At 40.9% G+C, this 66938-nt stretch overlaps 1 protein-coding gene across 1 annotated transcript; it reads right to left on the reverse strand.

Moving 5' to 3' along the window:
- Window positions 1-14640: 14640 nt before the first annotated feature.
- Window positions 14641-53645, reverse strand: Tmem185a (transmembrane protein 185A). The gene is made up of 7 exons (XM_057759679.1): window positions 53460-53645; window positions 39061-39237; window positions 36571-36778; window positions 21918-22001; window positions 17939-18115; window positions 17275-17398; window positions 14641-16254 (listed from the first exon to the last, which is right to left on the reverse strand). The coding sequence occupies exons 1-7, from the start codon at window positions 53495-53497 to the stop codon at window positions 16010-16012; spliced, it is 1053 nt and encodes a 350-aa protein (XP_057615662.1). The 5' UTR covers window positions 53498-53645; the 3' UTR covers window positions 14641-16009.
- Window positions 53646-66938: the final 13293 nt, after the last annotated feature.

The raw sequence follows: 66938 nt of genomic DNA on the forward strand, positions 1-66938 counted from the left end.
CTGTATTATTTTTAAAAGTACCACATTCGACTGGGTTTTGTTAGTCAAATTGTTTGTATCCTTCTCCAGAGTTATGATTTCTTCTTTTAATTGATAAGTGTCAGTCTGTAAAAACTATATTATTTTTAAAAGTGCCTCATTCTTGGCCCTATTATCAAACCATGTTTTTAAGGAGAAATTATGGAGGACAAAACTAATCCCCAGAATCAAAGATAATGATGTAGGAGGGAAATCATATAAGTCTCGCATAACCTCATGCATGGTGTAAGTAAAAAGGCTATTGAAACCCTGGATGGTTAAGTTGTTCGTCATCTTGCCCTTTTAAATTATAAATTCATAATTTATATTTCAGATTTTAAATTTTACCTGTGGTTGATTTTGAGCTGGAGTACATGCAGTAACCGGTACCTGCCAGTAGGTGTCGTTGGCGCACTTGGAGCTACATGACTGGTCTGAATCTGATTTTAGAGTTAAATGCTAAAAGATATGCTAAGATTAAAAACATTTATTTAGTGTAAATCAAAAACTGTGTGCTCTGTGGTTGTCCCTGACTGGTCAGCAGCTGCACAAGCACAGGAATGACAAGATAACAGAGGCACCAAGGAAAACCTGTGTCCCATCTGAAGTTTTTGTGGTACACGACAGTGGGAGATGAGTGGTAGGGCACAGGGACAGGGGTGTGGGGGGATTGGGCACGGGGACTTGAAGTGGCTCTGAGGCTTTTAGTGAGAAAATATAAAGAATTGTGGGTACTCAGGGTTGCTGTGTGAGAATTCTATATCCAAATGCACAGACCATGGCTGAGGTGGGCTGAAGGAGGTAACATGGGCCGGATGTGTGCCGAGCCTGGCAGAGAATGAGCTGGCAGACGTTGGGCATCAACTGTAGAAGTTAACTCGATTTGTGAAATAACCAGGCTAGCTTAAAGGATAAACAGATTTTTATTTATTATAAGGGGAAATTCAGGCCATAAGAGTGGAAAGTCCAGGCTCTGCTTGGTCATGGCAGAACCACACAGAGCAAGGGCACCTGGTCTGTGCACATGTTCTTTTCTCTGGGTCCCAAAAAGCCACACCTCATCCTTGGATCCACCTCTTAAAGATGATTGGTTAACAAAGCTTTCCCCATCATGTTAGGTTTTCTAGATGTACAGAAATATTTTTCAGTTAGATAGATAAACTTTAAACCTTTCAAAGATTAACAGAATATGGCAATTAAGTGTTTTAAGAACTTGGGACTTTTCATGACAATGAGACACATTTGATCCTGGCAAAACAAATTTACTTCAAGAGGATGATGGGTATTGAAGAGGTTACTTATGGTGTTGGCTAGCCATTTGGGCAAGAAACTGCTCTTGCTTGGACTGCTTCATGGTATGCTTTATGAACTGGAGGACCCACAGAAAAATGACTGCTGAACATGCCTAAAGGTGAGACAGTCCTTCAGGGGTTCTGCTTCATGAAAGTCTGCCAGACATTCTGCAGTATACTGAAAAAAAGTGAGTGGAATTGTCTTTGAAATTTCCTGCTTCATGGAAAAGTCTACCAGATACCATGGGCCTGTAGGCTGAAGATGGAAGTCCCAATGTTACAGAAAAAATTTGTGTGACTGTCCAGGCAGCGAGATGTCTCTGTCAATTCTAGAGTTTTGGAAGTTGCTTACAATGTACTTCCTGTTAACTTAGGTAATACTACATTCTTCTGGGGTCTTTGATGGAGTTAAAGAATAGATAATTATAATTATTTTTATTATAATTATTTTATTATAATTATAATTAGTTATGATAAGAGATAAAATAGATATAAATATTGTGACTGTAATTCTTGCTTGACACCTGTTTTTTTATATGTAATTTTACTATGTTAAAGTTAAAACCTTCCTTTTTATTTAGATAAAAAAAGGACCATGATATGGGATTCCCTTATATGCTGCAAATACCATTGGTTAATGAATAAAGCTGCTTTGGGCCTATTGCAGTGCACAATAGGGAAAGGCAGGAATTCCAAGCAGATAGAGGAGGAGAGAGTAGGCGGAGTCAAAGGGACACCATTTAGTCACCAGAGGAGACAGATGCTGGAACTTTGACCAGTAAGCCACAACTACGTTGCGATACACAGATTAATAGAAATGGGTTAATATAAGATGTAAGAGTTATCAAGAAATATGCATAAGCTAATATAGGCCAAGCAGCGTTATAATTAATATACTTTCTGAGTGATTATTTCAGGTCTGGGAAGATGGGAAATGAACAAGCAGTCTCCAGCAACATTCATGAAGGAAATAAACCAATGGAAAGATGCTAAGAGAGAGCTTAGGGGTTGCCAGATAATTTCATTCTGTCCTTGCTACCAGCCCTGAGGGAATGAATTTCAGACATGGTTCTGAAAATCTCAATCGTTCAGTTCTTCCTGGTTTGTTAGAGTAAGATGAAAGCCTATTCTGTGGTCCCTGGATCAGGTCTGCAGAACAGAGAGTTACCAGGCTCTGAAAAGGGTAAAAGCAGAACCACCCCAAATAGAGGGAATCTAAATAAGCTAGCCTTGTCATCAGACCTACACCAAATGTGTGCAAACTTGTCAGGAGAGTACTTTACTCATCTACCTCAGGGGCTCCAGATCTTAGACCCTTGATTGTGAGAAATGTGGAAAATGCATAAACAAGATCTCCCCTCTTCTAAGGTCCTAATGACAAACCAAAGTAGTAATGCACCATGGTTCACTCTGGTAAATCAATGAGGTTATTAGGCTTACTTATAGATGATTGGTTTCCCATGGCTACACAGATGGAGCCTCCTTTTCCTACTCATTTCCAGTCTGTGTACTTTAACACCTCCTACAGACCCATGGGATGCATGCAGTAAGGGTCACCTTGCATACAAATTGCTGGATACTCAGGTGAGGGTCCAATGATTCTGCCCTGAACCTCATTCCATTGTGCCCATAGGCTCAAACATAGTTGATGATTGCAAGTAGGCATAGCTGATCTGATGAGGATTGTGGTTGTTTTAGTGAGAGGATAGTCTTCTATCCTCTTTCCTCCAACTTACCTCACACATTCTTTTTGTTAACCTCTAAGGTCTAGGGCAGACATTACATTCTCTAATAGTAGTACCCTAAGAGGAATGGGGTTCTTGGCCATAGGGTACAGAAGTTTCCTTTATAAATATATCTGTGAAAGTACAGTTGAAGAGAGGGAGGAGGGATTATATGAGCAAGGGGGGGGTCAAGGTTATGACAGGAAAATCCAGAGACAATTGACCCAAACTTGTGGGAGCTCAGAGACTTTGGATCAACAGCTAGGGAGCTAGCATGGGACTGACCTAGGCCTTCTGCATCTGGGTGACAGATGTACAGCTTGGTCTTTTGTGGGACCCCTAGCAGTGGGACCAGGACCATGTATGAGCTGGCTCTTTGGAACCTATTTCCTATAGTGGGATGACTTATTCAGCCTTGATATGGGGTGGGGAGAGCTTGATATGCCATGCTTTTTTGACTCCCATGGGAGGCCTTACCCAATCTGAATGGAGATTAAGGAGGAGATGGGGGGGTAGAAGGGAGGTGGGGGGACAGGAAGAATGGAGGGAGGGGAAACTGCTTGGTATGTAAAATATAATAAAGAAAAAAGAAATACATTTGAGGCCGAAGTGGCTGGCTGTTCCAAGAGAAGAATTGCAATAGATAATTTACAAGTAGGGACATCCTTCATGTTAGCCTCTGAATTTTCAGGAAAATTGGTAAATGAGAGGATGAGATGGCGATGTTGGCTTACCACTTCTCATGGTTGTATGGAGAGGTGTCAGGGAAAGGTAAAGAGACCCCAAATTGTATCTCTATTAATGAGCCCTTCCTAAAGCTCTAAAAACTGTAAACTATGGGATAAGACAGGTAGCAAAGAGGAAGAGAGAGAAAAAGAGGCAACAAAAGATCACCAAACTGTCAACGTTTGATTGAAAAGAAAAATCAATAATCCATCAAGCAGATGGTGCACTTAACAATGGGTCAATGCAGAGACTCTGGTGATAAGGGACTATTCAGCACTGGGATGCAGGAATAAGGGAAACATTTTAAAATAAGTAACAAAGGATCCTCTAACCACCTTCCGTGTGAGGTTGTGAGACACAGTGGCAGATGGGATCAGGTTGAGTGCTGTAGAGACAGATAAATTAAGTGATATAACCACCTATCCTTTCTTGAGACACAAGTTGTATAACCTGAGGCAGTCTGAGGGGAACCAGTACCTGGTGGAGTGATTCATATGACCATTAGAGATAGGTGGTTATCATTTCTTGAGGTTCCATGGATACCATGGGCTAGAGAACAATAGAGAAGGAGAGTCACTACTGAGGGAACTTGGAATAAGAAGAGCAATAAATGATGCCAAATTTACTAGGCCTGATAGGACTCTGTTCTTAAGTTAAATGACAAATTAATTTAGCAGGGTCCTTGAGAGCAATATCATCTAACTAAAAAAGCCACAATCCTCATTAGACCAGCTATGCCTGCTTGCAAGCATCAACTATGATTGAGCCTATAAGCTCAATAGAATGAGAGGGTGGAGAGGATCATTGGACCTTCACCTTTATTTCCAGCCATTTGTATGTATAAGTCGACCCTTATTGCATGCTCCCTGAGAGGAACAGGGGTCTTGGTAATGGAGTACAGAGGCTTCTTAATCACTGATACCTGTAGTGAGAAATATATCTGAGGCCAAGGTGACTTTCTCAAGAGGGAATTGCAATAGAAAAATTAATATGGAGCTTTTATGGCTTTGCTGAGCTCTCTAGTGGCACAGGATCTCTATAAATTTGAAGAGGCTTTGGCATCTCCCAATAGCTGCCTGCATGATGGTGTTGGCCACCATCCACCATAAGCTAAGCTATGTGGCAGGTTTCTGCAATCTCACACAGGCCTTTGTACAGAGAGGTTAATCAGCCATGCATTGTCTGGTAGATTTAGTTTTTCTTCATAGAGAGAAAAGGGGTTTAAGGGCAACATGCTTAAGCAGCTTGGTGGCAGAGTAGATACGCTGCTTCCCAGAGTTGGGGGAGGAGTTGAGCATGGATCCTAGTGCTGATGGTGAATGTACCTCTGCCATGTTGGAAAGCTAAATGGGACAGAGGCAACAGCCAAAGCCACCATGTTGGTCTTAGCCATGGCTGCTTATCATTTAAAAAGACTCTTTTGGTAAAAAAATGATTACAGATATACAATAAAGATAGATTCAGGCATAAAGACCTATAGACCTCTAAACGGGTTACAATGTGCTTGATAAACATGCATAGGCTTGTTCTTTTTTTTTTTTTTTTTGGTTTTTCGAGACAGGGTTTCTCTGTGGTTTTGGAGCCTGTCCTGGAACTAGCTCTGTAGACCAGGCTGGTCTCGAACTCACAGAGATCCGCCTGCCTCTGCCTCCCGAGTGCTGGGATTAAAGGCGTGCGCCACCATCGCCCGGCTAAACCTAGGTTCTTAAAAATGAAATAGAGTGATAAATGATAATAAGACACATAAAAATGGATTGTGTATACTATTGTGTTTTGACTTTTTTGACTGCTAATGATCTAACTGCAGAGAAACATTTGATTGTGGGGGCTGCTAAGCTAAACCCAAATAAAGGTATTTCACTTCAAAATTTGGATCTAAGGATATGTTGTTTTGGAAAAGAGGTTTTGCTTTTGTTTCCACAGAAGATGAGAAGCTGTGAATTCCTTCCAGGCTAATACAGTTTGATCAAGTAAGTTTCTGAGAAGTTTTCATGGAGTAATGGCCCAGGTGATCCAACATCCAAATCAGCTTCCAGGCTACTGGCCGAGATGGATCAACCATACAAATTACTCCAGTCAAGATTTAACCATAATTCTCAATTTTCTCAGGATCCCCATAAGATCATTAGCACCCCCAATCAGCAGGAAATGTGGTGTAGGAGGTCCTTCTGTCTATGTGTTGCTTTCATTGGTTAATGATGGAACTGCTTTGGGCCTATAGCAGAGCTGTAGGGGAACAGAGCTAGGCAGATAAAACTAAATGGAATGTTGGGAGGAAGGAGGAGTCAGGGATCCGCAGCCAGAAGTAGATGTACTGAAACTCTGCTGGCAGGCCACGACCTCATGGTGATACACAGAATAATAAAAAATGGGTTAAATTAAGATATAAGAGTTAGCCAATAAGAAGTTAGAGCTAATGGGCCAAGCAGTGATTTAATTAATACAATTTCTGTGTGGTTATTTCGGTTCTGGATGGCCAGGACAAACAAGCGGGCCCTCTTCCTACAAAGTATTATAAAAACTACACCCAAATTCCCAATATATTGTTTATAAATGTTTGTTTTCATTTAAAGGGGGTTGGTTATAAATGATTAATGGTCATAGTCAATCTCTTTCTAGAGAAAAAAGGATATGTAATAGAAATGATTAAAAAGGGTAGATTATTGAATCTACTCCAATACAAAAAACTGTTAATATCAAAATATTTTATATTGTATAAATTTTGGTTTATTGATACAAATTTAAGGTCAATTTTGTTATATTTATATTTCTACTCATGTTATATTTATATTTCTAAATATGCAGCTCATTTAAAAATGTAATACATAGTTAAAATACAAATTAATAGTCATCTATAATAATCAAGCTTATAGTCATGTTAGTTAAGTTTTCTAAATATGCAGAGATAGTTCAGATGGATAGGTAACCTTCAAATACTTCAAAGACCTACAGAATATGGTACTTAAAATGTTTTTAAGAACTTAGACTTTTCTTGACAGTGAGACATATCTGCTTCTGGCAGTACCATTTACTTCAAGTGGATGATGGGAATTGATGAAGCTCCTTATGGAGTTTGCTTTCAATGTGGCTAGCCTGGTCATTTGGGCAAGAAATTGCTCTTGCTGGGACTGCTTGACAGTATGCTATATAAATTAGACATGCAGGACCCATAGAAAAATGACTGCTGAACTTGCCAAAACAAGATGGGATGGCCTTTCAGGGTCCTGCTTCATGGAAGAGTCTGCCAGACATTCTGTAAGACACAGAATGACTGAAACTATATTGAAACTGCCAATATAGGCAGGACAGTTTCAAATCTCCTGCTTCACTGAGAAGCCTGCCAGACACTATAGGCCTCTAGGCTGAAGATGGGTGCCTCGACATCACAGAAGAACTTTGGGTGACTGTCCAGGTAGTCAGATATATCTGCCATTTCTAGAGTTTTGGAAGTTGCTTACAATGCACTTCCTGTTTACTTAGGTAATATATCTTTCTGGGGTCTTTGATGGAGTTGAAGGCTAGATAGTTAAAGTTTTTCTTAGTTATAATAAAAGATAATTAGATATGAAACTTTAGACTCACAAAGATAGAACAGATGATAGAAGTTTCTTTAATTTTATCAAGTACAAATAGACTTAATATTATAACTGTAACCCTTATTTGATAACTGCTTTGTTTTATGTAATTTTATAATGTTGAAGTTAAAATCTTCTGTTTTAATTAGAAAAGGGGATGTGATGTGGCATGCCTTTCTGTATGGTGTGAATATGTTGTTTTATTACCATTGGTTAAGAAAGAAGCTAATTTGTCCAATAGCCAGGCAGAATAGAGCCAGGCAGTAAATCTAAGCGGAGATAAAATGAAAAGAAAGGCACAGTCTAGGAATACCAGCAGCCACTGGGGAAGAAAGATGTGAGGTAATAAGCCATGAGCCTTGTGGTAAAATATAGAATAATAGAAGTGGGTTAATTTAACTTATGAGAGCTAGTTAATAATAAGTCTGAGCTAATAGTAGGCCAAAGAGTTTGTAATTAATATTAAGCCTCAGAGTGATTATTCAGGAACTGGCAGGCAGGAAAGAAACATCCAATTACAATTAGAAAATAGGCAAAGCAGAAGAAGAGTTCTGTCGGAGTTACTTGAAGGCAAATGTGGCAAAATTTAATTTATATCAAGCCCAAGTTCCTAATGGGTAGAAGTGATAGACAGCCAAATTCTGTGATAATAAGCTTCTGGAAGGCTTTAAAGTCTGAAGAGCAATCAGTTCAAAGAAAGTTTCCATAATAAAACAACATAGGAGAAGATGATCAGACCTGTCCCAGAGTGGGTCATTAACCTTCCTGGGACTAAGCAGGGTATATCTCCCTTAGACAAAAAGTTATGCTAGGAGTGGAGATGGTATCTCTTAGCAGCTGTGTGTGGTGAATGGAGAGGCAACAAATGCAGATAATGCTATGGTGCTAAAACAGAGCCTCTTGGATCCAGGGAACCAGCCTAAGTAGCAAATGTGATTGGGGCCCCAGTTCCCCTTGGCCTTTGAGGGAGCAGAATGCACCATCCCCACCAAGTTCATCAGGGTGGAGAAATAAAGGGAGGCTCCATGCTGGGTCCATACTTTCCACTGTAGTTGCTTAGCCACACCTACCAGACACCTGCTGGCAATACTCTATGTACACATCAAAAACTCACTGTTACAAAACTAACATAAATGCAGCAAACCTAGGTCAGTCCCATGCAGGCTCTCTGGTTATCAGTTAGTCTCTGTGAGCCCCTAAGAACCCATGATAGTTGAGTCTGTGGGTTTTCTTGTGATGTCCTTGACGCCCCTGGGTGCTACAATCCTTTCTGTCCCTCTTCTGCTAACAGTGGGAACAGGGGCTATCTCTGTGGCTCATTTACTGACTTTTAGGATCCTACTCCTCATACTGGGTCACCTTTCCCAGCCTCAATACAAGGGGAGGTACTTAGTCTTATTGCAACTTGATATGCCATGTTTTATAGATACTCATCAGACCTGCCCTTTTCTGAACAGAAATGGAGGAGTGGACTGGGGGTGTGGGGACAAAGGGAGCATGGGGGAAGAACTGGGAGGAAAGGGGGGGGAACTGGTCAGAATAGAAAATAATAAACAAACAAAAACAAAACAAAACCTCATTATATACCCAGGGTGAACTATGTTGAAATCACAGGACAATTTGTTGTTAGAACCTTTGAAGAGGGAATAAACTTTCGTTTGTATTTCTCTCAGGAAGGAATTCTCACAGCTGCCTCTTTTCTGAGGTTAATGGAACACACACACACACACACACACAGAGAGAGAGAGAGAGAGAGAGAGAGAGAGAGAGAGAGAGAGAGAGAGAGAGAGAGAGAGAGAGAGAACTGGATCTGTGGGGGAACATGACGATGAATAAAGGATAGGTTAAAGCCCTAGCCCAGAAAGAGGTACCCCCAATAATGCAACCCACAAAAGAGATAGACTTGTAGGAAGGCATTATGATGTGGGAGTGTCATTTGTCTATCTGTTGCTTTCATTGGTTAATTAATAAAGAAAACTGTTTGGCCTGATAGGGCAGAATTTAGATAGGTGGAGTAGACAGGACAGAATGCTGGGAGAAAGAAGCCGAGTCAGGCAGTCGCCATAGCTCTCCTCTCCAAGATGGATGCAGGTTAAGATCCTCCCTGGTAAGCCACCACCTCGTGGTGCTACACAGATTATTAGAAATGGGTTAAAGCAAGATGTGAGAGTTAGCCAGTAAGAGGCTGAAATTAATGGGCCAAGCAATGTTGAAAATAATACAGTTTCCATGTAATTATTTCCGGTAAAGCTAGCCGGGTGGCGGGACGCAGCCCCACTGCTCTTACTAGAGTGGCACCCAATGTGGTAACTAACTCCATGTAAAACCTGAGAGGGCTTAAAAAGGAGAGAGAATTTAACGCAGCTTTTTGCTGTTTGTGGGTTGCATGCTGCAGAGGGAATTTCTTGACTAGGCAGCCTTAAAAAAAAGCCACACGCAGTTTTAAAACATGGCTTCCTGGGCCCTGCGCTGGTGCAAACTCCGGCTATTGCGTGTTTGTGGGACTGGATGTTTGTGTTCCCGCTTGGGATCGGGAAGAAAGTAGCTGAGACCATTCCAATGGCTCATCGCTCCCCGCCTGCACCTGGACAGATGGCGGAATCAGGCTTAGGCAGGCGGAAGAGCATGGCGGATGTCTGCCTCCATTCAGAGACATGTTTCCAGGCTGCACAGTGCTCTGAGTGTCAGATTTGGCTGTAACTTGGATGAAAAGAGTTTCTGTGCTGCATACTCAGTCTCAGAATTAAACTGATGAGTGTGGCTCCAATGCAAACTTGCTGTGTGCCTGGAACTGTGAGCAGCTCAGGGGCACCAAATGGATCTGAGGCAGGAGCGGCTGCTCCATGCTGAACTGTGCTGACCTCAGGCAGGGACTATCGTAAATACCATAATAACAACGCAGTTAAGGTTTAAACTGGACAGGACACAGGTGGTACTGTATTACCTCTACATGGTGCAACTTAAGTTTTTAAGAAATGCTTAACATTTTAAGAAATGCTCCTGGATAGTAAAAGAATTACAGATTCACAATAGGACAGATTTAGACATAAAAGACCTCTATGGATCACAATGTTGGATGATTGTACATAGGCTTGGGAGAGAGAAGAAAAAGAATATAGAAACTAAAGTTAACGTTAAAAATGGGTAAAGTCTTTAAAGAGACAGAGCACATATAGTTATAGATTAAAAGAAATAAAGAAAAATAAGCCATGTAAAAATGGAAAATTCACAGAGAGTCTGGATTATGTACATTGTGTTTTCTTTAAAATTTTTGACGGTGAAGGAGCTAAGTACAGAGAGACATTTCATTACATGGGCTGTCAAGCTAAACCAGAATGGATATAAGGGTATTATGATTTCAGAATTTGGGTCTAAGGATATGCTTTGGAGAGGGTCTTCTTTTGTTTTCACAGAGGATGAGACCCTGTGGATTGCTTCTATCCCAATATGGTATGATAGACCACGCCCTCCCAAAAGGTTGCTGTGAACACCATCAAAAAATTACTTTGCTCAACTGCCAACTGAGATGAACCTAGCAGACAGGTTACACCATGAAAGACCTGAATAACAGTGCCCCCCATTCAGCATGAAGCAGTTTGGAGAGAAATAACTATGTGCATATTCCCAGATATTGTTTATAAATGTTCTTTTACATTTAAAGGGGGATATGATATAGATATGAATAATTTGCATTGGTATGGATTTTAAGGTCAATTTTGTTATATGTATATGTATTTCTGATCTTGATTAAGGTATTGTGATTGTGTAGTTCATTTAAAAATGTAATGTATAATTAGGAAATATAGGTTGTTAATGGATAATCATTGAAAATAGTCAAGCTTGTAGTCATGTTAGATTTTCTAGATATGTAGAGATATATTTCAGTTAGATAGGCATTCTTCATATCTTCCAAAGATTGCAGAATATGGCATTTAAAATGTTTTAATAACTTAGGGCTTTTCATGACGAGACATGTCAGCTCTTGACAGTACCAATCTACTTCAAGAGGAAGATGGGCATCGAAGAGGCTCCTTATGGAGTTTGATAGTCATTTGGACAAGAAACTGTTCTTGCCTGGACTGTTGCATAAACTGGACACGAAGAACCCACAGAAAGAGGAGATGCCTAAAGGTGAGATGGTCTTTCGGGGTTCCTGACTTATGAAAGAGTCTACTAGACATTCTGCTGGACACAGCAGATAGTGACTGAACTGTCTTTGAAATTTCCTGCTTCATGGAAAAGTCTGCTGGATACTATGGGCCTGTAGGCCGAAGATGGATGCCCCAAAGGTACAGAGGTACTTTGGGTGACTGTCCAGGCAGCGAAATGTCTCTGTCACTTCTAGAGTTTTGGAAGTTGCTTACTTCTTGTGTACTTAGGTAATATTATATCCTTCTGGAGTCTTTGATGGAATTGAAGAATGGTTAGTTATAGTTATAGTTTTCCTTAGTTATGAAAAAAGATAAAGTAGATATAAATATTGTAACTGTAATTCTTACTTGATAACTGTTTTGTTATATATAATTTTACTATGTTAAAATGAAAGACTTTTTTGTTTAAACAGAAAAAGGGGAAATGATGTGGGAGTGTCATTTTTCTATCTGTTGCTTTCATTGGTTAATTAATAAAGCAAACTGTTTGGCCTGATAGGGCAGAATTTAGATAGGTGGAGTAGACAGAACAGAATGCTGGGAGAAAGAAGCTGAGTCAGGCAGTCGCCATAGCTCTCCTCTCCAAGATGGACGCAGGTTAAGATCCTCCCTGGTAAGCCACCTCGTGGTGCTACACACATTATTAGAAATGGGTTAAAGCAAGATGTGAGAGTTAGCCAGTAAAAGGCTGAAACTAATGGGCCAAGCAATGTTTATGGTGGTGCATGCCTTTAATCCCAGCACTCGGGAGGCAGAGGCAGGTGGCTATGTGAGTTCGAGATCAGCCTGGTCTACAGAGCTAGTTCCAGGACAGGCTCCAAAGCCACAGGGAAACCCTGTCTCGAAAAACCAAAATAAAATAAAATAAAATAAAATAAAAAGAATAGTTTCCACGTAATTATTTCGGGTAAAGCTAGCCGGGTGGCGGGACACAGCCCTGCCGCTCTTACTACAGCATTATTCTACTTCCACTCTAAAGGACTCTTGTATTAAGCCTTGCCTTGGAATCTGCAGAGCTATTGGGGTCTGGCTCAGTGAGTGGAAATGGTAATATCCTGAGTGAAGGCCTAGCTGGAGAGGCCTTTCTCCTCTCCAGTATTTTTATGTTTATCCTAGGGTCCCTTGTATATGGAGGAAAAAGTACCTTTCCAAACCCAAAACTAGTCCCTATCTTCTTAGATCATCTTCCTCATGTCTAGCCATACTTAGTGATGGCCTGCCTTTGGGTGAGGTAGACAAGAGAGTGCAATGTAGACAGTGTACCCTTGATCAGGATATTACCAAAGGCATCATAAAGTGACTGCAGGTTTCCTGAGAGAGGGGCATCATAACATATCCAGTCAGTCACTTCATAAATGTCCTGGCTAGACAAGAGATGTGTTATCATGTGAACATTTGCTCCACAGTTACCATGAAAAAAACAACATAAGTGTCCTTTGCTGTTTAATGTGATACACCAAACTTTAAGCACAATCCATGGAATGCCTCCTTGTCTTAACACTCTTCAAGTCTGGCAGCATCATAGGAATGTAATGGTTAAGAAATACAAGGCTCCTGGTCAGAACCCATAGACCACATGTCCTTCCTTGCACACTGATGCTTGTCAAACATTCTTAATTCAAGCATGGTGAACAATGATGTAGCTACAGTGTTTCTTTTGATCATCACACAAATAGGGGGTAGCATGAAATTTAAAGATCCTCCTGACAAAGCTCATCATGCTATTGACCAGGAGAGAAATGACAGATGGCTATTTAGACATGAGCATTAGCTATCTATTAGTGTCACAGTTCATAGAAAAGGAAATGGTGGCCTGCTTCTTGAATCCCTTTAGCCTACATATGTGCTCCTCCTAAACATAGACTATTACTGGGTCTTTGCAAAGGACTGGAAACCTGGCAGTTAGCCTTCACAGCTAACTTCAATTCCCTTGACCAGGAAACATATCAATAAAGATGTGGGTTGGGTTTTGTACCCACATTTGATCTATGCAATCAATTATTCATTTGGGGTGTGGTGCGGAGAGGTGAGCAGAGATGACAAGTCAAAGCAGCTTTGATAACCCATTGTCCTTTCACATAGAACTACCTCTCCAGACATTTCTAAGAAGAAACTGGTACAGGAGAATTGTCTGTATTCTGTCAATCAAGTTTTAAATAAACGCTGATTGGCCAGGCAGGAAGTATAGGTGAGAAAACCATACATGGAGTAGAAATGATGCAATGAGAACAGGAGAATTCTGGGAAGGAGGAAGTTGATTTCTCCCACTCCTGCCCAGACTCTGAAGAAGATGTGAGCTGCCATGCTGAGAAAGGTACCAAACCATATGGCAAAAATAGATCAGAATAATGGGTTAATATGAGCTACAAGAGCTAATAAGTAGCCTGAGCAAATGGGCCAATCAGCTTTTATAACTTATAGAGATCTCTGTGTGATTTTCTTTGGGGCTTGCCAGTTGTGGGGTACCAGGTGGGACAGAAACCCGAACAAGCAGGCCCCATTCGTGTTACAATAAACAAAATCTCCACAATGTTCACATAGTGACCCCAGAGTCCCAGGCCTTTGGGAGCAGTAGGCTGAAGCAATAGGAGCAGAAATTTCTTAATTTCCTCACAGGGAGAAGAGAACTGATGGTTCATAAAACAGGAGCAAAGCACCTGGCAGATGAATCTCAGCTACTGCTTTGACTGAACAAGGCATTTTCTGAAATCCATGGAGCTCAAGAAAAGAATTCATGCCTGATCTCTGGTTACATGCAGGATATTTCTCACCAATAGCAACTGTTTGATTTTCCTGTCAGTTCCTGTCAACCATGACCTGAAAGACCACCCAGTAAAATTCCTTTTGAATTGCAGAGACAGCTAAGAGAGCTAGACAGAACTGTGCATTGCAATTGCTGGTGTGTTCTAAAACCCTAGGAATAGTCTAGAAGGCCTTCAAAGCTTTCAATGGCAGAAGGTCATCAGGAAGCCACTATGAATGGATGGCAGGTGGTTTTTTCCTTTGTATACCCTCTACTACTGCTTTGAAGAGACCCAGCAAAGGATGCTTACTCTACCTGCCTGTTTTACTTGTCAGTGGCAGCCAGATGATGTTCTCGGCACAGGGCAAGAATAACTCCAGTTTCTCTACAAAGTGAAATACACACAGTACATGTGTAAAATGAACCACTTTATTGAACTACTACAGGAGCAAAAATAGTGGATTTAGCCACATTTTTAACAGACCAAGCGAAAAATGCTACACTCTGTTCCTTGTTTCTCCTGAAACAGAACAGGCTTGCTAGAAGCCTGTGCCAGTGGTAGGATCAGGGTCATAGATTTCAATTATGTGTGACTGAAGCCACTTATCAGGTGACTGTCAAAATCCATTGCACCTCCTGATCAGGAAGATCAATGCTCCCTTTACTTCCATTGGGAAATGAATAATTTGATTTAGACTAAAAATTATTGTTCTTGTATGGTGGGTTTGGGGCTGACTATACCAGCAGAACCTGGAGAAACTGCTGACAGGTGATAGGCATCTATGTACCAGCATGTAGAATTTTTCTTGCAGGTGGGCACACCTCTCTGTAATTGGACAGAGGTCCCTGGCTGTTCTGCTCTACCTTGGCAACCTTCTCCAGTGCCCTGGTCTCAAGTGGGCACTTCTTGGGATTTTAGGCTGATTCTCCCATCCCCATGTTGGAAAAGAACAGACCTCTTCTCACTTATAGCAACTGTGCTAGCAGGAGCAGTATTATGTAAAAGATGGACTCCAGGGTATTGGTGGTCATGGTAAGTGAAGGTGGGGGGATCTGTCTGGGTCAAAACATTTGAGCCATCTGATTCTACCATGGCTTAACCCATCCATCTCCAGCACAAGCTTGTAAAAAAATATTTTAACAGAGAATATGCTGTACAGAACTAGGATTTGATACTGTATATTACAATGCTAAAATAGCTATATAAATACTATACAGGCATGGAATCATGCCATTGGGAAGGGCTCACTGATGAAGCCCTGCAAACCTGCTGTCATCCTGCCTAAAGCGAAATTTCTGTACAGCAGGGACAGGGAAGCAAGGTTGGACTGTATCTGAACACAACAGGTGTGCACAGACCTAGTTACAGTCCCCACTGGCTACCTATAGCAGCACAGTTGAGCCACAAATGGAAGTGGTCCCATAAGAACCACATCTTCCAATACTTTAAAAGAAATTTAGCACTAGAAAATCTGCCAAGACCACAGATGTGCTTCTGCAGGTCTTGGCAGCAGTTATCCCTTGGTGGGTACCACAGGAATGAGAACACACTTCAGGTACCCATACAGAAAGAAGTGGGTTTTTTTCTGATGTGTCACTGGCATCCGTATTGGTAGACACCCTTAGTTCCTGCCATCTATGTTCTGTTATGAGTGGTTGGTTGGCACTGGACGCAAACAAGGCTTCAGATGGAGGTCCGCAGTTCTAGGCCTGGGTTGGGGGCAAGGGAAGTGGGAGTGTGCGTTCCAGTGCACCCACACTCCAGCCCCGGTGGTACGCTTTAGTCTGGCATTTCAATATTTAATTTGGGTGGAGGGAGGACATATTTGCCAGGGCTCTGGGTGATGACCACCCTGGCCTTCTTGCGAAACATAGGTGCGATTTTAGGAGGTTCTGGAATGGGAGTTTCTTCTGTTTCCTCATTATCTTCATGGTGGAGATCATATGAAATGTTTCCATACTCTCTCAAAAATGGGAATATTTCAAGCAGAAACTGGCAGAAATCTTTGCGAATACCAAACCACCCTGAAAAATAAGAATTTTTTTCTTTCAAACACTAGGGTTTCATGTCACATTTCTTTCCTGAACAATGAGTTTTAATGGCACTATATACCACTGCATTCAGTTTCCTCACAAGTGAAGGTTGCCCAGGATCTAATTGCCCAGTATGCAGAGGGATTTAGATCTCCACATCCAAAGTTCTCAGAGTAGGGCCCCAGGCCAGTAGTGGCAGCATCCCCAGGTCCCTGTTGGGAGGTGATTTTCCAGCCTCCAATCAGAGCTCATGGTTGAAAATGGTGACGTAGGCTAAATAGTGCAGCTTTACCTGACTGGATTTGGTTTTAGTCCCCAGCACTCGCAGAGGACTGTGAATTGCTACCCTTTCTGTGAGTTTAACCCCAAATAAATAAACCTTTCTTATACTCCATTGTGGAATATCGTGGAACTTTTTTGTACACCAAAGACTACCTCCAGGTGTGTGCCATAGTATATTAATTAAGACAGAGTAGCCTAGCTCCATGAAACAGAAAATATTCTATTCTTTTGAGAGATGGGTAGAAAAAGGGACCTGGGATGACTCTTGACATTTTGCTGAAAAATATGGATTTTTCATGGACCCAGAAAAAAATCTAGAGTCCATTTTTAAGGAGCATAGAATGAGAACTCAGAGACACCTGCCATGTCTGGTTCTACCTCCACTTGTCCCTGTAGTGTGCACTGCAAATGAGGTATAATACAGACTAGCATCCCAAAGCAAATGTGATAGTATGTCTTTTCTGAGGAGTACCACTGCCCTTCCTCATCTTTACAGTACCCAGAACAACTTCTAAACTGGGGTCCTGAGATTCATCATGTCATAAAGCACAGTGCATGCACAGACCAAAGACACACGCACACACACAAACCCATGCATATACATGCATGCATGCATGCGCACACAGAGAGAGAGAGAGAGAGAGAGAGAGAGGGAGGGAGAGAGAGAGAGAGAGAGAGAGAGAGAGAGAGAGAGAGAGAGAGAGAGAATTTCTTAGTCTATGGACATACAGTGATTTCCTCCTTTCTGTCCAAATGTTGTTGCCATCAGTGTGATCAATGACAGCCACAGGGGAACAAATATTGGAATACAGGAGAAAGCATTGTGGCCATCCAGTTTATGAACCAGCAGGATCTACAGAAAGACAAATTCAAAGTGGTATTTATGTGTCACCAGTAAATAGACCAAGTCTGCAGCTGTCCCCGTTATAATCCTTCTCCATGTCACCTACGCTATGTCTGGGAAGAAAGAAGGCCACCATAGGCAATAGCACAAAAACATTTATCCAGGGAAAAAAGACCATAGGCTATTTTGCATCCTTTCTCAGGGTCAAATTCCACCCAGCTGAAAGATTCCCACTGCCAGAAGTTTTATGAGAAACTCCTCCCAGGGTGTATTCAAAGGAGTCAATAGTATCTAGTCTAGAATTCCCCACCAAACTCAATACAAAACCAGGATATCCAACACTCACTTGCAGAAAGTAGATGGGCAGATGCCTTACAGCTAGAGTTGTACTGTTCTCTGTGAGTTCTGCAAGCATATCTCAATGTCCTAAATTCACTCTGATCTTCCTGTCTCGCACACAGACCACAGTATACCTACCTAGTTATGGCAGATGGGCCCCAGATAAGGGTGGGGTGTGGGAGCACAAGAAGTTTCCTGTAGAAAGGTTACCTCAAAAGTAAGAAGAGGCACCACAATGGTCATCCAGCTCAATGCCATGGTTATATGTGTCCTGCGTTGTTCTGCAATCACATCCATAGAGCGCAGGAATAGCACAGACCAAACAATGTAATAGAGGACCACCAGGCACAAGAAGGACATGAGGATCCACAGAGGGACACACACGACCTGCAGAGGAGTAGAAACAGTGTCTTCAGAGCTCCTCTGTAGCCTCTGGTAGCTACCATTATCACTTGGCTGGGTCTGTTCAGGTAGTCAAGGGGAAGCATGACTACAGACAGTCCTCCTGCCTAGGACTTCTATGGAGATGGTATGGGAAATATCACATTTGCCATAGGATTTCTGTCCAGGAATGCTGTCATTAGGCCCTCTTCCCTTCAGATAACAACCTTCCAGTTGGACCTCCACTTCAGCATATTTTAAAGTTTTCTTACCACATTCCCTCCCTCTCAAGTCACTCATTTCGTCATTCACTCACTCCCACACTTCTTCACTCCCAGTCATTCCCACACTCCCTTCTCTCAATCACTCCCATAATCCTTCACTCGTGGACACTCCCACTTCCTTACTCTCAGTCACTTATTACCACATCCCGGTCTCTTGCTCTCTAACTCATTACTAACATGCTCACTATTACACACATGCTCCCAATCCCATATTTAACCATCATGCACACTGGTCATTCCCTCAGGCCTGCAATCATTTACTCTCCCATGCTCCCTCATATTTCCTAGCTGGCCCTACACACTCTCTGTCAGTCCACTCATTTTCTCTCATTCTTGGCTATTCATATAATTCTCTCCCCCACTGTCACTCATGTCCATTCTATACCACTAGAATCATTTCTGCCTCCAGCATAAGAACCACTCTGTCTCTTCCTCACTACTTCCTCTCACACACTCATTCACACTCCCTTGCTTTCAGTCACTCTCACTCACTTCTTCATACTTCCCCTTTTACATCCCCACCTCCTCCCATCGCTCATTCATATAGTCTTTTACTCAAATAACCCCTCATGCTTACTCAGTCTCTCCCTCTGTCTAGTTACTCAACATAAGAATTCTTCCTCAGCTGGGTGGTGGCACACGCCTTTAATTCCAGCACTCGGGAGGCAGAGGCAGGCGGATCTCTGTGGTTTACATGGTAAGTTCCAGGAAAGCTAACTCTCACACATTTGCATTCTGTCAAATTTACTCACACGTTTTCACCCCCACTCTCACACTCAGTCTCATTTTCATTCACTCACGCAATCTCGTGTACTCATGTCTTCACTTTTCACAGCCACTCACTTCCTCAATCACCAGCGTGTATTGGTGTGGGGGGATGTATGGGGTATACACATGAGTAAGTCTTTATTTTTTAATTGAGTCAAAGTTTTGACATGTACTTTCAAAACCTTTTCCTCAGCCAGTGATCTATTTTTTCCTTTAAGAAGTCTAAATTTATAATTTTGTCTTATAGAGCTTATTATTGATGCCATTTATAAAGAATGCTTCACTTAATTGCAGGCTTCAAATTTTTTCCCACCTTTCTTTTAACAGTGCTATAATTGCCATTTCAGCTTAGACCTGTGATTTGAGTTGTTTCATGACTTTTAGGCCTCTTGAGTAGCTTGGAGTTCTTGATGACAGGTTTTGCTACAATGTCTGTCTATGTATTGCTTCCAATAGCTCCTCTAAAGTACATCCATGATGGTGTTAATTTATTGGTACTTCTTTCACGAATAGAAGGATAGTGGTTTTAATATCTTCTTTTGCTTTCTTACCAATTATAAGATACATGCAGTAAGACTGCTTCATTCATTTGGATTAGTACAGGGTTAAAAATCAGGTTCCTGTTACCTAATTGTGGAAAGCATTCAAGATTCCTTTTTTTCTTAACATATACAAGTGGATGGCTGGCCAGCTGGCTGGCCACACACACGCATGCGTGCGCGCACACACACACACACACACACACACCCCAAATATATATTAAGCACCAAAGAAAACACAATCCATTCAAAGTTTAAAACACTGGTATAACACCTTGAGATACAGTCTCATGTAGTATAGGCTGGCCCAGAACTTGCATGTAGCCAAGGCTAACCTTGAATTTTTTATCCTGTCTATACCTCACAAGTGTTAATATTACAAACATGTGCCACCTGGCCTGGCTTATTCAGTAATCGGAATGAATCCAAGGCCTTGTGCATAGTAGGCAAACATTACAAACAGCTACAACCACAACCCAATCTTCTTTTCTAAATCATTACTACTTGAAACAATACTGTATTCTCTAGTGCATATCTTCTGATGTTTATCAATGTATCTTATCTTCTCCACCCACACACTCACTTTTAACCAAGTGTAAACTGAAGCCATGGTTTAGAAGAATGACTTACAACTTCACTGCTCAAGAGCATAAAATGTATGTATATGAATAATCTCTAAAGGTTCCCACCCAACCTACATTTTTCTTTTTAAAAAGATTTACTTTTACTTTTATTTTATGTGTGCGGGGTGTTTTACCTGCATGTATGTCTGTGCACCATGTTTGTGCAGTGCCCATGGAGGCCAGAAGGCAACAGATCCTCTGGAATAGGAGCTATTTCCAAGCCATCAATCCAACTCCATATTATTAAAAAGTCCGTGTCTGTGTGTGTGTGTGTATGTGTGTGTGCGTGTATGAATGAATGAATGACATGACATGGCAGGAAAGTAAAAGAAAAATGGGGAATATGTTGGGAAAGAAGGAGTCTAAAGGTAGGGACAAGAGAGAGTAAAACATGGTAAAGGAAAGACAAATATATGTTTTCTCTTATATGTGGAATTTAGATTTAAACATGTATATATGACACGAAAGTAAAAGGTTGTAGGTTTGGAGAGGAGAAAGATCTAGCAGGACGGAGAAATAAGAGAGGGTAATGGGGGCAAACTTAGGCAAACAACAATGAATAATATATACACATGAAAATGTAAAAATTAACTCCATTATTGTATACACTAACTAAACATATCAATAGGAAATGAATCTGTTAAAAAGTTTCAATGTTGGGGCTGGAGAAATGGTTCAGTGATTAGAGTGCTTGCTGGTCTTGCACACATGGTACCCACATGGTGCCTCACAATCATCTGTAGCTCCAACCCCAGGGAATCATATGCCCTCTCTTCTGGCTTCCTCAGCCACTAAAGGTATATGGTATACTGACATACACACAATACTCATATACATAAAAGTAATAAAATCTTTAAAAAAATCTTTAAAAATTTCTTAAAAGTTTCTGTCTTATAACTCAGTAATTCTTTCCTAGAATACTTTCTAAGAAAACAGTAAAATATTAAACAAGGATTTTTATACCCAAAAATACAGAGATTTGAGATAAAAAGTTCTTGTAATGTTTATAGAATAGCAGGATAATTATGATTGATAATAATTAAATAGTTCCAAACTGCTAAAAGAGAAAAATATTTTGAACACTCCTTGCACAAATAAATGATAAATGTCTGAAGTAATAGATATGGTAATTAAGCTGATTTAATTATTACATATTATAAATATGCAATAAAGGTCTGACTCTTCCCCATAAATGTTACTAGGGTGTCAGTTAAAAAATTCAGAAAACTTAAGAATATATATACATATGGGAACATTTTGAAATCAAAAGTACTAGCAGCAACTAGATGTTTCATAAATGCAACTAATGAATCAATGAAGCCTTAAATGTCATGTTTACAATGACAATTTCTGGATCTGAGCAAATGCTTACACTACATTAAAACAAAAGAGCAGGATACAAAATCTTACATACAGAGTAACCTCAATAGCTTATGTACAAGGTAATAAAACCCTCTATGTTAGCCCCCGGCATTTGTGTTATATGTGATCATTAGTCTGCTGCTCACACGCTTGCTTGCTTTTTACTCGTCTCCTGCAATAAATATGAATTGCTTTTATAATAAAGTGTTTAAGGATTTAAAAAGCTACATACAAGCCAGGGCCAATGGATGATCTTGTCCAGTCTTAAGGCAATGAATATAAACTGGAGAATGTTGACTGAGCACAGGATTTCTAGCTAAAAAACAAAAAAAGAACCAGTTAAACAAGTTGCATTTAACATAGTGGTTATATGTTTAATATGCTAGCAGGCAATGCAAATTATAATATGGTAAAACCTTAATACTACTGTGCTGCTTCTGATTATTTGCCAACAGAAAAGCACAGAAGTATCATGCTTAGGGGAACTGTGCACAGGTCTTTTTGTCTAATCCTTATGGTCAGCTGGTGCCTTGGCCATTTCGCTGTTCAAGATCTGAGCGCTGTTGGCCAGATCATGATCTTTCTAGAAAAAAAGAAAGAAAAATAGGCAATCTGCAGTAGATTTCCTCCAAGCTTCCTTTCCATACCTACCGACAATCATCTATATTTATAACCACCCTCAGATTTCTCTTTACTTCTACCCAGGACTCTGCCCCAAATCCCATGCCTCTTTCCCAACTCTTTGAGGACCTTCTCACCTCAAGCTGACACTCACAGATTCAGTGTTGCACCTAATTCTGACTATGCTACTGACCTTTCCCAGTAAGAAACTATAGTTGTCTGTAGTGGCCTGAGTGTGACTAGACCCATAATCTGAGTGGCACTACTGGGAGGTGTGGCTTTGTTGGAGTGGGTATGGTCTTGCTGGAGGAAGTGTGTCAATGTTCAGGATACCACCCAGTATTACATTTGACATCTTGTTGCTTGCGAGATGTAGGACTCTCAGCTACTTCTCCAGAACCATGTCTGCCTGCATGCTGCCATGCTCTCTGCCATGATAATGGATTGAACCCCAAAACTGTAAGGTAGTCACCCCAATTAAATGTTTTCCTTATAAGAGCTGCTGTGGTTATGGTGTCTCTTCACAGCAGAAACCCTAAGTAAGATACTGTCAATTCCCAATTAAATTCCAAATGTCCAAATATAAGTAAGTTCATCTCTCCTGTGATTCAGTACCCCTAGCCTAATCCCCTTTTCTGCTGCAGTCTAGTTTTTTGAGATAGAAATGGGTACACAAGGCCCTATTGTCTCGTCCTCCATTCCAAGCTACTGACAACTTCCATCCTACAAAAAAACTGTCTTCACAAAGGCCCTCAGTACCAATAGGTGGAATATTTGTACCTGTATCTTAGTGGTCTATTTGGAGAATGTTTCATGGTTGGCCAATCCATCTTCCTTTTTACTACTATCTGAGCTTCAAGAATCCTCCTGTACAGTCTTGATATCCTGTGAGTACTCAGAAATCTCTCCTTGGGCTCCCTTTCCAGTCCTTAAATGGTTACACTTCTAGCACCCCAAACTGTATCTCTACTAGTGAATCACACAAACACTCATTCACCCCACCTGGGGTGGGGAAAGTTTAAGCAACACTGCAGCTTATTACATTGCCTATTGATTGCTTCTGAAATCTGCCTGCAAGCTAGCCTTACTGCTGCACGACAGGTCCAATGTGCAGGTGTCACATGGCTCTTAAAAGCACCTATCATTAAATTGATCCCCAACTTAGCTCACCATCTCCTGAACCCTGTCCCTCCCCTTTATACCACTGTAAGACAACACGGCAGCCTATTGCAGTCTCCACATTCTCATATCCAGTCATCACATTCTGCCCATTCTCCCAGGCAACCTTACTTCCTCTTTACTGATATTATGACTTCCTAAGTCTAGTTCAGGTTTTCACTCACCCTCCAAAAACCAATTCCACAGCTCTAGTCCCTTGAAGATGGATGAATGACTCTTTGCACAGAAAGGTCCCCAGACTGCTTTTATCTGGTGACAGACTTCGTCCTCGTCTATAAACATACTTTTACTCTAGAGAACGCTCTACCAGCTCTTCACCCACATCTTCCAAATCCAGCTTTTAATCCTAACAGCTGCTGAAAATACTGTTTGTAATTTTGTTGCACCAATACAGGTAACACAGTGGAAGAAAAGGGGAAAAACAAACCATTTCAAGCTAGGAGTATGCATGATACAGGTGCCAGTCAGTTTTCTTGGTGCAGAGTTCACTAGGATGATGAGAGCACTTCAGTGCATATTTATAAGAAATTATTTACTTTGTGTGTGTGTGTGTATATGCACGAGGATTCACTCACATAGGTACACAGGGAGGCCAGAGGTTAACGTTGAGTATCTTCCTCAATTACTTAACTTCTCCATCCAATTCATTTGCTTACTTATTTGGAGACAGGTTCTCACTGTGTTGCTCTGGAACTCACTATGTAGAACAGACTTGTCTCAGAGATCTATCTGCCCTCTGCCTTAAAGGTGTGTGCCACCATGTCAGTGTCCTACTTTATTTTTTTGAGACAGGGTCTCTTATAAAGCCTGTAACTTAACCTATGCGTAGACTGCCTGGTCAGCAAAGCCCTCAGGAGCTGCCTCTTTCTGCCTCCTTGCACTGAGATTCCATCTGTGGTGGTTTGAAAAGTAAGTCCCCACAGGCTCATATATTTGAATGCTTAGTCAGCAGGGAGTAGCATTGTTTCAAAGGATTACAAGCTTTGGGAGGTATGGCCTTGTTAGAGGAAGTGTGTTACTGGATGGGGGTGGGATCTGAGGGTTTTGTTATTTTGTTTTTGTTTTGTGTGTGTGTGTGTGTCTCTGTGTGTGTGTTTTGCTTTTGGCAAGGTCCAGTCCATCTGGCTGTCTGTCTCCCCAACACTTTTGTGAATCTGCACAGAGAGCTCTAGACTCCTTCTTGAGCACCAAGCCTGCCTACATGTTACCATACACTCACCATGATGCTAATGGACTAACCTCAGAACTGTGAGTCCCTAATGAAATACCTTCCTTTCCAAGAGTTGCCTTGGTCATGGTGTCTCTTCACAGCAACAGAACAGTTGACTGAGGCAGAATACAACCGCAGGACTGCATGCCTTCACAGCAAGCACTTTCATTGGTGAGCCATCTCTGTGTAAAGGCTCCCACTCCCTAGCACTGACATTTCTCTCTTACTTCTATTCTAGGAACATTTTGACTACTATGGGGTCCACTTGATTGACCAGTTCCTCTCATCTCTATTTTTTAATATGCCTGGACTATGCTCCTTTCTACTTTCTCAAGAAGGAGCCCCTGGCAGGTTCTATTGTCTATCTCTATGAGAACTTCTCTTCTCACTTCCAATGGCTTTCTTTGACAGATATTCCACATCCTTGGTATATCTAACATCTTGGGGTCTCCACTGAATTTTGGCTTCCCTCTCATAGTTTTGTACATTGTCCTACCAAAGGCTGCTTTCCGGGATTCTGACACTGTCACACACATTGCCAGGCACCACAGGCTTTCTTTTGAAATACAAGTAGAATTCTTTGTGACCTTGTAACTCCTACATTATGCCTACAAAACTAGCAACTTGTGGACAACACCAAAGTCTACCACTGCTCACACCATGGTTACACCAGTCAATAAATACCTGGATAGGATCCCAAGCGCTCTCTTAAAAAAAAAAAAATCTTTCAAATGAGTTCATAATTTTACACCACTGAAATCATAATTGCTGCAAAGCCCTCAGAGATACTTTCCTATTGTCATGGTGTAAAATAGTTGAATTTTTAAAAAAAAAAATGTATCCAATATTCTCAGATGCCAAGCTTATGGCCTTTTAGACCCAGAATAGTTTGGATGAGAAATGCTCATCCTAGTCTCACACATTTGAACATTTGCTCACCAGTTCCTGTCGTAGTAAGTTTGCCAGGTGTAGCCATGCCAGAGGGAGGTTGTCACTGGGGATAAGATTTGAGATTAAAAGTCTCCTCCTCCTCCTTGTAATTTTCTCTTTAGTCTTCATGACTGAGGTTGACAATGTGACACCTCAGCTTCCTGCTCTTGCTATCCTGCCTCCTGCCTCTGTCATCATGGAATCTTATCCATCTGAACAGTAAACCTCAAACAAACTCTTCTATGAGTCAGGGTGCTATCTTAGTAACAGAAAATAACTATTACAAAACCTAAACTGTAGCTTTCTTTAAATCCTTCTGTTCTGCTTTCTGCTCCCAATTCTCACTATAAATCTGACTAAAAGCTGCCAGCAATATATATTCTACAGACTGAATGCTGGACTACATTGAGAGTTCTTCTGGAAGGTTAATTAGTTTATCACATTTCAATTCTTTCTTCTTTAAATTGTTTCTGTGAGATATTTTGGTCACTGAAGTGCAAAAGGTACCATCACACAGTGGTCAGTGGTCTGAAAAGATAAGTTATTGAAAGAAACCTACTCTAATTGGTTCGAGGCATTTGTGCCAGGTCCTAGTGAATGTGGAATAGAGCTCAGTAAGCACAGAGTAAGTGAGGAATAAGGCAGTGAATAAAGCATTGGAGACAGAGTAATATGGAAGAGCTGCTCTGTGACTAGAAAGAAAAAAAAGATGACAACTTTTTTTCTCATTCAGATGGTGGGGGGGGATGATGCACAAACAAAGTTTCTGGGATAAGTGTGGCCAAGACAGGCCTGAAAAGAGAGAAGATGGGGAACATGGAGGTTTTTAAGGAGGGCAAAGACTCAAATACCCCTGGAAAATTAGAGGTCATGTGTACAGACAGATGGTACTGGACTGTACCACCTATATCCTTGCTTCCATATTGACTCTCCAACTCTAAGAACCACTGTGATATATTTGTTTCCTAATTATACCTCTCATAAAATTTTAGTGTTGTACATATTTTGGTGATAATATACTATGTGCATACCTGTACCTTACCTATAAAGAGAATACAACTTTCCCCATTCTTAACCACAAATCAGTATATATTCTTTGAGGTCGAGAATGCTCTGGCCCTGTTAATCCATGTCTGGCTGAAGCTGCAAGCCATAAACTTATGATGGTTTTGTCCATCAATCAGGTGATTTTTTTTTCAGCAGTCTTTGGTAAGAAGTCAGAGGGGAGTAGTACAAAAAAAGAAGTGGTTGAATTTACTGAAGGTTTTTAAAAACTACAAAAAAAAGTAAATGAGGACTGAGAAAGGTACTCTCCCTCTACAGTATATCACATTCACTCCATGCCTTTTCAACACTTCTATAATAGAAAGATCCCTGTCCATCAAGACTAAATCCTTCTTGATACTCTAGGTACTGTTCCTGTGACCTAGCTCTATCACTATTCCTTTCTCTTGGGATTTTGTTTTAAACCTATCCCTAGGTTCAGTCTCCAGTTTTATATGTTCCTTCCAGACCAGCTGCAGTCTCCTCTTTATCCACACAGGTTAAAACAAGACATGTTCAGTCACACTCTGTACTTTATTTGTGGGGGATATGCTCTACAATTCCCTGTGGATATCCGAAACTGCAGACTATACTAAACCATTTATATATTGTTTTATTCCCAATATGCACATACCTATGATAAAAGTTTAATCTATAAATTAGTAACAGTTAAGAGGTTAACAACAATAATCACTAAACAGAACAACTCTAACAAAATACTATGATCAAAGTAGCATGCATATGCTCTTTTGCAGTTGCATTTCATTTGTATTTTAATAAATAAAGTATACCTGAGTATTAGAAAAGTAAAACAGCTTCTTCCTTCTGCCCCCTTTCCTCTTTGGGCACATAACACCATCCAGCTCAGTCTGTCTGGCGCTGGGGGCAAATCCTCAGGGCAAGTAGGCAGATGAGACTTCCTTTGTCTCTCCAGCCTGCCTGCATCAAGCAAGGTAAGGCCTTTGTTTACAAACTACCCAACCTGCAGGGAGATCTGATTTAGGCACCAGGAGAGACAGCAGCAGGGTGAGTTTGTGACCTGACTGGCGGCAGCGGAAGCAGCCCTGGACAGGGAACTCTGAAGTTCCTCATCCCCCACCCTATACTCCCTGGGCTCCCTGCAGGGGCTCTACACACTGCATACTGCCTCTCTCTTCTTGTCCCACCCAGCTTGCATCCAGAACCCTTCTTCCTTCTGCCCCCTTTCCTCTTTGGGCACATAACACCATCCAGCTCAGTCTGTCTGGCGCTGGGGGCAAATCCTTAGGGCAAGTAGGCAGGCGAGACTTCCTTTGTCTCTCCAGCCTGCCTGCATCAAGCAAGGTAAGGCCTTTGTTTACAAACTACCCAACCTGCAGGGAGATCTGATCTAGGTACCAGGAGAGACAGCAGCTGGGTGAGTTTGTGACCTGACTGGCGGCAGCGGAAGCAGCCCTGGACAGGGAACTCTGAAGTTCCTCATCCCCCACCCTATACTCCCTGGGCTCCCTGCAGGGGCTCTACGCCCTGCATACTGCCTCTCTCTTCTTGTCCCACCCAGCTTGCATCCAGAACCCTTCTTCCTTCTGCCCCCTTTCCTCTTTGGGCACATAACACCATCCAGCTCAGTCTGTCTGGCGCTGGGGGCAAATCCTCAGGGCAAGTAGGCAGACGAGACTTCCTTTGTCTCTCCAGCCTGCCTGCATCAAGCAAGGTAAGGCCTTTGTTTACAAACTACCCAACCTGCATGGAGATCTGATCTAGGCACCAGGAGAGACAGCAGCAGGGTGAGTTTGTGACCTGACTGGCGGCGGCGGAAGCAGCCCTGGACAGGGAACTCTGAAGTTACTCATCCCCCACCCTATACTCCCTTGCCTCCCTGCAGGGGCTCTACACCCTGCATACTGCCTCTCTCTTCTTGTCCCACCCAGCTTGCATCCAGAACCCTTCTTCCTTCTGCCCCCTTTCCTCTTTGGGCACATAACACCATCCAGCTCAGTCTGTCTGGCGCTGGGGGCAAATCCTCAGGGCAAGTAGGCAGGCGAGACTTCCTTTGGTTCACTGGCCTGCCTGCACCAAACAAGGTAAGGCCTTTGTTTACGAACTACCCAACCTGCATGGAGATCTGATCTTGGCACCAAGAGAGCCATCAGTGGTAGAGCTAATCTGGGTACCAGGATTGCCATCTTTGGGCACGGAGATCTGATATTGGTAACAGGAGAGACATCACTGGAGCACCAGGAGAGCTATCACTGCAGGGTGCCATCACTGGGAAAGTACATCAGTAGGCAAGGAGACCTGATCCTGTAAAAGAAGATCCATAGGGGAGCATTCGGAGAAAGAGATGGGCAGGCGCCAATGCAAGAATTCACCCAACAATCTGAAAAACTATATGAAACCACCAGAACCCAGCGACCTCACAACAGGAGGACATGAACACCTTAATCATGAAGAAGTAGATAAAATTGACTTTATGAAAGTGATTGACGCCCTTAAACAGCATGTAAAAAATGCCCTTATAGAAATGGATGAGAAGTATAACAGAAAGTTTGAAGAATTGAGTAAATCAGTGAATGATACCCTAGGAAACCAAGGAAAAACAATCAAACAAATAATGGAAACAGTTCAAGACTTAAAAACTGAAATGGAGGCAAAGAAGAAAACACAAACAGAAGGCCAGCTGGACAGGGAAAATCTAGGTAAACGAATAGAGACTACAGAAACAAGCATAACCAACAGAATACAAGAGATAGAAGAAAGAATCTCAGATTCTGAAGATACCATAGAGAAAATAAACACGCTAATCAAAGAAAACAGCAAGGCCAACAAATTCTCATCACAAAACATTCAGGAAATATGGGACACAATAAAAAGACCAAACCTAAGAATAATAGGAATAGAAGAAGGAGAAGAAGCGCAGCTCAACGGTCCAGAAAATATATTTAATAAAATTATAGAAGAAAACTTTCCCAACCTAAAGAAAGATATACCTATGAAGGTTCAAGAAGCATACAGAACACCGAATAGGCTGGATCAAAAAAAAAACATCCTCTCGCCATATAATAATCAAAACACAAAGCATACAGAATAAAGAAAGAATACTAAGAGCAGCAAAGGAAAAAGGCCAAGTTACTTATAAAGGTAAACCTATCAGACTTACACCTGACTTCTCTATGGAAACCATGAAAGCCAGAAGGTCCTGGATAGATGTACTGCAGAAACTAAGAGACCATGGATGCAAGCCCAGACTACTATACCCAGCCAAGCTTTCGTTCACTATAAATGGAGAAAACAAAATTTTCCAGGATAAAAACAAATTTAAACAATACGTAGCCACAAATCCAGCCTTACAGAAAGTAATAGAAGGAAAATCACTAATCAAGGAGTCCAACAATGACCACAGTAACTCAGACATCTAGAAACCCTTTACCAGCACATCTCAAAGAAGGGAAACACACAAAATCTACTACTAAAAAAAAAATGACCGGAGTTAACAACCACTGGTCATTAATATCACTTAATGTCAATGGACTCAACTCACCTATAAAAAGGCACAGACTAAGAGATTGGATACGAAAACAGGATCCAACATTCTGCTGTTTACAAGAAACACACCTCAACCACAAAGACAGGCACCTACTCAGAGTAAAGGGCTGGGATAAGGCTTATCAAGTAAATCGACCTAGGAAACAAGCAGGTGTGGCCATACTAATTTCTAACAAAGTTGACTTCAAACTTAAATCAATCAGAAGAGATGGAGAGGGACATTTTCTACTCATAACAGGAACAATTCATCAGGATGAAATCTCAATCCTGAATATCTATGCCCCTAATATAAAAGCACCCACGTACGTAAAAGAAACATTGTTAAAACTCAAGGCAGCCATCAAACCGCACACATTAATAGTAGGAGACTTTAATACTCCTCTCTCACCAATGGACAGGTCAATCAGACAGAAACCTAACAGAGAAATAAGAATTAATAGAGGTAATGAATCAAATGGACTTAACAGACATCTATAGAATATTCCACCCAAATAGGAAAGAATATACCTTCTTCTCTGCAGCTCATGGAACCTTCTCAAAAATCGACCACATACTCGGTAACAAAGCAAACATTCACAGTTACAAAAAAATATTAATAACCACCTGTATCTTATCAGATCACCATGGATTAAAGCTAGAATTCAGCAACAATGCTACCCCCAGAAAGCCTACAAACTCATGGAAACTGAATAGTCAACTACTGAACCATACCTGGATTAAGGAAGAAATAAGGAAAGAAATTAAAGTCTTTCTTGAAGACAATGAAAATAAAGAAACAACATACTCAAACCTATGGGACACTATGAAAGCAGTCCTGAGAGGAAAGTTCATAGCACTAACTGCCCACTTAAAGAAAACAGAGAAAGCACACATTGGAGACTTAACAGCCCACCTGAAAGCTCTAGAAAAAAAAGAAGCAGACTCACCTAGAAGGGGTAGAAGACTGGAAATAATCAAACTGAGGGCTGAAATCAACAAAATAGAGACACAGAAAACAATTGAAAGAATCAATAAATCAAAAAGCTGGTTCCTGGAGAAAATCAACAAGATTGATAAACCCCTATCCAAACTAATCAAACGGCAGAGAGAGAATTTGCAAATTAATAAGATCAGAAATGAAAAGGGAGACATAACCACAGACACAGAGGAAATTCAGAGAATCATTAGATCTTACTACAAAAGCCTCTATGACACAAAACTGGAAAATGTAAAAGAAATGGACACTTTTTTAGATAAATACCATATACCAAAGTTAAACCAGGACCAGGTGAACAACCTAAATAGACCTGTTAGTCGTGAAGAATTAGAAGCAGTTATCAAAAACCTCCCTTCCAAAAAAAGTCCAGGACCAGATGGTTTCAATGCGGAATTCTACCAGAACTTCCAAGAAGACCTAATACCTATACTCCTTAAGGTATTTCACAATATAGAAACAGAAGAGTCATTGCCAAATTCCTTTTATGAAGCTACAGTAACTCTGATACCCAAACCACACAAAGACCCAACCAAGAAAGAAAATTACAGGCCAATCTCACTCATGAACATCGATGCAAAAATCCTCAACAAAATTCTGGCAAACTGAATCCAAGAACACATTAGAAAAATTATCCATTATGATCAAGTAGGCTTCATACCAGAGATGCAGGGCTGGTTTAACATACGCAAGTCTATCAATGTAATCCATCATATAAATAAACTGAAAGAAAAAAACCATATGATCGTTTCATTAGACGCTGAAAAAGCATTTGACAAAATTCAACATCCCTTTATGATAAAAGTCTTGGAGAGATTAGGGATACAAGGGTCATACCTAAATTTAATTAAAGCTATATACAGCAAGCCGACAGCTAATATCAAATTAAATGGAGAGAAACTTAAAGCCATCCCACTAAAATCAGGAACACGCCAAGGCTGTCCACTCTCTCCATACCTCTTCAATATAGTTCTCGAAGTTTTAGCAATAGCAATAAGACAACATAAGGGGACAAAGGGGATTCAAATTGGAAAGGAAGAAGTTAAACTTGCATTATTTGCAGATGATATGATAGTGTACATGAGCGACCCCAAAAACTCCACCAAAAAACTCCTACAGCTGATAAACGCCTTTAGTAATGTGGCAGGATACAAGATCAACTCCAAAAAATCAGTCGCCCTCTTATACACAAAGGATATGGAAGCAGAGAGGGAAATAAGAGAATCATCACCTTTCACGACAGCCACAAAAAGCATAAACTATCTTGGGGTAACTCTAACCAAGGAAGTGAAAGATCTATTTGACAAGAACTTTAAGGCATTGAAGAAAGAAATTGAAGAGGATACCAGAAAATGGAAGGATCTCCCTTGCTCCTGGATTGGGAGGATCAACATAGTAAAAATGGCAATTCTACCAAGGGCAATCTATAGATTCAATGCAATCAGCATTAAAATCCCATCAAAATTCTTCACAGATCTTGAAAGGACAATAATCAACTTTATATGGAGAAACAAAAAACCCAGGATAGCCAAAACAATCTTATATAATAAAGGAACTTCTGGAGGCATTACCATCCCTGACTTCAAACTCTATTACAGAGCTACAGTAATGAAAACAGCGTGGTACTGGCATAAAAACAGAGCAGTCGACCAATGGAATCGTATAGAAGACCCGGATTTTAACCCACAAACCTATGAATAACTAATTTTCGATAAAGGAGCTAAAAGTATACAATGGAAGAAAGAAAGCATCTTCAACAAATGGTGCTGGCACAATTGGATGTCAACCTGTAGAAGAATGAAAATAGACCCATATCTATCACCATGCACAAAACTCAAGTCCAAATGGATCAAAGACCTCAATATCAATCTGAACACACTGAACCTGATAGAAGAGAAAATGGGAAGTACCCTACAACATATGGGCACAGGAGATCGCTTCCTATGTATAACCCCAGCAGCACAGACATTAAGGGCATCATTGAATAAATGGGATCTCCTGAAACTGAGAAGCTTCTGTAAAGCAAAGGACACTGTCATTAAGACAAAAAGGCAGCCAACTGACTGGGAGAAGATCTTCACCAACCCCGCTACAGACAAAGGTCTGATCTCCAAAATATATAAAGAACTCAAGAAACTAGACTTTAAAAGGATAATTAACCCAATTAAAAAATGGGGCACTGAACTGAACAGAGAATTCTCATCAGAAGAAGTTAAAATGGCCAAAAGATACTTAAGGTCATGCTCAACCTCCTTAGCGATCAGAGAAATGCAAATCAAAACAACTTTGAGATATCATTTTACACCTGTCAGAATGGCTAAAATCAAAAACACCAAGGATAGCCTTTGCTGGAGAGGTTGTGGAGAAAGGGGTACCCTCATCCATTGCTGGTGGGACTGCAAACTTGTGCAACCACTTTGGAAATCAGTGTGGCGGTTTCTCAGAAAAATTGGGATCAACCTACCCCTGGACCCAGCAATAGCACTCTTGGGAATATACCCAAGAGATGCCCTAGCATATGACAAAAGCATTTGTCCAACTATGTTCATAGCAGCATTATTTGTAATAGCCAGAACCTGGAAGCAACCTAGATGCCCTTCAATAGAAGAATGGATGAAGAAAGTGTGGAATATATATACATTAGAGTACTACTCTGCGGTAAAAAACAATGACTTCTCGAATTTTGCATGCCAATGGATGGAAATAGAAAATACGATCCTGAGTGAGGTAACCCAGACCCAAAAAGAAGATCATGGGATGTACTCACTCATAATTGGTTTCTAGCCATGGATAGGGGCCACTGAGTCTATAATTTGTGATCCTAAAGAAGCTAAACAAGAGGGTAAACCCAAGGAAAAACATATAGATATCCTCCCAGCTATGGGAAATAGACAAGATTGATGGGCAAAAAATGGGAATCTTGGGGGGTGGGGTGGGATGGGGATGAGGGGAGATGGGGAGAGAAAAGTGTGAAGGAGAGGATGAGGGGAACTGGGGGAATTGGGGTGATTGGGGGTAAAGGAAGGTTGGATGGGGGAGCAGGGAAACTCATACCTTAGTTAAGGGAGCCACCTAAGGGTTGGCAAGAGACTTGAACCTGGAATGGCTACCAGAAGCCCAGGGCAATGTCCCCAGTTAGTTCATTGGGGCACCTGAGGATAGGGAACCTGAAATGAACCTATCCTATAATCATACTGATGAATATCTTGCATATCGCCATAGAACCTTCATCTAGCGATGGATGGAGATAGAGACAGAGACCCACACTGGAGCACCGGACTGAGCTCCCAAGGTTATAATGAGGAGCAGAAGGAGAGAGAACATGAACAAGGAAGTCAGGACCATGAGGGGTGCACCCAACCACTGAGACAGGGGGGCCGATCTATTGGGAGCTCACCAAGGCCAGCTGGACTGCTACTGAAAAAAACATGGGATAAAACCGGACTCTCTTAATGTGGTGGACAATGAGAGCTGACGAGAGGCCAAGGAGAATGGCACAGGAACTTTCATCTGGCGATGGATCGAGAGAGAGACAGAGACCCAATTTGGATCAACCGTCTGAGCTCTTAAGGTCCAAATGAGGAGCAGAAGGAGGGAGAACATGAGCAAGGAAATCAGGACCACGAGGGGTGCACCACCCACTGTGACAGTGGAACTGATCTATTGGGAGCTCTCCAAGGCCAGCTGGACTGGGACTGAATAAGCATGGGTTGAAACTGGACTCTCTGAACAAGGCGGACAGTGAAGGCTGATGAGAAGCCAAGGACAATGGCACTAGGTTTCGATCCTAATACATGAACTGGCTTTGTGGGAGCGTAGCCTGTTTGGATGCTCACCTTCCTGGACCTAGATAGAAGTGGGAGGACCTTGGTCTTCATGTAGAGCAGGGAATTTGGACTGCTCTTCAGTATCGAGAGGGAGGGGGAGTGGACTAGGGGGAGGAGAAGAGGAGTGGGGATAGGGGGAGGGGAGCGGGGGGAGGGGCCAATATGTGGGAGGAGGGGGAGGGAAATGGGAAACGGGGAGCAGTTGGAAATTTTAAGTAAAAAAGAAGAAAAAAAAAAAAGAAGAAAAAAAAAAAAAAAAGAAAAGTAAAACAGCCACACTGGTCAGCCTTACAGATCAGGCAGTGGTGACACACACCACTAGTAGCAACACTAGTTTGCCATAGAAACCATGCTGCACGCCCTTAATCCCAGCCCTAGAGAGGATTATAAAATGGGAGGAGGCAGCTCTCAGTCACAGTCTCATTCTGAGATTCCTGGAGGCAGGATTGCCATTTCAGACTGAAGTAGAGGTAAGAGCCAGTGGCTGGCTGCTTTGCTTTTCTGAACTTCAGGTTGAACCCCAATATCTTTCTCTGAGGTTTTATTAATTGTACACCAATTTTTCTCCCAAACATCTTATTTTATACTACATTTTTAGACCAAAGTTGACGTCAAGTAACTAAAATCACAGAAAATGAAATATCAGATGAGAAGTGTATGTGGGAGGGTTTCTAATACTTCCCATTGTCCTCTAAATCTATCAGTACATTGCTTTGTGTCCTCAGTTCCTTTGTGGTTAAATGCTCTGGCATTTAAATTATCTTTCTCAGGAAAACAACTGCACCTCTCTCACAAGGTTGTTGTAAATATTTACTATGCTGCAGCTATTTATGAGGTGACCATGCAAATGCTTGGCCCAGATTAAGAATACTATAAATATCATCTACAACTGTTTTCACTATTATTAGTCTTAGTATTTTATTTAATTCTATAGCTCCTCTTCTTGGGTCTAAAGGGCTTGTGTATATAGATACTTGAAAAAAATTTGCTGAAAGACTAAATAACACGTGGGCATATCGGGACAAGCCAACTAGAGGGCAGCTAAGAAGTGACATCATAGGGGATGAGGTAGTGAGACAGTTAAATTTTATGTGTCAATTCAGATGAACTAGTGTACCAGTTATTTAATTAAATACTAGGATAAGTGTTACTGTGACAGCATCAAGTTTTTAAAGTATTCTCAATACTGTAGGGTAAGTGACCCTTATCCAAATACTTGGAGGCTTTAAATGCAATGTCTGAGGTTTCCTGGAAAGGAAAAAATTCAGCCTCCAATCTGGAGTGTCAACTCCTGCTGAGTCCCCAGCCTTCCTGTCTGTTCATACCAGTTCCACAACCATGTGGAACCATTCCTTGAAATCGCTCTCTTGTGTCTGTATCTCTGTAAATCCTCTTGGTTATTTCACAAGACTGATAGACACAGGTAGCTTATAAGATAGAAAGCTAGGAGAAAGCTGAAGACATTTGTTCCTTTGTAAACCACAATCAGAGTCAAGGATTAGTCTGTTCTTCACCTAGGGTAAGAGACTGACATTAGAGTAAGATTTTTAAAGATGATTAAATACACAAATCTTACCTCTAGTGACCTGTCATGCCTAAAGCCCCAGACACACGCTGCAACAGATACCGGGGAAACAAAGAACAATGGCATGAAGACCAGAAGCCAGAAATGACTTCCTCTTTCAATCCTGTCACAGACCAGAACTTCAAACATCAGCAGGAGCAAATGGATGCCAACAGCAATCAACATGGCTTTAAACTCCACACATGTTTCTCCTTCTGCTCTAAAAGGGGATGGAAGGAGAAGAGAAGAAAGAAAAAATACAATTCAGAATCCTCAGTACAAGGAAAAAAATCCACAGCAAATACCAACTCAATTCACATTCTGATTTTCAACTTTTAAATATTAAAAAGCACAGAGGAAACGACATAGAGAGCTAACTTAAACCTCTCTTTAATAGACAATCTTTCAAATCTCCATAACCACTTATGTTCATAACTTTAAATTCAACTATAAAGAGACACTTCCAAGATTATTCTATTAGCTACTTCTGTTGTAAAAAAGAAGTTCTGATATCTCTCAAGTCTCACGATCCTTTCCATTGAGTTAAAAACAATACACACCATATTTCATGTAATACTATAAATATTACTTTAGTTTTATCTGCAGGTATAGTTTCCATTCAAGAAGATATGCCAATTTTCTTAGGTGCTACTTTAGAACACAAATAAAAAGTAATAAAATTCTTTTATTAATCTTTATTCCAGTATAATATACTGTAAAATAAAAAGTTAAAGTTGTGCTCAAAGTTCAAATATAAATATTAACTTTTAATAAATTAAAATTGAAAATGTTTATAATGCATTTGAGAGGCCTAACATTTCCATTCAAAGTACAGATAACCATTAATGACACATTTGTCCTATTGGTGATAAGTATTCTAGAAATTAGGACAAAGAGAAAAGAAAGAAGGTCGCAGGTAATTCCTGTACGACTCACTGACATACTACTAATTAATGGTCATAGGGGATGACCGTACCTATGCATAACATACATCTAGCCAGCCACAAACACAACTTCTTTCCTTTCCTTACTTGAAAATATCAAAACAGAGAAAGGAGGCATATAACTTTTAAGTATCAATTAGTTAATTTATTTTTGAGAAACATATAATAGAGATCTGAAATTTTTGTCATAAAAAAGAGATAAATATACAATCAAAAATGGGCGCTGGAAAGATGGTGCAATGGTTAAGAGTGCTTATTATTCTCCCAGAAGACTTAAGTTCGGTCCCCAGCACTCACAATGGGTGGCTCACAACCACCTATAACTCAGCCCTAGGGATCTATCACCCTTTTCTGACCTTCATTGGTATCCTCACACATGTGACACACATTGACACAGGCACATGATTAAAAATACAAAATAGCTGCGCAGTAGAGGCACATACCTTTAATCCCAGCACTTGGAAGGCAGAGGCAGGTGGATTTCTGTGAGTTTGAGGCCAGCCTGGTCTACAAAATGAGTTCCAAGACAGCCAGGGCTACACAGTGAAACAATTGTCTCAAAAAACAAAAATAAAATCTTGAAAAATTATATTATATTCTCAAAACAAAAAAGAAACATTCACACAAAAACATCCTTCGTTTGCTAAGATTCTTAGTGTGTAGCTTTAGAAGTCCTACACACCTATGGGATATGCATTTCACACAGTCTAAACTACAGCTTTTTTTGTTTCTCTTTTTTTTCAAGACAGGGTTTCTCTGTGTAGCCCTGGCCACCCTGGAACTCACTCTGTAGACCAGGCTAGCCTCCAACTCAGAGATCTGCCTTCCTTGGCCTCCCGAGGGATTAAAGACATGTACCACCACCACCTGCTTTTGTCCCTAGCTTTTTAAAAGAGTTGATAATCAAGAACTTTTAAAGCTGAAGTGGCTTTCTTCTATCCTTTTTCCCTTAAGCAGCTCTTTGCCTCTCTGTCTACCTCCCTAATTGTTCTATCAGAAACTTTTGCATTTTTCTTCATGCTCTCACTTGCTACTTCTTCCCCTTGCCTCTCTTTTCTCTGAAAAAGGAAAGGGAGAGGCTCCCATAGAATCCAGATACACCAGGCTTCCTCCACTTCCATGACCCCCCAAAGCTCTGCCTCCTTTCTTAACATCTGACTCCCAATTTATCTCATTCCCTAATTCCTATCTGAGGGACTCATGGCCTTCGGACCAAGCTCACTCTCTGACATCATTACGAGTTTACTCCAGGACTAGAAAAGTAGGAGAAAATAAACCCTAGATCTAAAAATAAACCGGAGAAGACACACAGAGTATTTCTGTGTTTCTTAATCAGCTATGGTATAACATTTCTGTATTTGGGATCTTTGGGCTATCTAGGCACTAAACCGTCCAAACTAACACATTTTTTTTTTATAATAACAAGCATGTTTGCTGGACTGCACTACTCACAAAACTTTGAATAGGAAGAAATTGTCCTTATGAAATCTTTGGTGAGAACCGCCAAGATTTTGTTCTCTCAAGATATAGACCAGTGAGTTTTATAAAGCAGTATTACCGATATTGAGGATTTCGTGCCCAAACTCCGGTTCCTACTGATGCTCCAACAATGACCATTAACTTCCACAACCATATTGGAGCAAAGACAGCCCAGTAGCTCCACTGAATGATGCCATCCAAACGAAGGGCCAGTAGCACAGAGAACAGCAGCAGACAGGCATAAATGAGGAATTTACTACAAGAAAAGAAAAATGATGAAAAAGAACTCATTTTAATAAACAGCTGATAATGAAGAGAATTACAGACATATTTCAGTTCATAAAGTAAGTCATTAATTCAGGGATGCAGAGACGGTTCAACAGTTAAGACCATTGGCTGCTTTTCCAGAGGACACAAATTCAGTTCCCAATACTTAAAAGACAGCTAACTGCTATCTATATCTCCAGTTCCGGGGTACAACCTCTTCTTCTGGCCTCTGAAGCCCTGCACACACAGGGAGCACAGACATACATGCAGGCAAAACACTCATACACATAAATAAAAATAAATAACACATTTAAAAATCACTAATTCAACAATTATTTATTTAAAAGTTCTATGTAGAAGACATTGTGTTGGGGACAAGAAAACAAAAGCAGGTAATTAAGTGTCGCAGTCCCCCTCGGCCAGCAAGAAGGACGCGCAACACTGGAGCTCTTCTTGCTAAGCAGTTTTTTTTTTAAAATATTTATTTATTTATTATGTATATAATATTCTGTCTGTGTTTATGTCTGCAGGCCAGAAGAGGGCACCAAACCTCATTACAGATGGTTTTGAGCCACCATGTGGTTGCTGGGAATTGAACTCAGGACCTTTGGAAGAGCAGGCAATGCTCTTAACCACTGAGCCATCTCTCCAGCCCTTGCTAAGCAGTTTTATTCAGGACCTTTTGACAATGCGTTCTCTCTCCCTTCTTCCCCTCTCTCTCTTCTCTCTCTCTCTCTCTCTCTCTCTCTCTCTCTCTCTCTCTCTCTTTCTCTCTCTCTCTCTCACTCTCTCCCTCTTTCTTTTCCTCTCTCCTCCTCGGGCAAAACCTCCCAGCCCTTAAGTAGGCATGGGCAACCAACCCCAGATTGCCAGGTGGGCACTGCCCATAGGTCCACGCATATGCAAGCAGCTGACAATCATGTGATCACAGCATAAGTCAGGTCTTAGCCATAATTAGGAGCTGATTATCAGATGTGGCTTCACGCAGCTCGCTACAATTAAGTCTCCTGCTTCCAAGGAATTTCTGATAGAATCTGTACACAGAAAGGCATGATTAAGATGCAGTGTAATATTTGTGTAAATGGTGAGAAGGAAGCTAGGAAAAGAAAGTATGGGATCTGGCTGAGGTAGTAGGAAGAAGAGACATGGTGATCACAGAACTTCAGAGGTAACTGGAGGTTTGTTAGACAGACAAACAAATTAGATGAGGAAGCATGCCAAACAGAAGGAGCTAGTTTGACCACAGCATGGAGAGTGGGGAAAGTCAAGCTCTGTCATTGACTATTTGATTCTATTCTCATAAAGGTATCCCTTTGGACATTAATGTCCTGATAAAAATAAAAATAGCCATGTATGGTGGTTCAGACCTGTGATCCCAGCATTTAGGTAGCTGAGGCAGGAGGAACATTGTGACTTCCAGATCATCTTGGCCTAAATAGTGAGTTCCAAGCCAGCCTGCAAAATATCAAGGAATCCTATCTTTTTTTTTTAAAAAAAGATTTATTTATTTATTATGTATACAGTATTGTCAGTATTCTGTCTGCATGTGTGCCTGCAGGCCAGAAGAGGGCACCAGATCTCCTTACGGATGGTTGTGAGCCACCATGTGGTTGCTGGGAATTGAACTCAGGACCTTTGGAAGAACAGGCAGTGCTCTTAACCACTGAGCCATCTCTCCAGCCACCATGAAATCCTATCTTAAATACAAAACAAAGGGGGCTACAGAGATGGCTCAGCAGTTAAGAGTACTACTTGCTTTTGTAGAGGACCCGAGTTTGGTTCTCAGCATGGACAGGAGATGGGTCACAAATGCCTATTACTCCAACTCCAGTGGACCAGACACCCTGAGGACCTCTACAGGCACAACCACACTAGTGGCATTCCTTCATACACACATACACATATGCATAAATAAAAAATATTTAAAACAAAAAACACACAAAAGGAAAAATAAGCAGTTATCTGTCATATTCATACGCCGTACATATTTAAAATAATATATATTACTTTAAATGCCTGAGTAAATTACAGATACATCTATATATACACATACTCATGTCACAAATAGAAAAGACTTTGGTAGATGTCTTCGAAATAATATGATATTACATTGTCAAGCACATCTACTTCTAGCCTTGATATAAAAACAGGACTAAGATTTACCTTTCCTGTCCCCAGTACCTCGTGAGGCCCCACCATTTGCTGACTACAGGTAGTTAGTGGCCCCTGGGGAAGGGAAAGATACTTCCTTCAGTGGCATAGTCACTGATAAGAAGTCTATGTTTCTGAAAATAATCCCTCCCCCAGGAGTCTGTAAGTGACCCTAATGAAACCCAGTGGCACACTAAAAGAAATAAAGACATGAAAATGTGGAAGATCTGTGGGGGTGGGAAATGAACAGGAAGGGCCAATGGCGAGTGAATATGAGTTTTAAAAAAATGCATATATACGTGTGAAAATGCCATAAAGAAACCCATTATTTAGTATAATCAACATAGCTAATCAAATTTAAAAATTATCTCCCCAGCATAAAAAAAGGAACTGAACAAAATATACAACAGTTTGGCAAAAGGCAGTGAAGAACAGAAGGAACTAGGAAAAATAACAAAGAGGACAAAAGCAGCATTGCCAGGGTTTACTGACAGGAGGTAGTTTGTAGGCTGTAGCAAAAAGACAGGTGAGGCCAGCCTGGTCTACAGAGTTGAGTTCCAGGATAGCTAGGACTGCTATACAGAGAAACTCTGTTTCAAAAAACCTAGATAGATGGATGGATGGATGGATGGATGGATAGATAGATAGATAGATAGATAGATAGATAGATAGATAGATAGAAATAACATTAAATGTAAATAGTCTAAATACCAGCATGAAGACAAAGATGTTTATGTTGGATAAGTAAGAAACTATATACTATATATGTGTAAGAAACCCATATAAAGGCTGCCTGCCCTGGGTGCCAAGGAGAAAATAAAACTCTGTCCAGTGCCATTACTACAGAGTAGGAGAAGGAGACCCACATGCCTGCCCAGGCCAGGGCAGCTTGCCCTGGACACTGAGGAGAAAACACAGCAAATGCTGAGCAAATATATGGTGTGGAGAAAGAGAGAGAGAGAGAGAGAGAGAGAGAGAGAGAGAGAGAGAGAGAGAGAGAGAGAGAGGAATATGGGAGAGAATATGGTTCATGTCCTGTAGAGAGAGGCTGATCTGAAGACATGAAGGCACTGAGGAGTGGGCTGAGGTCCACTGGGGTCATGGTGATGTTTTGGCCTGGGCTGCTGCCAAAGCCCATGTCTGGATCTGTGGCCCTGCAGCAGTAGTGGTCTGTGGTTCCTGATGGCACCAAAGGTCAAGAGGATAGTTGGTCATGCCACTCAATGGCTGCAACACTAGGGAGAATTGGCCCTGCCTGTTACCTGCTGCAGCAATCCAGAGAACAGGTCCTACATCTTGCCTTAGCAGTACAATAGAGTCGACCCTGATGACAAGGGTGGGGGGAGTGAAGGGAGCAGCGGGTGGGGAGTGAGCAGCAGAGAATATGAGTGTGGGAGATCTGACCCCAACCCCCATCTGCCATGTGGTGCTGAGGGAAAGATGCCCTCCTGATGTGGGATGTCCTTCTGTATATGTGTTACTTTTATTGGTTAGTGAATAAAGTCTAGGGCTTAGCAGAGCAAAGCCAGGTGGGAAATCTGAACATAGATAGATAGATAGATAGATAGATAGATAGATAGATAGATAGATAGATAGAGTAGACAGAGTTAGGGAGGTGCCATGTAGCTGCCAAAGGAGACAGACACTGGATCCTTACCAGTAAGCCACAGCCTCATGCAGATAGATGATTAATAGAAATGAGTTAATTCAAGATGTAAGAGATAGCTAGAAATATGCCCGAATCATTGACCAAACAGTATTGTAATTAATATAGTTTCTGTGTGATTATTCGAGTGGCTGGGAAACAAACAAGCAGTCTCTGCTTACACCCTCCCCCTCCTAGCCCCTAGCTGCATCACTCAAGGAAGTGGGCCCTGTACCTCACCTGGACAGCATAGCAGAGCTGACCCTGTTGACTTGGCTCAGGTGAACTGCCAGGAGAACAGGAGTGTGGGAGACCTGGCCCCACCCCTCATCTGCCATGTGGTGGGGTGACCAGTGAGGGAGAAATGGTCTCCCACCCTACCCCCTTCACCATCTGTGGCAGGCAGGAGAGCTGGCTCTGAGGTCATGAGAGTGGGAGAGCTGTCCCTGCGCCTCACTGGCTGTAGTACTCAGGAGAGTGGCTCCTGCACCTGGGCAACACAGTAGAGCTGGCCCTGGTTGTGTAGGTGTGGGTGAGCTGGCCCAGAGGACTTGAAAACAGGAGAACCAGCCCCAGCCCTTGCTTCTTGCTGCATAGGATGAACTAGGTGGAGCAGTGATAGAGAGCTCACCTGGTGCTAAGGATCGGGGAGAGCTGAAGGGCTAACAGTGCAACCACCAGACCCAGAACTAACACTATGTATAAGCCCACTCCACCATTCACTCCATGTATGATCTGCAGGAGCATTTGAAGGGGCCATTCCTGCAGAGCCAAAGCTGCAGGATCTTATGACACAGGACAACAGGATACCTAAGAGGAGTCCAAGTGAGGGCCCAGTATGAATAGTATAGCAGAAACCAGAGGCCTTGAATCAGACCAATGACTTTGCATTGAACATTTGCAAGTAAAGATGTATGGGCTAAAGGGTATATATTCTGGGAGTCACTGTGTAACACTACAGCTTCCTGATGATAGTTTTCTCTTTTTTTTTTCTCTTAAATTTTATCTTATGGGGGGGGGGCTGTTCAAGGGCAGAGGGAGGATACCAAAGGACGGGGAGATGAACAGAATCAGGATGCATGATGTGAAAGCCACAAACCATAAGCAAAGTTAAAAAAGAAACCCATGTAAGTATAAAATTAGATAAATTAAAAGCAAAAAGATGGAGATGGGTATACCAAACAGGTATATTATCCAAAAGAATGCTGGAGTGACTTCATTAGTATCTTTTACAGTATCAACTGTCTCACAGTTCTCTATGACAAATGGTCATAATTGGATTTTAGAATCTCAGCAGACCAAAATCATGTTTGTTTCCCCCTTTTTATTAAATATAGATTCTTTTCTCATACAATATAATCTGATTAGAGTTTCCCCCCTCTACTCCTCCCCCACATCCTCTCCCATCTGGATCCATCCCTTTCTATCTCTTATTAGAAAAGAACAGGCTTCTAGGAATGATATCAAAACATAACAAAATAAAATATAATAAAACAAAAAACCATCATACTGAGGCTGGACAAGCCAAGCCAAAAGAAAAATAAAGGAGCTGCAAGAAAAGGCACAAGAATTAGAGGCTTACTTCTTCCCACAGTCAAGAGACCCATAAAATTACTAAACTGAAAGCTATAGTGTATATACAGAGGACCGCATGCAGACCCGTTCTTGCCCTGTGATTGCTGCTTCCTTCTCTGTGAATTCATGAAATCTGCTCAGCTGCAAAGTCAAGTTGTTTATCATCAGGAAATTCTGAGTAAAATCTGTTTACAAGCTCATTCCAGGTGTTGGAAGACCCAAGCACAACTAAGGTCTCTGTTTCTGTGTTGTCAGTTGGGGATTGTCCTTAAATACTACAGGTATATCTTCAGTCCTTAATCATAGGTTCCTGTATCTTGAAGCCAACAAAAGCATATTGAAAATTTCTCATTATTCATTTTTTAAACTTCTATTTCTACCATATTTCTCCCAATACCAGAAATTTTTTTTCAGAATTCATATGATTAGATTGGGTTCACTTAAATCAGGCTAATCATTCCCTTTCCTGTTGTTACAGTGCCAAGGACTGACTCCAGGGCCTCATACATGATAGTTAAATACTTGAGCACTAAGTCCGACCCCTGACTAATAATATCCCTATTCTAATTCCAGAGTGTTCCAAGATTTTTGTTCTTTAGTTATACATAGGTTTCCTAGTGTTAGGAAACTTCCAAACAGAATTAAGGCTCTTAATCAGGTAACCTTAAAATAGGGAGACTGACCTGAATTTTTCAGGTAGGCTTAAGGTGACCATGTGACTTCCTAAAAGCATAACAGGAATGGGTTGGGGAAATGGTTCAATGAGTTAAAGCATGAATACAAACAAGCCTTACAACCTGATATAGTGGGGCAAATCTGTAATCCCAGCAATCTTACAGAGAGATGGGAGGTGGAGACAGGGGACTCAGCCAAAGTTCCTAGGCCAAATAGTCTAAATATCCTGTATAGTATTGGAAAGAAGAGAGACCCTGCCTCAGCAAGGTGGAAGGTGAGAACTAACTGCTGATATGTAAGCCACATACCTGAAAACGCGTGTGAGCACACACACGCACACACACACACACACACACACACACACACCAATTAATTAATTTTAAACCAGGAAGAAAAAAATCAAAGAGATATGGCAAAGGGGGAAAATATTAGGCACATTCCAGATGTAAGAGTTCATTCTGCCATTTCTTACTGCTGGATTTGAAGGAAAAGAAGGAAAAATGAGCCACAGAATGGAAGTAGCCTCTGAAACCTGAGAATGAGTTTTGACTGACAGACAGCAAATAGGGAAACTTAAGTCCTATAATTTCAAGAAAATACATTCTATGTTTTTATTATCAGAATCATTTTTGCAATGTTTTTCTGTACAGGGACCTAAATTTTCACAACAGCCAAAATTACTTTGGAAATGGACTAATAGCCCAGAGCCTTCAGATGATTTGATTTTAACAATGTCAGACTCAAAACAAAAGATCCAAATAGTACATGCTATTCCTAGCGTTTTGGTAGATAGAACTGTGAAATAAGCCTGTGGCATTTTTTCATATTAATAACAGAAATTAATACTGTAAGTTTAAATATATCCATGAAGTTTCTTTTGTCATACCATATATTCCAGGAGCCTAGAATTAGGACATGGATATCTTTGGGATACCATTGTGCCAAACATAAACTGTGGAAGACACCAGAAGATCCAAAGATCTCTGATGTTTATGAATTGGTAGATTTCCTATTGTCAAAATGGTCATGCTATCAAAAGTAATTTCCAGATTCAATGCTCAATTCCCCCCAAAAATTCCAATGACATTTCTCACAGAAATAGAGACAAAAGAATCCTAACATTTATACAAAAAAGAAAAGGCCCTAAATACACAAAGTAAATCTGGGTAATATTAACAATGCTGGAAGTATCACAGTACCTCACTTCAAATGGCATTACAGAACCACATGTAACTAATGTATTTATCTTTGTCAAAAATCATCTGATTACATGAACAGGATATAAGACAGCCTGTTAAATGCTGCTAGGAAAACTGGATAGCCACATGGAGAAAACTGAAACTACAGCTTTATCTCTCATTCTGTACAAAAATAAACTTCAAATAGCTGAGTCCTCAACAAAAGATCGGAAACTTTGAGACTACTAAAGGGAAACATATGGAACAGTTCAAGACATAGTCAGAAGCGGTGACCCAATAGTCTAGGTAGTTAGAACAAGGAGAGAAAAATAAGATTGCAGTAAATTTAAAAGCTTTTTCACAGTAAAACAAAAAAAAAGTTATATAACTAAGTGAACAGAGAGTCTACAAAATGTGAGAAAATATTTGCCAGCTATTCACCTGATATTAACATCCAGAACATTTTAAAACCTCAAAATGTAAAGAGTACATAAGTCAATTAATATATTAACCAATAAACTGAACCAATAATTTCAAATGAAAAAATACAAGCAGTCAATGAATACATGATAAAGGGGAAAAGCAAATCAAAACTACATTGAGATTTTATCTCATCCCAGACAGAATGGTTATCATCAAGAAAACCATAACAAATTCAAACAAGTGTCCTACTTCTGAAGCTGGCATTTTTAAACGCAAGCATGTGGTACCCTAATAATTTCTCAAGTTACTTCTAAATGCCATCAAATTTTAATTTAAAGGGCTACAGAAATGGCCCAGCAGTTAAGAGCACTTTCTGTTCTTATAGAGGATTCACCTTTGGTTCCCAGCACCCACATGACAACAGCTTTAGAGTTCTATAGTTCTAGAACTCCAATTCCAGGGGATCCAATACCCTCTTCACTCCAATTCCAAGGGATCCAATACCCTCTTCTGTCCTCTGTGGGTATTGCATGCATATGGTACATAGATTAAACAAGATACTCATACAGATAAAATAAAAATAATACTTTTTAAAAGATACCTTTCTGAAATGTATAAGGAGTTTAATGCTCAGGCTCATGAACAGACACCAAAGAGCTTACTCTAAGTATAAAATTTTAAAAACTGTTTTCTGAAAATTAAAAGAATGCAACTGGACCCTTTAGACCCACTGGGTTTCTCCAGTGAAATCTCCTGAGTTAACTAGAGTATGAATACAGGTATAAACGGATGCAAGTAAGTTACCCCCCAACACACACACACACCATACTCTAGGTGACACATTTATGTTTATGATGTGAGAGACTGGCTCTAACTGACAAACTATTATGGACACTCAAATTCTTTATAGCCTATTTATCTCATCTGATTTGTTATGCATTGATTCTTTAAGATAAAGGCAAGTGAAAACATTGTGCAAATAATATATTTTATATATTGTTTCTGTAGTATTACTGAAGAGACAAGTTGTAAAAAATCTCATTTGGTAATAATTTTCCTGACTACTGAATCATGGTTTAACCATTAGATATGACTGATCATATATTATCAGTCACACACCATCTACACCTAAATTCAGTACGAGACCTTTATCTGAAAATTTTAGTCACTTTATATACTTATGACCCATCACTGGGAAAAACAATCAGAAAGTCATAGCATAATATTGGTAAATTTAATTTCTAGTGTCCTAAGAAACCAATACTCCTCCAATACTCTGCTTCCTTCCTACGATAGAATTTTTCAATGGTTTATGCCAGTTTATGCTCAACATATACACATGCAGTACATTTACTCAGTGCCTCAAAATCCTGGCCCTCAAAGAAATCACAGTCAATAAAAACTATGTTTGTAAGTTATCAAGTAATGGCAATATTTTAAGAATCAGAAATTATACATGTAAATGGAATTTACATCCTTTGACGATTCCCATTGAAGGTAAAGCATTAATTTCACTATCATTGCTCAAATCATTTTTAGAACATGCCTCTCAGAAGTGCCTTAAGAGCCTGACATACATTATTTTGACTATATAAATAGTGCCAAATCTTTGCTGAGAGTGGATGTGAGTTCTGGAAACTGCCAAAATTAAACCAGTGCCAAATTTAGTGAATAAGATATATGATCAAACTAGGTGTCACTATTTTGGTTCAAAAATGATTATTATAATGCACTGAGATAGATTTTCTTAAGTGATTTATAAAACTGACTCCAAAGGCCATTCTAGAATATTAACAAGGGTTCTAAGCAGTGGAATGGGTATACTTTATTTTCCCAACTTCTTTGAATGATAATATTTGAATATAGAAACAGCAATATAAGGTCTGCTTTGTATAATCATTTTACAACTCCTAAATAAAAGGTCCCTGTCTTAGTGTTCAATTGCTGTACTAAAACATCATGAACAAAAGTAACTTGGAGAGGAAAGGGTTTTTACTTTACACTTCCAGGTAACAGTCCATCACTTAGGGAAGTCAGGGCAGGAATTCAAGCAGAGAGAGAACCTGAAGGCAAGAGCTGATACAGAGGCCATGGAGGGGAGCTTCTTACTGGCTTACTCCTCATGGTTTGCTCAGCCTGCTTTCTTTCAGAACCCAGGACCACCAGCTTAGAAGTGGTGAACCCTCTTCTATCAATTGTTAATCAAGAAAATGCCCCCACAGGCTTGTCCACAGACCAAACTTGTGGGGGTGGTACACATTTTCTCAATTTAGGTTCCCTCTTCCAAATGACTCTAGCTGATGCCAAGTTGAAAAAACACTAGCCAAAATGGCCCCTCAGTATACTGAACATACTGTCATAGAAGGAAGGACATGCAGGGTAGAGCAAAAAGCTTCAGAAGGAACCTGACCTAGATTAGAATCTCGATTTGCTTCACAACTGCCTGTCTGACTTTAGAGAAGTCCAGACTCTCTAAAATGAAACTGGCTGGGGCCAGAGAGATTAATCAATAGGCAGAGGCACTTGCCACTGGCCTGACTTGAATTTAATCCCCAAGACCAACATGCTGGAAGAAGAGAACTGACTTCTGCAAGCTATTCTCTGACCTCCATATGCACACTGTGCCATATGTGCACCCAGACATACACAAAACAAAAAAGTATTAAAATTAGAAAATCAAATAAAATGAGGCTGATTTCTGATATGTAGGGCTATTGTAAAGAGTAAGGATAATGAAAAATAAAGTGCCAACATTGTGTTGACACATGGTGGATGCTCATAAGTCATAGCTATTATTAACAACTATTAATCAGTAAAAGTCAAGACAATATTCTATCAGTGGCTTTATATGCCCCCTAATGGATATGCAGTCATCCCAACAGTAATTTGTTATCAGTACTGACAGTATGCTCATACTGACAGATCAGTGGCCAGCTTTTAAAAGTTTAAGGATTATTTGGAGTAACTAACACTATGTACTTTTTACAGTGCTAGAGAGAATCAAACCTGCATGTTAGACAAAAGCTCAACCACTGAACTCAACCCTAACCTCAACAGCATGTATTTTTTAACACTGCACACATTATGTGCAGTGATCATACTACACTATCCTTCCTTTTTAACAATTCTTTTGAAAACATATTACTTTATATGAATAGATGTGTTGCCTGTATGCATGTCTGTACACCATGTGCGTACCTGGTGGCTGCAGAGCCTTTAGTGAACTGTCACCAGCAATCACATTATTTTTTTTCCTGATTTCAAATAAAAGATAACTTATAAAGACTAAAAAGCAGCTTTAGAATAAGGAGCATACAAGAAGATTGCAAAGATAATTTAGTTCATTAGTATTACATGACCATATAAGGAAGCCCCACCCCCACCCCAAAGGCATTTTTCAGTCTTTGTTTCAGTCTAGAATACCCAAGGAATACACCACACTCCCATCACGAGCCCACTACAGATGAGTCAGTAGGCCAAGCAGAGTTCTCACAGCCTTTCAATGCTGTTTGGCTGGCAGAGCTGAAGGGCCTTCTCTAACAAATAACAACTCTACCAAAAGAGTAGACAACCCTGAGGCCTTGTGGTATAGTCAGGTTGCCGATTTAAAGTCACATACACCCAAATCTGTACCTCCCAGGGACAGACATTCTGGAATCAGATTCCCATCTCTGTAAACTTCTAATAGTCTGTTTAATCTGTAAAGCTGTTAGAGGCTTCAGGCAGTCAAAAATAATTCTTGGTAGCCATAGTATGTTTCAAGAATTTTAACTTGTGTAACTAAAAGGCAATTAGGGAAAGAAAGTTCATGATCAACCACTTCTGTGGCAGAGGAAAATAGGTAGAGGGTCAGCTGTTAGCCCTGGGTGCTAAACACTTTTGAATCATTCTGTGTTACTACTATTTCTAGAAAAATGACAATATCACAGTGAAATTTCATTGACCAAGACTTGCAAGGTAGGAACCACTAAGCCATAACAGTGGCTATATCTGTGCTACAGAAATAATCTCCAGAGCACATTCTTCTTTACTCTCAAAGTCCTTCCCATCTTGCCAATGGGATAGTTGCACTCTGAAGGGACATAGAAGGAAAATAGTCCATACAATGAGAAGGAAAGCAGTCATTGAACAAAGCAGTTCTAGACAGTTCCTACAAGCTCTGTTGAGTTACCATTCATTTTGCAAATACTTACAGAGCCAGCTGTTATATCATAGAAACAACAGTAATATAAGTCACAGGTTTGGTCCTACATGGTTTGAATTTCAGTAGGGGAGAGAAATATTAAATAAACAAAAGGACACATGCAAGGGCACAGATAAGTGCTCTAAACAGGGGACTATGTTATTCCACAGAGATTGGGGTTGGGGAAACTAGGACAACTTCTTTCAGCAACTACCAAGTGAGTAGAGATTTCAATGGTAAGTAGAAGTTACCAAAGTCCCTATTAAATAAGTAGATATGATAAAGCTCGGAACATACACGAATTGGTTCAGAATTAGAGACAAAGACAGCAGCACAAAGATCTGAGGTCATTAGCACAGGGTGTTTTCCTGTCTACACCACTCACTTTGCTCTCCGGGTGTCTGAAAGGCTTTTGTCAGCATGGAGAAGATTAAAACACAACGTTAAAAACTAGATCAACCATAATACATAAAACACCACTATCTAAGAAAAATCTAACCTGTTAATATCAACTCATCATTGTATTCTTGGAACATCTTTAAGGTAATACTATTCCTTCCCACTAATAACACTGAATCAGGACAATGGTGGCCTACAGGAGACCTTTTAAATTATTTCAGGGAGAGATGCATTGTTCTCCATTTAGAATTCAAGCACTAATAGGTGTATTAATGATTATTATAAATCTCTTCAAAGTATTTCATTATAATTTTTAGACTTGTATTGGGAGGAAAAAATGGTTAAGGAAAAAAATGGTTATCAGTGGACCACTACTGCTTTCACAGCTCTCAGGTAACTTGAAACAGGCCCTTGCAGCTTCTGGCCTAGCTGATCCCTAATAAACAAGTCACAGAACTTTCTATTTGTAACACTGTAATCAGCCATTAATTCAAGCGCAATAGCCTTGTGAAAAATTATACTCATTCTATAGATAAAACTGACAGATAAGTGAGTTGCCCAAGGACATGAAACCATTCAGCTTTTATTTCTCTTTCTAGAAAATATACAAGATGTGTCCAGCTTCAGTGCCATCCCCAAGTTGTCCTAGGAGCAGCAGAGGAAAAATTTCAGTATAGTTATTCTAAATGAACTCCTCTCTGCAGAATAACTTCGAGGCCAACAGTGACGGCCACAGATCAAGGCCAGAATATGAACACAAAGACAAATGAGAGCACCCAGTCACTAGCAGTGGCTTTAGAATTTAAAGAAGACTGCACTCCAAATAGTACCCTCTCCCTCTCTCTCTAGTCTCTTTCATGTCCAACAAACAGCCAAGAAGGTGATCTCGCTGGGCTAGAAAAGTTCAGGAATGCACAATACATCCAATCCTCTATCCCTGCACTGGAGGCTGGGACTGACAAGACTAGCTTCCTTGAATGCCTGTCTTCTATCCTCCTTTTACATAGTAATGGACTAAAGAGATCAGTGAAGTGAACTCACCTCACAGCTTATTAAAGAGGAACAAAGAATCACTTGGTTACCTATGGCCTCGTCTCCAATCTAGGTCTTGACTCAGTTTACTTCCAAAGACGTTTTCTAAGTACTTACTATATGACAGATGGGGTGGGTGGGTGGGAGGTGCTGTGGAAGGGGACAATCAGGAAGTGGTTTCTGTTTCGGGAGCTCACACCTCGCAGAGGGAACAGTTTTACAACAGTTTGGCAAGTGAACGGACAGAGATTTTGACTTTAGCCAGTGTTTTCTCCACACTGCCCACTACGGATTTCAAGTCTTGGAAATAAGCAGAGCAATACCGACTTCTTGCGAATAAACTTACAGCAAAGGCTAAGAAAATGCGTATGGAAACGATCAGGTTCATCCCCCAAAGGTATTATGTAAGATTTACCATACCCTGGCAACGACTCTAAAAATTCAGTATCTCAGATATCTGTTCGATAAATAAGCAAAGTAACGGCGGACAGGCATAAATCCAAGGAAAACTCCAAGAGCTGGAACTAGAGGAAACATCTGGGAAGGTGGCCGGGGGTGGGGGGTGGGGTGTTGTCAGGGTCAAGAGAAATGGCCCTAGCACAGAGAATGGGGACAGGCAGGCAGAGCATTGAGGTGAGGAAAAAGAGAAATCAAGACAGAGAAGTTGGAATACGATAGAAAGAGGACGAGTGGGAGAGCAATGGGCTTCCCTCCAGGAGGACACCGCTCCAAACTGGACAACTTGGGCCACGGCCGGTTGGTTCCAGTTGGTGTGGGAGGAAGAAGCGGATGGACGGACTAAAAGGCCGACAACAGCTTTCCCGAGAGCAGCTGGCAGCCGTGAGGAGCCTCGGGCCGGTACCGGGGTCCTCAGGCTCCAGCACCGCGGCCACCTCGCCTCTCCCAGCCGCTGCCTGAATCCAAGCCCCCGCCTGGCACCGCCAACGTACCTCGGGTTGAAGTCCTGAAAGAGGCCCCTCAGGTTCATGGCGGAGAACTTCACAGAGGCGTCCTCCTCTTCCCCCCGCCCCCCACGCCGCGAAGCCTGCGCCTCACAGAGGGTTCATGCTGCCAAAGCCAGCCGCGTCGCCAACGCCGCCGGGAGCAGAAACCCGAGCAACCAACCGCCTCTGACACTTCTTCCGGCTTCCGTAGCCAGAACGCGCATGCGCTCTGAGGCTCCCCGCTCGCCAGGCCGGGAGGTTATTGGATGACCGGCTGTGGTTATTTTTGTTCCCCAATACCAGCTTGCTGGGCAGAGCGACTACAAAAAGAGGAGGGAAGGGATGGAAAACCTCAGGGGTGGAGAGCGCTAACTGGGGGGAAGCCCTGAAGAGGGTGAAAGCCAAACTGGAGTCCCAGGGTGAGATCATCATAGACACCTGTCACCCACCTGTCTCCCAGACCCATACCAAGGTCTGAAGGATTCCCCAAAATTGACTGTACCTTTGAGCTACACCTACCAGAGTTGCCACTAAATCCAGTTTGCATATAAACTTCCTTTCCATGCTACAAGCATACTGCGATATCCTGACAATTTCAAACTCACATTATCTTTCACCAAAGTCATCTATCTACCCTGTCAACCATGTCCCCATCCTGGGTTTCCACTGTCGTTAGCAGCAGTTCTATCCATCGGGATGCCCAAATTGAAGATGTGGAACTTATCCTTATCCTAATTTAGTTTAGAGTCTCCTTGGCTCCTGTCTGAACTTTGTGGTGGCTCAAGCTGGGCTTTTCCCATTCCCGGTCATACTATTTAGAACTGCCAGGTTCATTTTATTGGACAAGTTAACATCTTGGTGGCTCAGATTTTGTCCTCTGCAAAACGGACACAAAAATCCCTACATTTCCACTTTGGTTAGGAAAGGTCAGAGAGATCATGCATAATGCATAGCCTACCATATGTTAGATGTTCAAAGAATGCTGTTGCTAGCTGTTGTTCTTTTAAGTGCCAGCCTTTTAAAAGAATTCTATTTACTTTTCAACTTCAAAAATGGTACAACGTCATAGCAGAGGACTTAGTCTACCATATTTACTTCCAGCCAATTTAAGAGTTGTTGTTTTCATCAGCACAGCAACACCTTAAGCATTAACTTGGGATCATTATGAGTAATACTCAACTTTGTTACAATAGCTGAGTTTCATGAATGGCAATTTTATGTTGGTTAGCCCCAGGGTAAGCTTAAGATGAACACAGTTGGGAGAATCATGCTTTGCCATGATGTTTCATCTTTCTTCTGGAAACTTGAAAACATTCCACAAGTGGTAATTATTCTCCCTAATACCCACTGAGACATGGATATTATTATATGAGTCGCTTATGAGTGACTAACCTGAATGAAGCAACCAGCTACTGAAGCACCATGACCCTCTCTTAGAATTTTATCACCTTGCTGGAATATTCCTTTATACTCTATGAAGATATGTCACTACGATTGGTTTAATAAAAAGATAAATGGCCAGTAGCTAGGAAGGATTTCCAGACACAGTGGACACTGGAAAGAAGAAGGATTGAGAAGTCAGCCAGATGCAGAACGAGTCAAACACACAAAATGGCAAAGAGGTAAAAGTCACATGGTAGAACATAGATTAATAAAAATATGGGTATTTTAAGTTATAAGAGCTAGTGAGAAACAAGTCTGAGCTATCAGCTGGAGCTGTCATAATTAATAAGCCTCCATGTGGTTATTCAGGAGCTGGCTGGCAGGACAGAAAAAGTCTGACTACACCACCTTCTCTGACCATTCTCCTGATGTCCAATCTCTAGCCCCGAAGTCTCTCCCAGTGAATAGCAAAGTGCAGAAAAGCTAAAGCAAAGAGAAGCTTGCATAATATGCCCAGTACAAATTTGCTAGTGAAGGCAGAGAAACAAAGTTGCAACTTAACATTTCAGCAAACCAGAGTGCTAACAAAAGTTAACTGCCAATATACTGAGTAGCCAGTATCATCTTACTTTCGGAAAGTTTCACCTCAAGCAGACATCAAGAAAACAGCTTGTCAGCTATAATTCTTGAATAACTCAAATCATGGTTTTCTCAAAAGATTTGTGGTAAGTTGCTTAGAGTACCAATGCTACTCTTGGTAGATTACTGGGTACTCCTGGAACTGAGACATTTTTCTACAGGGTCATGAATTCAGTTTTAGCAGTTCCCTGTAGGGTAGGCCATGGGGATTTCTTATCCTGAATACCATGATAAAATTATATCAACATTGTCTTTATGTTCTTTTACTTTGACAAGCCAAGTTGCCATGAAAAAAAAAATAAAAATACTGAAAGAATTCGACTATGGCAATGCTTGGATATTCATCCTCAAGAGGGGGAATTACCTTGACTGCACATTGGCCTCCATGACAAACTTCTGAAGACTGGAGACATAAAGATGAAAGTCATAATGCATTATGACACTTAAATTAAGAGACCTGGATTGAATGAAGGAGACTTTTGTTTGTGGTTTAGATAACCACACTACCGGGGCTTATTTAGGAGAGTAGAAAAGGTATAGATTTAGAAGACTTGGATTAAACACTAGTTTTACCACTAAATTCAGTGGGAGAAGTGACAGCTGGCACCTGTTCTTGAACCTATTAAAGACAGTTGATCTATCCTTGGGAGAGATTGACAAATTCTTCAGACAAGAAACACAGAGATACAAATGCCCAAGACTGACATACCCTATGTTTCCTAAAGTCCCACTCTAGGTACTACCAACTAGAGAATTACTACAGACCCAAAGTCTTTCACCACTTATAAAAAACAACCTGGGCCAGGTGTGGTGTCACACACCTTTAATATCAGCACTCATGAGGCAGAGACAGGTAGATCTCAAAGAGATCAAAGTCCATCTGGTCTATGTATCAAATTCCAGAACTGTCTGAGATGCATAGAGAGACTTTGTTTTAAAGAAATGCAACCTGCAAACTTCCTAAGAGTACCTATTGTTCCTGAGTTTAGTATGATTTTTATAAACGTGTGAATTTTCTTGTCTTGAGATCTCTTTGTGAGGTGGTTACATCTGATATCTGGACAAGAGGAGTTTGATAGACTACAGACCTCTATTTTGGGAATTTGACAATATGGAGGAGGAGTTAGAAGGGATGAAATTACTTATGGTTCTGATGGTATCCGCAACTGTTCCTTTGTCTTCTTCCAGAGACTTTAAGTAGCAATCAACTTAGGGAAGCCTCTTTTAGGATTTGTGGTCAGAAGATCTTAGAGAAGACAAGAGAGTTCCAAAGAGCCAGTGACCATTCTTGCACCCGGGACATCAAAACAAGGTAGATTACCAACTCTCATGGGATTGGTGATCATGGGACTTGTGATCACTAACTCTCAGTAGGATTTCCTATATACTGAAGGATCAGAGGCTGTTTTCTATTGGGAAGCAGAGTGGTAAAACTATACCTGGACTTCACAGTCAACATGGTCTCCCTGCTTCCTCTCTAAACTTTCCCAGCTGCCAAGACTTTTAGAAAGCCTCCTCAAGTAGACAGGGAGGATAGAATCTAAGGAACCTCTATTCTGGGGCTCTATTCTATAATGCCAAGGTCAAATGAACATAGCCAAACATAAAGGGAAGACTACTGCATCCAGCCTTGCTTGTGTCTTGGAATGATGAAAAGAACAGACACATGAATACACAAAAGCTTGGGTCAATTGTGCTGTGCACTCTGACAGAGTGGCACTTAAGACTGCCACCATCAGAGTCTCAGCCTGTTTATTAGGCACCACATATCCGCATATGGGGGAAGAGTTATATAATGGCCGTAGGAGGGTCTCTGTAGGTGAGCAGTTGTAGGCTGTAAACAGCCAGAAAGAACAAGCTGCACTTGCTAGATTTTGTACACACTGATCAGTAGCTTGCTTGAAAACCCTCAGGAAAGCTTTACCATCCCCCTGAGCCTCCTCAGGTGAAGCACAATTAATAAAAACTCAGGGTCATAAATTGGGGTTCAACCTGAAGATCAGAAAAGCAGAACAGCTAGCCACTGGCTCTTACCTCAACCTTAGTCTAAAATGGAGATCTAGCCTCCTGGAATCTCAGAAGAAGACTATGTGTCTGAGAGCTGGCTCTCCCTGTCTTATCTTCCTCTCTAGGGTTGGGATTAAACCATGCACTCCTGGGATTAAAGGTGTATGTTATTGAGGCTACTGGGATTAAAGGTGTGTGTTACCATAACCTGGTCTATAAGGCTGACCAGTGGGACTATATAACTCTCAAATCTTCAGGCAGTCTTTATTTATTAAAATACAATTGAAATGCCACTACACCCAGGGAAGGTTTAGCCACGCCCATGAGGCTTAGGCATTGGAATCCTTGACATGACTGTGCCCATACCATTTACTCAGGGCTTCTTTTGCTCTCTACAGAAAACAGGATGACTAGGTCTACCAGAGGTCATTGACTAGATTCATATAAAACTTGCTTTTCTTCTCATCCCCTCCTTATCTCATTTCTCAGTCTTCCCTTCACTTTTCTTTCCCCATTTGAGCTTCTGTCATGTTCTTCTGGGAACTTCTGCCTAAAATTAGATAGATGTCCTCTTTTACCCTTTTTGTTCTCTAAGCATCTTTTAAGCAGGGTTAGTCTATAACTCTTCTTCAGTCTCCTTCATCCAAAATTTGGTATCTGAACCCTCTGCATTGTGCCAGATACTGTAGGAGACAGCGGGAACAAATAGAAATGAATAGTCAAAAACAGCATTGGGGTTAAGCTTCCAGAACTTGAGAACAGACTGAATCTGAAATTGAGTTGAAGTTGAAAGGACAAATAAGATTTCAGGCTGTGAAAAGTGTAAAGGAAATTACAAGCAGAGGAAACAAACTTCATAAGTGTTTGCACCTATCCTTGGCTTCTCTATGCTCACTAGGTCAGAAAATAATTCTGAGAAGCAACAGCTAAACAGCAATTACATGACCAGGGGCACTTGAATGAAGAACAATCTCTAGCCACAAGCCTGAATGATTCCCAAATAACTTGAGGAAATTATCCTGGGGAAGGTGTCTGCAACATTCTCTTATCCAGAAAGTCATCCAATATGAAATTTGAGCACTTATCACAAATTGTTTCTCCTTTATGATTATCCATAATTAAGCTATTCTAAATTCACTTTACAAACACAAGCACAGAAGAATTTCTAATTTGGTAAATCATTTAGTTACAGTATTCATTATATTCATACTGGAGTCCCATGATGTCCTGGACTTGGTTCCTTTTTTCTTCCTGTCCCCTAAATCAGCTAGTTCTGCCTCATAATAACCCACATGAAGTCTTTCTTGTACTGTGCCAGGTCTCTTTCTTGAAGACTCAGCTCAGGAAGTCTGACTCCTCCTGCAACCTTGTAGGGACATAGCCCCACCCATTGGGGGCGTGTTCGCCTCGGGCTAATGTTTACGGATAAATCTGCCGGGCGTGAGCCCAGCAGCCCTTTTTCTTTTGCTCCGCTTTTCCGGTACACCGCGGGAACCTGTGGTCCTGTAAGTTTATTTCCTTATTAAAGCTGTATATATCTATATAATCTGTCTACATTCATTTGCGCCACCACACAACCTCCTTGCAACTTTGAAGCTGTTTTATACAATAGATGCTCAAGAATTCTGTGGAATGAATTGAGTATCACACCTTTTCTTTCCTTCCAAAGTTTCTAGAGCTGTAGACATTACCTCTAGGCACACACACTCCCATTTTCCTACCGGGTTCTTTCAAGACATGGACACAAAGAAGCTTTTTATTCTTATTATAGAATAACTTATTTTAAATGTGTGTCTGTGTTGTATGCTTGGGCATATGTGTATTTTGTATGTTCACATGTGTGTGAGTGTGTATACATGTATATGACCATGCATATGGAGGCCAAAGGTCAATATCAGATGCTTTCCTCGATCACTGTCTATTTATTGATATAAAGTGTCTCAATGAACTTTGTAGTAAGAGGAGTGGCGGGCTATGTTCCTGGCACCCGGCCGCCTGCACGGCTAGCTTTATACCCGAAATAATTACACAGAAACTGTATTCTTTTAAACACTGCCTGGCCCATTAGTTTTAGCCTCTTATTGGCTAGCTCTTACATATTGATCTAACCCATTTCTAATATTTTGTGTAGCACCACAAGCTGGCTTACCAGGAAAGATCTTAACCTGCGTCTGTCTGGAGTGGGAGAATCATGGCGACTCACTGACTCGGCTTCTTTCTCCCAGCATTCTGTTCTGTCTACTCCGCCTACCTAATTTTCTGTCCTATTAAAGGGCTAAGGCAGTTTCTTTATTTAACCAATGAAATTAACTCCTCCATCATTTCCCCTTTTTCTGTTTAAACAAAAAAGAAAAGCTTTCACTTTAACATAGTAAGATTACATATAAAAAACAGTAATCAAGCAAGAATTAGTTACAATATTTATATCTATTTTATCTTGTATCATAACTAAGAAAAACTATAACTAACCATTCTTCAACTCCATCAAAGACTCCAGAAGGATATAATATTACCTAAGTAAACAAGAAATAAGTAACTTCTAAAATTCTAGAAATGACAGAGACATCTCGCTGCCTGGACAGTCACCCAAAGTTCTTTTGTACCGTTTGGGCATCCATCTTCAGCCTTCAGGCCCATAGTATCCAGCAGACATTTTCATCAAGCAGGAAATTCCAAAGACAGTTCAGTCACTGTCTGCTGTGTCCTGCAGAATGTCTCGCAGACTCTTTCATGGGTCGGGAACCCCGAAAGACCATCTCACCTTTAGGCAAGTTCAGGAGTCCTCTCTCTGCGGGTTCTTTGTGTCCAGTTTATGCAATAGTCCAGGCAAGAACAGGTTCTTGCCAAAATGGCTATCCAACTCCACAAGGAGCCTCTTCGATGCCCATCTTCCTCTTGAAGTAGCTTGGTGCTGCCATGAGCAGACGTGTCTCACTGTCATAAAAAGCCCTAAGTTATTAAAACATTTAAATGCCATATTCTGCAGTCTTTGAAAGATATGAAGAATGCTATCTAACTGAAATATATCTCTATATATCTAGAAAATCTAACTAACATGACTACAAGCTTTACTATTATTGATGATTATCCATTAACAACCTATATTTTCTAATTATACATTACATTTTAAATGAACTACACAATCACAATACCTTAATCAAGAGCAGAAATACGTATACATATAACAAAATTGATCTTAAAATCCATACCAATGCAAATTATTAATATCTATATCATATCCCCCTTTAAATGTAAAAGAACATTTATAAACCATATTTGGGAACATGGGCGCAGTTTTTTCTCTCCAAACTGCTTCCTGCTGAATGGGGGCGTCGTTAATTAGGTCTTTCATGGTATAACCTGTGTGCCAGGGTCATCTCAGTTGGCAGTTGAGTGAAGTAATTTTTTGAGGGTGTTCACAGCAACTTTTCAGGAGGGCATGGTCTATCATACTATATTGGGATAGAAACAATCCACAGGGTCTCGTCCTCTGTGAAAACAAAAGAAGACCCTCTCCAAAGCATCATATCCTTAGACCCAAATTCTGAAGTCATAATACCCTTATATCCATTCTGGTTCTGCTTGGCAGCCCATATAATGAAATGTCTCTCTGTACTTAGCTCCTTTACAGTCAAAAATTTTAAAGAAAACACAATAATACAAAGAATCCAGACTCTCTGAGAATTTTCCATTTTTACGTGGCTTATTTTTATTCTATCACTTTATTCTGTCTCTTTAAAGACTTTACTCCCCCCCCCCCTTTTTTTAGGGCATTAACTTTCTCTCTATATATTTTTTTCTCTCTCTCAAGCCTACATACACTCTCCAACATTGTGATCCATTTAGTGGTCTGAATCTGTCCTATTGTGAATCTGTAATTTTTTTACTATTCAGGTGCATTTCTTAAAATATTAAGCACTTCTTAAAAACTTAAGTTGCACCATGTACAGGTAATATGGTACCGCCTGTATCCTGCCCAGTCTAAACCTTAACTGTGCTATTATTATGGTAATTATGGTAGTTCCTGCCTGAGAACAGCACAGTTCAGCATGGCGGAGCGGAGCCTCTCCTGCCTCAGAGCCATTTGGTGCCCCTGAGCCACACACAGTTCCAGGCACACAGCAGTCCACATTGCCATCAAGCAAGCCGTAGCATTTTACTCCAAATGATCCATTCAAAGACTCTGTCTCCCGCAGGAGCCAGACAGAGATAGAGATGGCGGCACAGCCCAGAAAGCCGGCATTTTAAAATAGTCAGTTTTTTCCTGCTGCTGAGTCAGGACAATTTCTTTGTGGCACGCAACCCACAAACAGCAAAAAGCTGTCTTAAGTTCTCTCTCCCTCCTTTTCAAGCCCTCTCAGGTTTTATGTGGAGTTCATTAGCACGTTGGGTGCAACTCTGTAGTAATAGGAGCCGGGCTACGTTCCTGGCACCCAGCTGCCCGCATGGCTAGCTTTATACCCGAAATAATTACACAGAAACTGTATTCTTTTAAACACTGCCTGGCCCATTAGTTTTAGCCTCTTATTGGCTAGCTCTTACATATTGATCTAACCCATTTCTAATATTTTGTGTAGCACCACAAGCTGGCTTACCAGGAAAGATCTTAACCTGCATCTGTCTGGAGTGGGAGAATCATGGCGACTCACTGACTCGGCTTCTTTCTCCCAGCATTCTGTTCTGTCTACTCCGCCTACCTAATTTTCTGTCCTATTAAAGGGCTAAGGCAGTTTCTTTATTTAACCAATGAAATTAACTCCTCCATCAAACTTGGAACTCAATGATGAATAAGCATGACCAACTGACCAGCAAATTTCCTCCTTCAAGCTCTGCCTCTATAAAACTAGTCCTATAAACATGTATCACAACACCTAGCATTCTTTTTTTTTACATGGAAGCAGAGGGTCCAAATTCAGGTCATCATGTTGTGCAGCATGAATTTTATTTTCTTGATGGACCTATCTCCCTAGGCCTAGAACAACTTATAACATGTTTGCACACACACACACACACACACACACATATATATACATATACACATATATACGTGTGTGTGTATATATGATGAGCCATTCATTTAAGAACAGATTTTGAAGGGGAAAAACAACTGCCTCAATTAATGTACATATGAATTGTATGATACATACTGACTCAGTTTCAGTCATATTAAAGTCTTGAAGAGAAGACCTATATTCAGTATTAGTCACCTATGTGTGTGAACTTGGATAATATTACAGGTTGAAAATGTTCCTTCCAAACAGATTAATTGAAGTCTTAATTCCAACTCATAATACTGGTAAAAGCAACCTTACTTGAAAATAGGGACTTTGGAGTTGAGATGAAGTCATTAGAATGGGTCCTTAACCCTAATATGACAATGTTCTTCTGAGAAAAGTGAAATGTGGACACATAAACAAAGGAAAAGCATCTATATGCTTCTTGGAAGCATAAGATTATAATTTCAAGGCCTCAATAAGCCCCCTGGGTCACCTAGAGAACCTCAGCTTCTTCCTATGGTGTCCATGAAGCTTGAAGGAGGCTCTTACCTTCTCTGCCCTGCACAGGTCAGTCCTGGGATAGTACAGGTCTACCCAGGAAACTGATGTGCATGGCACTAGATTCTGGAAATGTCCCCCTGAAAGATAGTGGGAAACAGTGAGCATCCTGGCTGTTATAGCGCTGGCATCCCTAGCCTTCTTAATAAGCATTTTCTGAACCTGGTGTCCAAATATCTTGTGATATATTTGTTTCTACAAGGGACCTTGCTTTAATCCTGGAGTCACATATGGAGCTGACCTTATTTTCCTATGATCATTTCATTTATCCTCCCCCAGAGCTCCAGTTCACCTCTGGCTCTCACATCCCTCCCCAGGCCAGCCACGGAATGTTGATGTGAATCTGGTAAAGGTTCCTCCTGACCCTCCTGGTTCTCTTCACTGCCATCTCAGTATATCAAAGTCCTTTACTGTTCAGCTCTTGTCTAATTCCTAAATTGCATCTGGATGAGTGTTCTACTGATTTTTTGAGGGCTAGTGGACACTACTGAAATTACCAGGCACATGAAAGGATCATGAGACACACAAGGGAATCCACTTTAAGAATTTATTGGGAGAGAGAAAAGACATGTGCACAGGCCTGAGGAAGCTGGTACAGGAAGAGAGCATTTGGAGTGGGAGTGTACAGCTTTTAAAGGCTGCCTAGCATATCAGCACAGGGGCTTATGTAGCTGCATCTCACATAGATCACGTGACCATGCTGCACATAAATCACATAGAGCTTGAGGGCCTTGGGTGACTATGTAAGCTGCCTGAATGCTTGATGGCACATACATGGCCCTGAAGCCTGGAAGTTCCAGCACTTGAGGTGGCTAGACATTTTGCCAAAGTACTGGGTGATGGAAACACTAACATTTCACCCTTTGGTTTATTATAAAAAATTTTTTGGGGGGGGCGCTTAAAAGTAGATGATGGTGGGAATGGGGCATCAGGTCTCTCGAGACTACTTCCTACTGGTTTGTGGGCATCAGAGTGTTGAGGTGCTTGGCCACATCCTGGAGTAGTTGGTTACTTCAGTGTTTTCCAGGCTTTGTGGAACTGTCCATTTGGTAGCTTGGACTTGACAAGATCCTGGCGAGGCAGAAGATTATGTTTAGAAAAAAATTGATCCTGGTGATTGAGAGAGGAGGGTTCTAAGATGGAAGATGTAGGAGGGGTTCCCAGGGTTCCCAAGATAGAGGAAGGAATTTCCCAGGAGTCCCCAAACCAGGAAAGAGTTAAATGATACTTATCCTGGGCAAGTCTGGTCTGTTCAGGTAGGTCCAATTTGGCTCTCTGGAACTTATGAGAATGTTTAAATTTATAAAAAGAGATAAATTTTAGATACATTAAGAAGCTCATGGTTGTGATAGTATAGTGTTAGAATAGATTGCTAGGAATTTATAGGTTGGTGTTAAGATTATGGACAGTTATATAACGAGAGATGAGGGAAGGGAAGAAAGGGGAATTATTAGACCTTTTAATGTTTTACCTGAAGCAAACCTTAAGGCACATGTGTTGGAGGAGAGCCACTTGTTCGTCCTAGCTGCCCAGAACCAAAATAATCACACAGAAATTATATCAATTAAATCACAGCTTGATCCATTAGCTCTAGCTTCTTATTTGCTAACTCTTATATTAATTTAACCCATTTATATTAATCTGTATATAGCCATGTGGCTGTGGCTTACCCGGTAAACTTCCCAACATCTGTCTCTGGTGGCTCCATGGCATCTCTCCACCTCTTCTTTCTCCCAGCAATCTGTCCAGTTTTCTCCACCCACCTAAGTTCTGCCCTATCAACAGGCCAAGGCAGTTTTTTTATTCACTAATGGTAGTCATAGCACACAGAGGGGACTCCCACATCACCTCCCCTTTTCTGTTTAAATAAAAAAGCTTTGACTTTAACATAGTAAAATTACATATAACAAAACAGGTATCAAGCAAAAATTACAGTTACAATACTTCTATTTATCTTTTATCATAACTAAGGAAGACTATAATTATAATTATCTATTCTTCAACTCCATCAAAGATTTCAGAAGGATATAATATTACCTAAGTAAACAGGAAGTACATTGTAAGCAACTTCAAAAACTCTAGAATTTACAGAGACATCTCGCTGCCTGGACAGTCACCCAAAGTTTTTCTGTACCATTTGGGCATCCATCTTCAGCCTATGGGCCTATAGTATCCAGCAGACTTTTCCACGAAGCAGGAAATTTCAAAGACAGTTCTATCTATATTGGCAGTTTGATAGTCATTTTCTTCTGTATCCTGCAGAATGTCTCTCAGACTCTTTTATGAAGCAGGAACCCCAAAGACCATCTCAACTTTAGGCAAGTTCAGCAGTCATTTCTCTGTGGGTCTTGCATGTCCAGTTAAGTAATCCAGGCAAGAGCAGTTTTTCCCAAATGGCTAACCAACTCCATAAGGAGCCTCTTCGATGCCCATCTTCCTGTTGAAGCAGCCTGTACTGTCAAGAGCAGATGTGTCTCACTGCCACGAAAGATCTTAAGTTCTTAAAACATTTAAATGCCATATTCTGAAGGTCTTTGAAAGATTTGAAGAATACCTATCTAACTGAAATATATCTCTATATATCTAGAAAACTTAAGTAACATGACTACAATCTTGACTATTATAGATGACTATCTATTAACCTGTATTTTTAAATTATACATTACACTATTAAATGAACTACATAAACACAATACCTTAATCAAGGACAGAAAAATATATATACAGTATAACAAAAATTTACCTTAAATTTGTATCAATAAACCAAGATCCATACCAAAGTAAATTATTCATCTCTATAGAATATCCCCCTTTAAATGTAAATAATTATAAATAGCGTAGTTCTGTCCATACTACTTCTTACTATTTAGGAGCACTGTTAATCAGGTCTTTCATGGTGTGTTTTGTGGGCTAGGTTCATCTCAGTCAGCAGTTGGGCAAAGTATTTTCCCTTTGGAGATGTTCACAGCAACCTTTAAGGGGGCCTTGTTCCATGAAACCATATTGCTCTGGAAGCAATCCACAGGTTCTAATCTTCTGTGGAAACAAAAAGAGAACCTCTTTTCCAAAGCAACATATCCTTAGACTCAAATTTGGAAGGCATGATACCTTTATGATACATTCTGATTTAGTTTAGCAGCTCATACAATGAAATGTCTCTCTGTACTTAGCTCATTCACATGGTGTGGGAAAATTGTCTATATTCTGTCAAATGTATTTCAAATAAACGCTGATTGGTCAGTAGTCATACAGGAAGTATAGGCAGGACAACCAGACAGGAAGTAGAGGCAGGTCAAGGAGAACAGGAGAATTCTTGGAAGGAGGAAGCCCATTCCTCCACAGTCCTGTCCAAATACTGGAGAAGGAAGACGTGACCTACCCTGCTGAAAAAGATACCGAGCCATGTGGCTAACATAGATAAGAATAATGGGTTGCTATATAAGAGCTAATGCGAAGCCTGCTCTAATGGGCCAATCAGCTTATGATTAATGTAGACCTCTGTGTGATTTTCTTTGGGTCTTACTGGCTGTGGGAACTGGGCAGGACAGAGATCCCAACAAGCAGGCCCTCATGTTACAAATGGTGCCAATGTGTGAATAACTGCATCCACATAAAGCTCAAGACAGCTTGGGAAGTAATTCTAGATGCAAAATAACAGCATTACGCATGGTTTCTTGGTAGCAGCAATTTCTCAGGTCTGCTTTGTTTGCTAGAGACAAGCAAGCACTCTCATTTGGGAGAGGCTTCCTGACTCGGCTTTAGCTGCAAAACCCTGTAGCTATTTAGGTGGTCCTGCCATGAAATACTTAAATGGTGCTGATAAAAGCTGACTGCATGCTTTTTGGGTTTTAGCTGTAGCAGGAAAATGCTGTGCCTTTTTAAAATGCTGGCTTTCTGGGCC

The sequence above is a fragment of the Chionomys nivalis genome, chromosome X (assembly GCF_950005125.1).
Source record: "Chionomys nivalis chromosome X, mChiNiv1.1, whole genome shotgun sequence".
Taxonomy (NCBI): domain Eukaryota; kingdom Metazoa; phylum Chordata; class Mammalia; order Rodentia; family Cricetidae; genus Chionomys; species Chionomys nivalis.

What these genes read in the sequence shown, in the direction of transcription:
- Tmem185a (XM_057759679.1), bottom strand. Translation starts at nt 53,497, where the DNA reads ATGAACCTGAGGGGCCTCTTTCAGGACTTCAACCCGAG. An exon ending in GGCATGACAGGTCACTAGAG is followed by an intron (nt 22,002 to 36,570) that starts GTAAGATTTGTG and finishes TTTGTTTTTTAG; the next exon opens with CTAGAAATCCTGTGCTCAGT. An exon ending in TGCCTCTTCTTACTTTTGAG is followed by an intron (nt 17,399 to 17,938) that starts GTAACCTTTCTA and finishes GTCTTTCTGTAG; the next exon opens with ATCCTGCTGGTTCATAAACT.